The sequence below is a fragment of the Schistocerca americana genome, chromosome 5 (genome assembly GCF_021461395.2).
Source record: "Schistocerca americana isolate TAMUIC-IGC-003095 chromosome 5, iqSchAmer2.1, whole genome shotgun sequence".
NCBI classification, from domain to species: domain Eukaryota; kingdom Metazoa; phylum Arthropoda; class Insecta; order Orthoptera; family Acrididae; genus Schistocerca; species Schistocerca americana.
In genome coordinates this window covers 55,889,292-55,961,380 of record NC_060123.1, presented here as the reverse complement: position 1 = coordinate 55,961,380, position 72,089 = coordinate 55,889,292, and the positions used below count along the sequence as shown (strand labels likewise).

Here is a 72,089-nt window from a genome sequence, read left to right as displayed (position 1 = left end):
CACAGGTGCAATGCGTGGGTTCAGGCATTTACTTTTAAGAGGCACAAACAGATTTATTTTACCTCTAGTAACCTCAAGAGAAAGACGTTATAATCCAGAATCCGCATTAAACATCACGCTCCTTCATTACCAACTGGGCAGAGCCGGTTTACGTTGGGAAATGACACAGCGGAAGTCATGGTAAACAGAAATACAGTCGCCAGTAAGCTTACTTACATTAGAAAATTTTATTTTATTTGATGAAGCGATAGCCGTTTAAAGGGACAGGGCTCTTATTTTACTTGTACTTGATTGAACTAGAGACGTTTAAAAATTTGGTGCTGGACTGTGATTCGAATTCGTATCTCCTCTTTCGAGGATCTGAATCTCTCGGAACAGTATAGTTCAGTCATTTCGTTCCTTTTCCCAAGACTGCAATCTTCTCTAGGTCTCCTCCAAAGGTAAGTATGTGGGTCTGAAACCTGATCCAGTACAAAAATATTCATAATTTCATTTCTAGCTTTATCAAGTGCACACCCACCTGCTAGTGAAAATTAACGCGCAATTTCAATGTCTGTTCATGTGTTTCCAACAATGGCAACAGGTGTCGTTATTTCTGGTCAAACACGCACACATCTTACTGTTCATGAGTAAGCAACTGAAACTTAAGCTATATTCGTGGATGCACGGTAGGTGTGCAGTTAGACTGTCGCTTAGGCACAAAAGTTTGTATCCTTATTTTAGATTCAGACACCTAGCGGCTCGTAAGAAAAACCGATACGTAACATTTGATTTTTCTTAGTTAACAATCGGATTACGTGTTGGGTTCGTATCTCCGTCACAGAACTTCACATCATGCACTTCATCTTTAAATGCATGCACACTTTGTTACTTCAGAATAGAGGTATATCAGACATCTTTCGTGGTTCGATAACAGGGACGAAAGGGTCTTGATAGGAGTCACGGTTTATTACAAAAATTGTCGTCTTTTATTTTCAAGTTTAGATTTGGTTACTGGTATTGGCCAAAATTTAGGTAATTCATGACTCTTCATGGCTAATCATCAATATGATGTGATTAGATTAGATTACATTAGATTAACTCTTGTTCCATAGATCATGAATACGACATTTCGTAATGATATGGAACGTGTCATTTTAATGAAAGATTTCTTTAAATACCATGATTCAATTTCCTTACAACAATTTTTTACACTCTCTCTCATTGCTTTTTATTTCTCTCTCTCTCTCTCTCTCTCTCTCTCTCTCTCCCTCACAAACACACACACACACACACACACACACACACACACACACACACACACACACATTCTTTTTTATTTTTATTTGTATGTTGTGCTCGACTATCGGCGAGGCACGAAAACGCCTGTGAATGACTTACTTAGTTTTGAGTACACTTACGAAAGAAATATAAAAACAACAATGAGAGTTACTGATTTATGATGCTCAGTTTGCAGTCAGTTCTGAGTATTATTAGTAACTACGCTCCAGTCCCTAAACCTAGTTACAGAAAGCGAATCAGACGCATTACGTATTCCAGGCCGTAGCAGCCGTGACTTGGAGACACCAGCTATGGTCACTTCCCAGACCGCTGTAGGATCACATCGGTTCGTCTTCTTCCTGCTGGTACTGTAACTGAGATTTGGCAACAAGGCAACGTATGTTTGGCAACTCTGTGATCGACGAGTTACTTCCTGGTGTGCACGGAATTAAGCCTCAAAGTTCACTTGATTTTACCTGTCATTTCCATTGAATAATCCGAGTTATTATCGCTTGCAGGGTAACAAAAGATTGAAAATTTACGGTTTCCAGCCCAGGAAAGTCGTTGCAGGTGGAAACCGCAACTAATCTCGACATTCAAATAGCGGTTTACGAGTTCTAGTTACTATTGCCCTCGTAATAGGAAGCTAAGACCCATACCTCCTCGCCAGCTCTGTGGTAACGTGCTGAGCTGTGAAAAAGCGTCTGTTACGGTTCGCAGTTCCAGTCTCACTGACTGTAACGTTTTTATCCCTTCTGTGAAAGAGCTACAAGCAGTCAGATCAAACATCAATAAGGAAATCGCAAGAAAATGCTTTCAGCTCATAGTGCAATGTTGAAAAACTTACAATGCTGCACAACAGGTAAGGCCTCTTTCCGCTGCTGACAAGCGAATTTTGGGTTTCTAGGAATACGTAACTATATTTATGAAATGCCACATTTGCATACCTCTTGAGTATGACACAGCATACCAATTACACACAGACCCAATCAAAATCTAAGTGAGTAGTATTTTACTAATTCGTGTCGATAGAGGCATGCTTGTTTACAGATACTTTCGACGTAAGGTTACCATGGTTAGTTTTATTTCATTTCTTATAATACAGTGCACAATTTTCGTAAGGTTTCCTTTAGTGTTGTTAAAACAATAGTAAACATGAGAGAGAAATTAATCATCAACGATATATGCGAATTCTCAGATGTTACCTATGACAGTCTGACAATGCACATGCAGTTTATTGATTACATGCATGTAGAAAACTTGTTCTGAGTTAAAGCTGTCAAACAAAGTTTGAAGAAGAATAAAATATCACTACCACACGACGGCTAATATAGAAAATACTTTTCTGACATATTATGGCACGATGCGCTCTCCCTGCACATCTTCGAGATGCATCTGCTGCCTCCTGTCTATTAAACCTGAATAGAACAAAATGTCACAGTAGTTAGCCCTTTTTCCACATGCGACTACTTTGGGTTGAGAAGTGAAGGGAATTATGTTCAAAGTTCCATTAGATTGATACCTTCAGCAGAGAGCAGAATTGCGTTTTAAAAAATGTAGCACTGAATGTATTCGAACTCGCGACATCTTATCTATGCTACAAGCTGACACGTAGCTACAGCAGCTCCAGAGCTCGGTAACTATTCCTCCAGAACTTTTGGATTCCACAGCACTGTGAGATTATGCATATGGCCAGGTCTTGACTTCTGAGAGACAAACAGTTACAGCTTTTCTTTTGGACTGAACGACGTTTTCTAGTAACAGATAGCGCAATAGAATAGCTCAAGTGGAAAGGAACACTTCCTATTTAAACTTCTGCATCCTACACTGTTGGCAGTTGTGTGTAGGTGGCAGTTACGTGATTTTATTTCTGTGATTACAAAATAGTCGAATGTATGCACTGGGTAGCCGAGGCAGCTAGTTCATGGTGATTCGGTCAACCAAGTAAATGAATTAACTGAACATGCTGCAAATTACTACAGGGAGCCTGTGTGTCAGAATTCTCATCCAGTGTGGCGCAACTGCGTTACGATAGAAAAATGACTCGCAGAGAAGAGGATTTCGTGGTCTGTTGGACGGATGGTAGGTTGTTATACCTATGGTCTGGGTTCGATTCCCACTTCCGTCAATGATTTTAGATAGGGAGAGACAGATTCCAATCTCTCCTGGCTACACCAAGTGAGGAGATATAATGGCTGCGTGGTCTGAAAATTCACATTAAAGATGATATTCCTTCTTTACCAAGTAGGCGGTAGGTCGAACCACAATAAAGTCTGGAGTGGCGACATGTAGAAACTCTATCACCAGTAACCTTTCTTATACTAGTTATTTATTTCAAGTGACGACACAAACGCTATGTATGGTCACAGGACACTTATTCCATCTTTTATTTGAGCTTCTGTATGTCGATAAAATTGGCTCTAAACTGGGAATGCAACTCAGACCGCCCTTAACGCGGAATTTGATCCCTTCGTGGCAATACAGCTCGGCTACAATTTGTTGTTTGTTCAAAACTGCAGATTCCTCAACACCTTCACATATTACGCGTGAATGGGATCGAATCCTGGCCCGGCACTAAAGATTTAATTATGTATTATCAAGCTCTATCATGAGAACACCTATCTGCTGGTGGATAATAATTTTGATTTTTAATGTATTTTCATTCGTTGTCAACACTAACGATATCTGACGTTTTTAACTCCCAGTGAGACACAGAACTATTTGCGAGATGACTGTAAGTTCAAGATGCTATTCTGAGCAGCTGGTGGAGAAAAATTCGGTAGCTGACGTCTCTTTGTGTGTAGTCAACAACGATATGTGTGGGGCTCTATTCCCAGTGAGCGCTGAACTCTTCGTCATATTATTTCAGTTCGTCGTGTCATTTAATGTTCATACATATTCTCAACTAGCTGCTCGTGAATAACTTTAATTTTTAATGTCATTTTGTGTTAAATAGTTCAAATGGTTCAAATGGCTCTGAGCACTATGGGACTTAACTTCTAAGGTCATCAGTCCCCTAGAACTTAGAACTACTTAAACCTAACTAACCTAAGGACATCACTCACATGCATGCCCGAGGCAGGATTCGAACCTGCGACCGTAGCGGTCACGCGGTTCCAGACTGAAGCGCCTAGAACCGCACGGCCACACCGGCCGGCCCCCACCATCTGGTATCAATGCATTACCCTATCATCCATTATATATAATCATTTTCATAGTACACTTGATATTATAGATGAGTAGGACACAAGACAGGACATAGATAATGTCCGTTTGACGTCAACAGTGTGTAACATTTTACTTTTTTTGAATAGGACAATGTTCCTCTCCAATAATTTTTAGATTAGTTACAATAAGCTTACGCTGCAAGAGAATTCGCTTGTATTTTTCAATATGTGGTCTGTTGTCGTTTGAAGGCCTTCCATAACATCGGCAACGTAGTGCAAGTCCAACGAGGGCTGTCAGGAGTAGGGTGGAGATAGCAATGTGAAAGTTGCGAGCTGTCGAAGACGATCTTCATATTCCTAATGCGATTAGGACATCGTATACTCTTGACGACGTTTAGCACCTGTGCAGTCAGTCACCCAATTTCAGAATTCATTTTGAGTAATCCTGCTAAATTCCCTAAATATTGTCTTTTTATATTGATGAGTAATATGGATAGTCGTCACGTTCATGTGCCGTCTACAACGCAAATTTAATGTTACTATCCTAGGAACTAACCTGCAATACGTTTTGTATTTCATAATCGGAACTATCTGCATTAACCGTCATCAGAGCAATGTCAGGGAACAGAATGCAGCAGTGCCTTGCTACCTACTTGAGGACCTGCTTGAGTCGTGTTCTAAGGAAAGGGTAGTTGCTGGTTCACATTATATTACACTAGCGAGAAGTACCGACTTTTCCTTTTCTCTGCAAACATCCAGAACTAAATTCAGTAACTAAATGCTAAGAATATATTTGCATTGTGCCAACTCAAAGATCAATAGATATGGATATAGATATAGATACAGATTTTTATATTTAAAGCCATTCTCGTTCTGCGTTGGAATAAACATCATTCATTATTTGCTTGTTCTTGTTACGATTGTTATTGTCATTCTCTCACTCGCAAGAGTTTTCGCATTCCTATTTGGTATCGATGCACATGAAGAGTGGCTATGAAAGAAGGGAATACTGAATGTTACGTCATGCAGAATACACTCATTTACTTCGGCTCCTCGTGATCTACGCTACAGGAGAAGTGAGATACATAAAGTTGACAGTGTGAGGACAGACCTGGTAGCACAACTGTGCGACTACACAGTGTTACCAGATAAAATGGTGCTGCGGAATCGACAGTGTAGTACGGACTTTGCCACAGTAGCAGACAGCTGGTAATTTAGGACCATGACCGTGGATTACACTTTGGTCAGTGCTGGTTAGAGTGCTGCAACTGTAAATGGAAGGCTTTGTTTGATAGTCTTATGCTGATGCTGTCTGAATAAATTATGCCATTGGATACAAAGCGGTTTAGTTTTGAGACCTAACCCACGAGGGGGGAAGGCACAGTGGTCTGCTTCAGGAATTCCAAGCAATAAAACACAAAAAACAACCCAGGAAGGGAGACATGCATTTGGAATCTGTTCATCGTTACGGGATCAAACAAGAGGGTAACATTACTGAAACAATGATCGGGCTACTTAGTATATAATAGAGCATACAGATTTCAAGGAGGAAACGTATGAAGACGCAGACTTCCTCGTTATCAATATGTGCGGCATATCTTTCGTGTTAACGAAAGTAAATTCCCGCTTTACCTCTTCTTACGTGTCAAATGAAATGAATGCCATGAGGAATAGAATATTTGTTGACTGCGTCTCTTCTTGCTTCCATCCTTACCAACATATTTCTTCATTCTCGTGGTAATCATGACATTCTATGTGCATGCTGCAAAAGATTGCAAGTGGACAAATTCGACATCGAGGTGCAAAGCGTTATATTCAATTCGAATAAGCTTCCGGTGTATTTTTACTTCGTTTGTATTTTTAGATGATTATGAACGTTACGGAAAATTATCTCACATGCTTTATGTTGAATGAGAAACATTGAATGATCCGTTTGGCTTTCCCTACGTTGAAATGATATAATGTCGGCATCAACAGCCTTCTTCCACACCGGAAGCTGAAACTTGTATCATTCTGGATTAATGATAATTGAATGTCTCATATGTATACATAGCCCAGAAGGCGACGTCAGAAACCATCAGGGGAGAACGCCGCATAAAAACCAAACGTGCGCGCGCGTCTCCACTCTGAAGAACCGTATCGGAGAATCACGGCAAGCATTTCGCTGAAGAGCTGCCTCGTCAGAGAGCCTAGAAATGGCAGCGTCGTTGCAAGTATTTGTCAACACTCTGATAGTGCATTTACTCCCGGGTGTAGGTCGGCGTTACCTCGCTAAATTCACTTGACATTCGTTTTCCACATCGAAGACTCGTACGATATAATCCACAGCAAGATGACACAATTAGAAAGTATATTTAATTTCTGGACTCCGAGAATGGCGTTCTTCACATAAGTAACACCTGTTTGTGTGTGCATTCGGGAGGACGACGGTGCAATCCCGCGCCCGGCCATCCTGATTTAGGTTTTCAATGATTTCCCTAAATCGCTTCAGGCAAATGCCGGGATGGTTCCTTAGGAAGGGCACGGCCGATTTCCTTCCCCATCCTTCCCTAATCCGAGCTTGTGCTCCGTCTCTAATGACATCGTTGTCGACGGGACGTTAAAACAGTAATCTCCACCTCCTCTGTTCGTGTGTTTAAGGTTGCGTTTTGAGGCTCAGGCAACATTGCAGTGACTATATTCCGCCTCTGGCCGCCAGTGTGTCGTTAGCTCAGAGGTTCCCTTGTGCGTTGCAGTGCTTGTACTATAAGACATAGCAGTTCGAATCACGGTAGAAGCCGCTGAGTACAACCTTTTATTTTCCATTTTAATTAATGGAGTTGCAAACTGCTAGTAAAAATTTCTTATGCGAAATCTGAAGAATGCCTTTAAACATCAATCTTCGTCCGATTTCGACTTAGTAAATTAAGTTAATATCATGGATTTCTGCTTTGCGAATTCCAAGGTGCTTCACTGTAAAATAGACCCTGAAAAGATTCAAACCGACTGTCAACGATATAAATTTGAGCTTTGTTCGTCATATAGGTCTAACATGTCAGAAGGTTGTTTATGAAGTGCACATGTTCATTAATGTAGTTCCCTTCTTCTAAATTTTTACAATAGCATTTAACTGTAGACGTTTTCTAACACCGGCGTTAGCAATTCCTTTCCGTTCTCTGAAACCTTCAAAACGACAAATTTTTCTGGTTTAAATATGATGACCTTAACTATCACTTCCGATCAACAATAAATACTTCATGAACCCATACATGGAACTCCAAATGTGCAGTGTTCCTGCACTGCTACAGAACATGCTTTGCAAGGTATTCACACAGTTTATCGCATAGACTTACCATAAGGAATGAAACAAGAACTGTAATACACTTTACACCACAGACGCTCACTCTGGCTTGACGAAAACATCCAAACATTGACCAAAAGTTGCACAAATAATTGAGTTTGAAAGGAAAAGAAACGATGTATGAAGCATTTATAAATTCATCGAATGTAGTGAGGTGGTTTAATTTCGTCGCAGTCTATAAAATTAATTTCGGGCCATACTCAGCTCTTGCCGATTAATGTAATATAATACCCGCCTACTAATCAGGGCGTCTGTCTCCGTTGCTTTTGAGCGTGAATGGAAATTGTAGAAATTTTCTGTGGAGCAACATTTAATAATAAAGCGTTTTAAATCATCAAAAGCGATGAGCGGTAGCAGGCGCTTTCGATAAAGAACGGGGGAGTGCAGCGCCGCTGCTGTCGCCACGGCCGCTGCCAGTAGCCAGCAAATGGATCCCGGAGCTTTGCCGCATACGGCGTCCAGAGGAGGACAGTCTGCAGGAAATCTGCCGCAAAATCGTTACTGGATAAAATTTTGATATCGGTGTGTCACAAAGCGAAATAGATTGAATCTGCGCTACCATTACATTCACGTCTTCAGCATTCAGACAGAAGAGGCTATAAAAAAATTTTTATACCAGCTGCTCTCGATCCACTGACATTATGAACAGAAACAACGTACGCTACCGCTAGACCACAGGCGTAATCAACCTAAAGTTTCTCTATCATGGGACAAGTTTTCCTCCAGGAAGTGCCGCAGTCTACAGTGTTGCCAGATTGTGCAGATAACCGGACTTAGAGAATTAGCGAGTTGGCCAGTTTTTTTGTCCCATGTCGCGATCGGCGCGGACTTAGCCTCTGAAGCGGCCGGCCGCCGGTCAAGTTTTATGTCAAAGAGTGTACGTTGTTGCTCTATATTGTTTAGCTCTGGTATTTACATGGGCACAGAGAAATTGTAACGTAATTGTAACGATCTGCACTACAACAGAAACAAGAAGCACAACTTAAGGAAAAATAATGTAATGTGTGTTGCAGCTCACAAGCGACATTGAAGCAGATAGTTCCTGTGACTTAGTATGGGCAGAGATTATATTCGACAACCAGAATAAATTAATAACCGGCTCCTTTTACCGACCCCTGGTATCAGATGAAACAGTTGCTGGACAGTTCAAAGAAAACTTGAGTCTCATCACAAATAGGTACTCCACTCATACAATTATAGTTGGCAGTGACTGCAATCTACCTTCTGTATGTTGACAAAAATACATTTTCAGACCCTATTATAGATAGAAAACAACTTCCGTAATTGTTCTAAATGCTATTTAAAATTATTTTGAACAATTAGTTCACGAGACCACTCAAATTGTAGATGGTTACGAAAACACAGTTGACCTCTTAGCCACAAATAATCCTGAGCATCACGACGGATACAGGGATTAGTGAACACACAGTCGTAGTGAGGCTCAGTTCCATAACAAAGAAACTCAGCAACACTAAACGCGAAATAAATCTATTTATAAAGGCAGCTGAAAATTCAGTTGACGTCTTTCTAAGAGACAGTTTCCAATCCTTCCAAACTATGTAAGTGAAGACCATATGTGGCTTAAGTTCAAAGAAATAGTATGAACAGCACTCGAGAGATTCATACCAAATAAATTAATAAGAGACAGAAATGATCCCACATGGTATACAAAACACGACAGAAAGCTGCTGCAGGAGCACCGAAAAAGGCAAGTATAATTTAAACGAACGCAAAATCTCCAAGATAGGCGGAGTTTTACTGAAGCTCGAAATTTGTTGCGGATTTCAATGTGAGCTGCGTTTAATAGTTTCCACACCGAAACTCCCTCTAGAAATGTGGCTGAAAATCCAAAGAGATTCTGGTCCTATGTTAAGTAAACCAGCGGAAAGGCTCAGTAAGCGATGAGGAGGAGGAGGCGTTCGATACAGTTCCCCACAGTAGTTTAATGAACAAAGTAAGAGCATATGGACTGTCAGAACAATTGTGTGATTGGATTGAAGAGTTCCTAGATAACAGAACGCAGCATGTCATTGTCAATGGAGAGAAGTCTTCCGAAGTAAGAGTGATTTCAGGTGTGCCGCAGGGGAGTGTCGTAGGACCGTTGCTATTCACAATATACATAAATGACCTTGTGGATGACATGGGAAGTTCACTGAGGCTTTTTGCGGATGATGCTGTGGTATATCGAGAGGTTGTAACGATGGAAAGTTGTACTGAAATGCAGGAGGATCTGCAGCGAATTGACGCATGGTGCAGGGAATGGCAATTGAATCTCAATGTAGACAAGTGTAATGTGCTGCGAACACATAGAAAGATAGATACCTTATCATTTAGCTACAATATAGCAGGTCAGCAACTGGAAGCAGTTAATTCCATAAATTATCTGGGAGTAGGCATTAGGAGTGATTTAAAATGGAATGATCATATAAAGTTGATCGTCGGTAAAGCAGATGCCAGACTGAGATTCATTGGAAGAATCCTAAGGCAATGCAATCCGAAAACAAAGGAAGTAGATTACAGTACGCTTGTTCGCCCACTGCTTGAATACTGCTGAGCAGTGTGGGATCCGTACCAGATAGGGTTGATAGAAGAGATAGAGAAGATCCAACGGAGAGCAGCGCTCTTCGTTAAAGGATCATTTAGTAATCGTGAAAGCGTTACGGAGATGATAGATAAACTCCAGTGGAAGATTCTGCAGGAGAGACGCTCAGTAGTTCAGTGCGGGCTTTTGTTGAAGTTTCGAGAACATGCCGCACCGAAGAGTCAAGCAGTATATTGCTCCCTCCTATGTGTATCTCGCGAAGAGACCATGAGGATAAAAACAGAGAGATTAGAGCCCACACAGAAGCATACCGACAATCCTCCTTTCCACGAACAATACGAGACTGGAATAGAAGGGAGAACCGACAGAGGTACTCAGGGTACCCTCCGCCACATACCGTCAGGTGGCTTGCGGAGTATGGACGTAGATGTAGATGTGTATGTAGAGGAGGGGGAGACAAGGGACCCAACCCTTCGGAGCAGGTAAAATCGTGGCAAATGTCCGGCGTGGCAAATGTCCAGCGTGGCAAAAGTCCGCACACTGTCTTCGGACGCCGTCAGCAGGCAGCCGCCTGTAATGGTAGTCATCGCGTGGGGTGTGTTGTGGTACTGCACTGTCGCCATCGTCCTGGGACGCTTCCTCCACAAACACCGCGAGCGGGGCAGGAGTTGGCAACCCTGGTCCGCCGACACCAGACAGCCACCGCCGGGAATGGACGCTGAGACAGGGCGCTGATGCCGCCGCCACCACGCCCCTCAGCCTCGATCACAACAGAGGCCAGTGGTGCGTGGATCCAGCCGCCGTGGTACGACCCAGCAAGGCCGAGCGCCGCTGCCGACGCAGCGGATTCCGGTTACGCCAGCGCATCTACCGTTGCATCAGCGGGAGCACGTGTGAGCGTCCGCCGGCCACCTTCGTTGCCGACGAGAATTTTACGAGCGGAAGCAAATCTTGCCGAGAGCGCCAACAACCATACATTGCAGCTGATCAGTAAATGTTGCTATTTTGTCATCAGGAGCCATCCGAGAACACGCCCCCACCATCCCCTTCCTCACGCCGAGCAGAGAATCCACGTTGGAATCCAGCGATAGGCAGTGGAGTCCCTTGTCTGTTTACAGCCCACAGGAGAATTTGTGGCCTCTACAAAAGCGCTGAGGCCCCAAACTCGCCTCTAGAGAGATATGGTGCACACTCACTTGACGGCAGAGCGAGCACATTCTGCGGCGACAGTCCTCGGCAATCATTTATACTGAAAACAGGGAGATGGAGGCTTCAGAAGAAGGGGAAATGGATATCGTGCATTTAGTTACAGTGGAAGGAAAGCAGGGAATGGAAATGCGTCAGATAATGGCACAATTGTACTAACTGCACTGCATGTCCGTGGCAAGGGCCAGGGCATGGCACACGCTATTCGAGAAATGATTAATGTCGTTAGCCAATGGCGTAACATGTGGAACGCCACACCGAGTTACCGACACCATTGTGCCACCAGCTGGATGTCCTCATTACTGAGTCCAGCGAGTCACAGTGGCACCTACTGTCCCAGAGATCGGATTGAGTTCGGAGTTGTAACGGAATTCAATGCTCTTCTGACACTTGTACCAGTCTGTTCTAGCCAACCGCTACGGTCGCGGGTTCGAATCCTGCCTCGGGCATGGGTGTGTGTGATGTCCTTAGGTTAGTTAGGTTTAAGTAGTTCTAAGTTCTAGGGGACAGATGACCTCAGAAGTTAAGTCCCATAGTGCTCAGAGCCATTTTGAACCATTTTTGTCTCATTATTGCGGTATTGCGAAAAATATTTTTATTCCGACTCTATTATGTATCTTATTGTTGTCGAATATTTCTTGCGAGTAACTGTTTGAAGTTGTAAGTAGGCTGTTTAGGTTTTTTTATTGGTAACGCCACGTAGCGCTCTGTATGAAAATCACCGGCTGTGCTGTGTGCAGTCTGTGGCTGGGTGGCATTGTTGCAATATTCGCTATTGTAGTGTTGGGCTGTTGATGTTAACAGCGCGTAGCGTTCAGTGTTGCCAATTTAGCGACTTTGTCGCTAGAAATGGTGACTTTTGCCTTCGTCTTAGCGACAAAAAAAACTTTTTAGCGGCAAAGATTATTTAGCGACGTACCTGGCGACTTTTGGAGTACTAACGACTTTTGAAGTACAAATCCAAAGTATTTTGGGCCAGTATTTTCATTAGCAAAACGAAGATTTGAACTATAGAATGGGTACTACACTGACTTTGTCCTAGATTTACTAAGTTAAATAAGTTCTTAGCAGATCATGTAGCATTGTTCAGCATTTAGTACACATGAATGTGGGAATTGCCTACAGAGTAAGAAAACCTTGACTATAGAACAATTCATTGTTCCTTACCCACTAGCCTGTTATCGTCGATAGCGTATCGATCTATAATTCTTCAACTTTTGAACTCCCTTTATTTTTCGAATTGACAAAAAACATACGGAATATTAAGTATAATAAAATACATTTCTGTCTAGCAACCTCTAATTTTTCGAAATGTTAACTCGCAATCAAATTATTACCACATGCACAGTGGTAACGCAAGAACAATTCGGTGGAGGTATCTCAGACATTATTACGTTTTAAACAATGAATGAATGACTGATATCGAGTTACCGAGTGAGTAGATTGTTTCATGTCCTCTAGTTCACCTGAGTTTTAATGTATTTTCAGTGATTATAAATTGGTGAAACTTATGTTGTGGTGGCTTACATAATGGATTTACTGTAGAAGAAGAAGCAGTACGCTCAAAAATACCGGGATGTGTGGGAAACAGAACCTGAATTCAATGGGTGGCTGAAACCAGTCGTTGGAGACTTATCCAAGGCAAGATGTCAAGTATGTGCAACGGAGTTTTATGCTAAATTGTATGATATTAGAAAGCATTCGAAAACTATTAAGCATAAACAAAAAATTGATTTAAAAAAAAAACACAGACCACTTTACCTGTGAAAATTGTTCTGAAAACTACAGTTAGAATTGCAAGCACAGCGGAAGGCGCCATTTCTTTATTTATTGCTGAACATTGGTCTATTTTATCTGTAGATTATTTAGGAATACTGTGCAAGAAGGTGTTTTCCGGTGATGAGGGCGCTAAAAACATGCAATTACATCTTACAAACTGCACTAACATTATAGCTGAAGTTTTGGCTCCATATTTTACACAACCATTGATTGAAGATATAGGTAACCAAAAATACAGTGTGCTGATAGATGAATCCACAGATGTATCTTTATCTAAAATGCTTGGTATCGTTATATGGTACTATAGTGTAAACAACCAAACCATTAGATCAGCATTTCTCAAACTCGCTGTAGTAGAAACTGCAGATGCAAGAAATCTGGCTGCTGTTCTTGTGAATTCTTTGAAAGATCTCAAACTTCCAATCGCTAATATGGTAGGAATTGGCACAGATAATGCTTCTGCAATGGTTGGAATAAACAATGAGCTTTTCGAACAACTCGATGAGAGAATATGGTTTGAAGCATTTGGTATTGATCCGTTGCATTTGTCACTCTCTTCAGCTTCAGCATTTGTCACTCTCTTCAGCAGAACAATTGGTTCTCCATTTCACCCAAAAGACAAGAGGAATATAAAAAGGTTTATAAGACAATAAATTGTGGAAAACAGCCACTAAAAATTTTGAAGGTCTGTGCAACACGTGGGCTTTCAATTGAACCAGGAATACAAAGAATTCTGGAGCAGTGGGAAGAACTAAAGCTACATTTTTCACTTGCCGCGGTTCAAGACAATTGTTACACTGCCGATCTTTTGTACAAGATGTATTGTGACGACTCAAATCATCTTTACATGTTTTACCTTAAACATGCTCTAAAAGAACTACAAATAGCAATAAAAGCTTTTGAAGGAGAAGGCAATGACCCCACTAAATTACTAGATACACTTGTATTTCTCATGCAGTCACTCGGACAAAACATAGTTTTTCCAACTGTTGATTTGTTGACAACACTTGTTCCAAGCGAATGTATGTATGCAAATCCGAACCTTGGTTTTATGTTTGAACAGAAATTGTCGGAGTCAAGTTTGTCTGAAGAAAATAAAGTTTATTTGAAGAAGAGATGCATTCAGTTTAGTCTGAAACTCATAAAAGAAATTCAACAAAGACTGCCAAGTAACGTTACGATCCCGAAAAAAACGTCAATGCTGAATGTTGAAGAAACACTAAAAGTGAATAAAAATAATGCTGTAGCGGATGCAGCCAAAGAATTGGGTTTAAGTGGCGATTTCATAGACGGTATGCTGCAAGAATGGCATAATATCAACTTCATTAGGTGGAATAACACTACTAACACTGTTCGATTTTGGAGTGAGGTTTTGCAGTATAAAAATGCTGCAGGAGAGAATCAAATGGGCTCTGAGCACTATGGGACTTAACTTCTAAGGTCATCAGTTCCCTAGAACTTAGAATTACTTAAACCTAAATAACCTAAGGACATCACACACATCCATGCCCGAGGCAGGATTCGAACCTGCGACCGTAGCGGTCACGCGGTTCCAGACTGTAGCGCCTAGAACCGCTCGGCCACCTCGGCCGGGAGGAGAGAATCCTTTTTCTTTGATTTCACAGCTAGCAATGACTGTTCTATGCCTACCGCATTGAAATGCAGAACTGGAAATAATATTCAGTTCTATGGACATTATAACAACTAAACAACGTAACAGATTATCGTTAAAGACAATTAATGCTTCGATCATATTGAGAGACCAGATGAAGAAACAAAATAAAGATTGTGCATCTTTTGACATACCGTCAGACGTATTGGAACTTATTGGAACGAACAAAAGTTACTCTTTTGCGACAAAACCAGTCGAACTGCATACCTTTTGAGCGACGTTCAACCCTCTACATCAACTACAGTTCTGTCAGAGCATGAAACAGAAGAGTTATTCGATCTTCTGAGTGACGACGATGAATAGCTCACATACCGATGTGTATATATTTTGTAACCTAATTTGAGTTCTTGCTTTGTTTTGTTACACATATAGTTATATATTTCTAATATATTTGACTACTGTGATTGAAAGAACAATTTATGTGTTGTGTCAATTATGATAACATGTTTAATTAAATGTTAGCGTATTTTATATGTATGTTGTTGCAAGCGATGCGTCATTTAATTAAGACAATATAGCAATTACGTATGACATAATTTTTATTAATATTTTATTAGCCCCCCCCCCCCCCCACTGGCTTATTGCATCATTCACAGCAAGAAATTTTCAGTACACCCCTAGTAAAATCAGTTTTAGCGACTTTTGATATTGAAGATAGCGACTCGGGTTTTTTAGAGTTGGCAACACTGGTAGCGTTGCGCAGTTGGAGGTCAGCCGCCAGCAGTGGTGGATGTGGGGAAGTGAGATGGCTGATTTTTGAGAGCGGATGATCTGGACGTGTGTCCATCAGAAACAGTTCATTTGTAAGAATGGATCTCATGAACTGCTATATATATTATGACTTTTGAAGACTATTAAAGTAAATAAATTGTTTGTTCTCTATCAAAATCTTTCTTTTGCTAACTACGTCTATCAGTAGTTAGTGCCTTCAGTAGTTTGAATCTTTTATTTAGCTGGCAGTAGTGGCGCTCGCTGTATTGGAGTAGTTCGAGTAACGAAGATTTTTGTGAGGTAAGTGATTCGTGAAAGGTATAGGTTAATGATAGTCAGGGCCATTCTTTTGTAGGGACTATTGAAAGTCAGATTGCGTTGCGCTAAAAAATATTATGTGTCAGTTTAGTGTTGATCAGAATAGGTAAAGAGCGAAATGTCTGAGTACGTTCAGTTTTGCCCAGCTGTTTGAAAATCAACTAATGTAAGAGACTTATCAGCACAGTAATTCAATAATTTTTGTAAGGGGACGTTTCAAAGTGTATCAATTAAAACCACAAAATAGGCATTAAGTGGACAAGTACCGACGGAAAAAAAATCCCCACGGTAAGAAGGAGTTGTGCGAGATAAACGAAAGTTGGGAGGCGTGTTTCTACATCTGAAAGGATACGTCTATTCAAATTTCGCGCCATTCCCATAAAGTGGTGTTAGTAGCTCCACTATAGGATGTAAATAAGGTTTACTAGATACGCGCTGTAACGGTCGCGGGCGTTAGTTACCTTTGAGACTGAACGTGGCGGATTGATGTTAACCAAGAACGCCTTTAAGACGACGAAGACGCCTTTATCGCCGGCCGGTGTGGCCGAGCTGTTCTAGGCACTTCAGTCCGGTACCGCGCTGCCACTACGGCCGCAGGTTCGAATCCTGCCTCGGGCATGGATGTGTGTGATGTCTTTAGGTTAGTTAGGTTTAGGTAGTTCTAAGTCTAGGGGACTGATAACCTCAGATGTTAAGTCCCATAGTGCTTAGAGCCATTTGAACCATTTTTGAACACCTTTAGGAACAGCTCACTGATTTTGAACGAGGTTGTGTAATAGGTCAACGAGGAGCTACGTGTTCCTTCTGCGATACTTGAGAAGTTTCGGCAGGAATGTAGCGACTGTGCATAATTGCTGGCAGCGGGGATCGTGTGAAGGTACGCTCGCAAAAAGGCCGGGCTCCGGAAGGCCAATTGCCACAACCGAGAGGGAATGGGTGTGGCTGCGCTTCATCTTACTGCGTCTGCAGCATCAGTTCGAGCAGCAGTTGGCACCACAGTGACACAATAAACTGCTGCAAATGGGTTACTTCAAGGACAGCTCCTAGCCAGACGCCCTCTAGCATTCCACGAACCCCAAATCACCGCCGTTTGCGACTTCAGTGATGTCAGGTGAGAAATCAGTAGACAGTGGAGGTCTGTTGTGTTTTCTGATGAAAAACGATCCTGCCTCAGTGCCAGTGATGGTCGTGTACTGGTTAGGAGGAGTCCAGGTTACTGCCTGCAACCAAGATGTCTGTGGCCTAGACACAATGGACCTCCAAAAAATTTTGAAATTTGTGATGTCTTAATGGGCTCCGGAAAGGCTCAAAAACATGAAAAGTTCAATTTTTACTTTTTTGCGTTTTCTGAATCTGCAGACTATTAACTTTTAATAAATATATAATTTATTCAATTCGGAAGACTACAACTATTTTTAAATTTTTTTTGAAATGTGTTCTACATGGGCGTGACCCACTGTGGCGTTGTTAAACTGCTGTCTAATGGTGTTATTCTTAACGTCCGTGTTCATCAGGTACATTTTAGTGATGTGAGATAAAGTATGTGTTGTGGCTAACCTGTGATGGTTCAATATATATATCGCTGGTGTGATTGTCGATTGTTTCATGTTTATTTACTCTGTCGTTATCTCGAAAATATTCGTAATTAATTCCGTTTCTTGAGTTTCTGTTTTGTTGAAGTATAATAATGAGTAAAAGTAAAGTTATTAGAAATCCTCTGAAGGCTTTTAAGAAAAGGAGAAATGTTGGAAAGCCAAAGGTATGTGTTATTACTGTAAACAATAAAGACGATAACCAAGTGAGTGAACCTAACCTCTCAAGTACACCTGCCCATAGCAGTCAAAGTGGGAAAGAAAATACTTCACAGAAGAAGCTTGGTTCAATGAGTGAAAACTATGAATGTTTTATGGGCGAATCGGATGTGAATGAAATATTTGATATGTCGGTTCTCAAAGGAATTTTTTCAAACTGTGTAAGATGTATTCATTGCAGTGAAGTTGGTCTGGAACTCTCCATAATAAAGCATGTAGGACTTGCTAGTGAAATACAACTGAAATGTGATAAGTGTTCATACATGACCACCTTTTGGAACAGTGTTGCAGTAACTGCAACTGAAGAAAATGGTAGCAAAATCTACGAACACAACAACGAGCGATGCTTGCTTTAGACAAGGAACGCCTTCGGGCTGCAGACAGGGCTGTAAAGAGTCTAGAAATACAAGCAAGAGTAAACAGGAGGAGGAACAAGAGGAAGCTGGAGGAGGAGTTTGCAGAGGATGAAGATAATCCATCCTATGGACCTGGAATGCACTAAAAAGTTAATCCAATCTTTGTCGCTCGATTCCCAAAACTTTTATTTTCTCATACTAATTACATGTTTTCTAAGGATCTTCCAAACATATTTGTTTCAAACTTTCAGTAAATGTTACACAGTACCTTCTGCATAATTTAACACAGCCTTTTTCCAAAAAACTGTATATTTTTGAATATATAAATAAGAAATTGCAAAAAAAATGTTGCGAATTTTCATTACAATTGAAAAAAAAATCATCTTTAATAACTGAACTAAAATTTTGTAAAATCCCTGTGTTAAGTTGTAGCCCATATTCCAATAAATAATCTGTAAAAAGTTCAACTTCCTACCTCAAATATTTTATGAGGAAAGATGTAATTTATAAGCGTTATTTTAACATTACAGGTATAGGGCGTTCCGGAGCCCCTTAAGGGACCAAACTGCTGAGGTCATCGATTCCTAAGCTTACACAAAACTTAATCTAATTTAAACTAATGTACGCTAAGGACAACACACACACACACACCCAAGCCCTAGGGAGGACCCGAACCTCCGACGAGGGGAGCCGTGCGAACCGTGGCAACAACACGCCTCACACTGTGTGGCTACCCAGCGCAGCTAATGCACCTGCATCTGGAGTTGTGGTTTTGGGCGCGATTTTTCGACCTGTTGTGCTGCCATTCATGAACGGCATTCCAGGGGATGTTTTCCAACAGGATATCTCTCGCCCACATACCGCTGTTGTAACGCAACATGTCGTAACGTTGCCTTGGCCTGATCGATCACAATATCTGCCTCCAATCGAGCAGGTATAGGGCATCATCGGCCGACAATTCCAACGTCATCTTCAACCAGCATTCTCCGTCTGTGTATTGACCGACCAAGTGCAACAGGCATGAAACTCCGTCCCACGGACTGAATGAAATGTTCAATGTGTGTGAAATCTTATAGGACTTAACTGCTAAGGTCATCAGTCCCTAAGCCTACACACTATTTAACCTAAATTATCCTAAGGACAAACACACACACACACCCATGCCCGAGGGAGGACTCGAACCTCCGCCACGGACTGACATCCGACACCTGTACAACAGAATGCACGCTTTCATGCAACATTCTGGCTGTTACACCGGTTGTTAATGTACCAACGTTTCATATTTGCAATGGATTTCCTCACATACTTTAATCTGTGATCTTGCAACGTTAATCCCTTAAATAAAATAGCAAAATTTCATCCAGGAATTCCATTACTCTCTATTAGCTATTTCTTGGCGCTGGGATTTTTTCCCGCCACTTCAGTTAGGACGTTTCGGTACGTACACGATACATCTTAAAATGGAGAAACCCTTGTCGTGACTTCAGACAATTCGGTTAAGACAGACTAAATTTTCTCTGATCATCGAACCACACTCTCATTGTTGCAATATTGCGGAAATGCAACTTTATAGAGTTTTTATTCTATGTTACGTGTCATATAGCTAACAAGTGTTATTGTAGATAACTACTAAATATTGTAGTGCATGAATTAAAAACCACAAAATAGGAATTATACACTAATGGCCATTAAAATTGCTACACCAACAAGAAATGCAGATGATAAACGGGTATTCATTGGACAAATATATTATACTAGAACTGACATGTGATTACATTTTCACGCAATTTGGGTGCATGGATCCTGAGAAATCAGTACTCAGAACAACCACCTCTGGCCCTAATAACGGCCTTGATACGCCTGGGCATTGAGTCAAACGGAGCTTGGATGGCGTGTACAGGTACAGCTGCCCATGCAGCTTCAACACGATACCACAGTTCATCAAGAGTAGGGACTCGCATATTGTGACGAGCCAGTTGCTCGGCCACCATTGACGATACGTTTTCAATTGGTGAGAGATATGGAGAATGTGCTGCCAAGGGCAGCAGTCGAACGTTTTCTGTATCCAGAGAGGCCCGTACAGGACCTGCAACATGTAGTCGTGCATTATCCTGCTGAAACGTAGGGTTTCGCAGGGATCGAATGAAGGGTAGAGCCACGGGTCGTAACACATCTGAAATCTAACGTCCACTGTTCAACGTGCAGTCAATAAGAACAAGAGGTGACCGAGACGTGTAACCAATGACACCACATTGTACCATCACGCCGGTTGATGCGCCAGTATGGCGATGACGAATACACGCTACCCATGTGCGTTCACCGCGATGTCGTCAAACACGGATGCGACCATCATGATGCTGTAAACAGAACCTGGATTCACCCGAAAAAAAAATGACGTTTTGCTATCCGTGCACCCGGGTTCGTCGTTGAGTACACCATCGCAGGCAGCGTCAAGGGTAACCGCAGCCATGGTCTCCGAGCTGACAGTCCATGCTGCTGCAAACGTCGTCGAACTGTTCGTGCAGATAGTTGTCTTGCAAACGTCCCCATCTGTTGACTCAGGGATCGAGACGTGGCTGCACGGTCCGTTACAGCCATGCGGATAAGATGCCTGTCATCTCGACTGCTAGTGATACGAGGCCGCTGGGATCCAGCACGGCGATCCGTTTTACCCTCCTGAACCCACCGATTCCATATTCTGCTAACAATCATTGGATCTCGACCAACTCGCGATACGATAAACCGCAATCGCGATAGGCTACAATCCGACCTTTATCAAAGTCGGAAACGTGATGGTACGCATATGTCCTCCTTACACGAGGCGTCACAACAACGTTTCACCAGGCAACGCTGGTCAACAGCTGTTTGTGTATAAGAAATCGGTTGGAAACATTCCTCATGTCAGCACGTTGTAGGTTCCGCCACCGGCGCCGACCTTATGTGAATACTCTGAAAAACTAGTCATTTGCATATCACAGCATCTTCTTCCTGTCGGTTAAATTTCGCGTCTGTAGCACGTCATCTTCGTGGTGTAGCAATTTTAATGACCACTAGTGTATGAACATATCAGAAATTACTGTATAAAATTTACGTCGCGAGTATCATTGTCAAGCAGCTGGTGGTACTGTAAATATTTAACAGTTACGTGGGCCCGTATAATGATACTAAACACAAAGGTGGTGACGTGGTACTGCTTTACCTGGTATGCATATTTCTCTATAGGTATGGCGTAAATCTTCCTTTAATCGCAAAGAGGAGACGTACCTCAGGTAATTTACGAGATCTGGGAAGAGCAGTAATGAGCAATACCCTCCCAAATAGGAGCCTCGGTGCTTCTTTGACTTCATACTTTTTGGCCGTTTCGATCCGAAACCAGGGCGTCCCCAGTCCAAAAGTGTCGGAGATGTTATCGGGGAAACGAGGCAACGGCCATTCCCCGCAGTCGGCCGCGCGCCTCGTTACAGATAGCGATCGGGCGACACCGGCTGCAGTCCGGTCCGATTGCTTCTGGGCTGCGCTACTTGCCGACTCCCGGCCGTCTATTTGTAGAGGGGCGGAGACGCGGTCCCCACTGTAACCAGGGGCGGGGTGCCGGCGACTGCCCTGTCTCGCTGGGAAATTTGAGGAGACAGAGAGCTATCAACAAACGAAAGCAAGCAACGGGCGCAGATATTACCGGCACTTACGCCTCATTGTTATTGTGTGGCTGGGATGTGAAGCACAGTACGTGCATAGCAGTCGCGGTTTATTTCAGAAGAACTATTTAAATGGCTAGTTTCTCTGCTGGAAGGGCAGCAAATTCCGCAATTTAGATCATCAGAGGTACAAAAAGACCTCTAATTGTAAGATTTTTTACTTATATACTTCCACAGGTTTCGGTCATTTTGTAGTGACATGAAGTACAAGCTATACAGGGTGGCAAAACAAAACTGAACCGTAAAATATTTCATGCAACACGATTAACAGCTTGTCTGTTCGTCTCTGGAACGAAATACATCACTGAATCTGCGTATCAGATATCCGACAGTTTGTTGGTGGGTTTCTGGAGGTTTGTGACGTTAGATTGGGTCATGCGAAACGGCCCCTTAGAATAGGGTGACCAAACGTCCTGGAAAGCCGGGATTGTCCTGGTTTTCATTCCTGTGTTCCGGTGTCCCGAAAATTTGTTTCGGAACGCTCAAAAGTCCCGGAGTTCAGTTTTTAAATACATTTCGTGAAACTTTCTCAAATTTTTGTGATTTCGCTATATTAAAGGAAATACAACACAAGAAATTAATATACGCTCCTGGAAATGGAAAAAAGAACACATTGACACCGGTGTGTCAGACCCACCATACTTGCTCCGGACACTGCGAGAGGGCTGTACAAGCAATGATCACACGCACGGCACAGCGGACACACCAGGAACCGCGGTGTTGGCCGTCGAATGGCGCTAGCTGCGCAGCATTTGTGCACCGCCGCCGTCAGTGTCAGCCAGTCTGCCGTGGCATACGGAGCTCCATCGTAGTCTTTAACACTGGTAGCATGCCGCGACAGCGTGGACGTGAACCGTATGTGCAGTTGACGGACTTTGAGCGAGGGCGTATAGTGGGCATGCGGGAGGCCGGGTGGACGTACCGCCGAATTGCTCAACACGTGGGGCGTGAGGTCTCCACAGTACATCGATGTTGTCGCCAGTGGTCGGCGGAAGGTGCACGTGCCCGTCGACCTGAGACCGGACCGCAGCGACGCACGGATGCACGCCAAGACCGTAGGATCCTACGCAGTGCCGTAGGGGACCGCACCACCACTTCCCAGCAAATTAGGGACACTGTTGCTCCTGGGGTATCGGCGAGGACCATTCGCAACCGTCTCCATGAAGCTGGGCTACGGTCCCGCACACCGTTAGGCCGTCTTCCGCTCACGCCCCAACATCGTGCAGCCCGCCTCCAGTGGTGTCGCGACAGGCGTGAATGGAGGGACGAATGGAGACGTGTCGTCTTCAGCGATGAGAGTCGCTTCTGCCTTGGTGCCAATGATGGTCGTATGCGTGTTTGGCGCCGTGCAGGTGAGCGCCACAATCATGACTGCATACGACCGAGGCACACAGGGCCAACACCCGGCATCATGGTGTGGGGAGCGATCTCCTACACTGGCCGTACACCACTGGTGATCGTCGAGGGGACACTGAATAGTGCACGGTACATCCAAACCGTCATCGAACCCATCGTTCTACCATTCCTAGACCGGCAAGGGAACTTGCTGTTCCAACAGGACAATGCACGTCCACATGTATCTCGTGCCACCCAACGTGCTCTAGAAGGTGTAAGTCAACTACCCTGGCCAGCAAGATCTCCGGATCTGTCCCCCATTGAGCATGTTTGGGACTGGATGAAGCGTCGTCTCACGCTGTCTGCACGTCCAGCACGAACGCTGGTCCAACTGAGGCGCCAGGTGAAAATGGCACGGCAAGCCGTTCCACAGGACTACATCCAGGATCTCTACGATCGTCTCCATGGGAGAATAGCAGCCTGCATTGCTGCGAAAGGTGGATATACACTGTACTAGTGCCGACATTGTGCATGCTCTGTTGCCTGTGTCTATGTGCCTGTGGTTCTGTCAGTGTGATCATGTGATGTATCTGACCCCAGGAATGTGTCAATAAAGTTTCCCCTTCCTGGGACAATGAATTCACGGTGTTCTTATTTCAATTTCCAGGAGTGTATTTTAGCTTATTTATCTAAAACCTCCATTGTCCCATACTAGTAATCACAGTATCAGTATTGATACACTCAGACAATAATTTACTTTGAGCGGTACTTTGGCCAACAAGTAGTAAGTTGTATTATTGTAACAGAGCTATGAAACCGTCCGATTGTCGCGGCACTTACTCACACACACATTGTCAGAACAGTGTAGTAGTTGGTTTTATCAGACAAATTGCAATAGTTTTTTCTCATATTAGTGGTATTATTGCCGCAGTACTGTGAAACGCAATGCCGAAACGTGCCTGCAAGTTCAGTGACTGTTATTCCAGGGAATGGAATTTCATTAAGAAAGGTCGTTTTGATTACGAAGCAGGGTGTTCCGTATGTAACTGTTTTATTAGTATAAGTCATGGTGGACGTTCCGACATAGTTGATCACATTAGGTCAAAGAAACACATTAACAGATACAGTGCACCGAGCTGCAGTAAAACTCTGCAAAATTATTTTGTGAAACATCAGTCAAGTGAAGAGACGAAAGTTCGAGCAACCGAGCTTACACTAGCCTACCACACGGTAAAACATCACCAAACATATAGATCTAGTGATTGTACTAATAAGCTTAACAGCATTATGTTTGATGATTCTTCCATTGCAAAAAAGTTTAGTTCAGCAAGAACTAAAGTGTCAGCCTTAGTGAAACTTTTCAGGAGGGATAGTTTGCTCTAAAAAGTATTATATTTACACGCAGACCGGGAATCAAGCAATAGCAAGCTATTTCGATTAGCTGTTGGCCAGAGACAGTGTTCATACCATAGTAGTTGTTCTCCTATGCCCATTTTCCCACTCTTGCTTGCTGTGACGTAAATACTCCCTACTGCCTTTGAGAGATCACGCACAAGAGAAAGAATAGTAGGGGACAGAGCAGCTCCAGCTTTTTGCAGCATAATAAATAACTTTCCAGCCAATCAGCCATCCACATTAATAGTCGGCATTATTTTATGCAAATGTGTTAACGCGTTGATGTCAGTTGATTTTAACACACCTCTCTTGGTACCTCTTATTTCCAATGTTCCTCTAATATCCGTTTCCTCCTCAAATCCCGGATGGTCGGAGTTGAAAACAAATTCCTTACTAAACAGTGGAGTGAATTTGTTTATCTCGTCTACGGATTTTCGGGCCGATTCCGCAGTTCCTGTACATCGTCAACTTGACGATTTGTCTGTAATTTCGTTATCTTACGTCTTCCAATACTGCAGCACAATCTGAAGTAATGAAACCATTCACAGCTTCCCTTGAAAACACTGTAATCTACGTCGCGCGCAATTTGATGTGCATAACGTGGAAGGTCATTATCAGGCGTGTCCTGTAGACTGTATCGAGCATCATGGAAACGCGCTAACACCAGCTTTTTCGACAAGTGCGCCTTGTTCTCCCTTGAATATCCGTAGTTTTTCTTACGGACCACACTGTCATATTACTGCTGACTTATTCGAAATCTGTTTTTTTTTTTTTTTTTTTTTACTCTGCTGCGGATGATCTTCCACGTACCTAATTATGTTTAGTATCCGCTCCCTGGACAACGATTGTCCCTTACTACGTTTCTCTGGACACGGAATCTGTGGCTCCCTGTCCGACAAGGATTTTGAACTACATGGCTTGATTCGTGTTTCAGTATCGCTTTCACTTGCTAAGCACGCATCGTCGTCATTGCACTCCTCATGTACATTGTCCACACAGTCGAGCGTTCACATCACACACTCCACTGACTCATATTGCGGATGCGCTAATATTCCATCTGCTATTTCTTTCTCACTCTTCGAAATTCCTAAGGTTCATTGTGACGAAAGGTCAACTTCGGAAACTAATGTTGTAGATATAATGCAATGTTTGCTTTGTTTATCGTTGGTATTGATCTGCTTTGTACCAACACCAGTAGCACTGTTGTGAGTTACTCGGCGACTAAGCGGCAAGACTACATTCCGTAAGGTCATGCTCCGTTCACCACTGGATACCTCTAGCCCCGCTCCCCGCTGCGATTAGCAGTCAGTATCGTAGTTCCTTGGTAGACAATAGATGGGGCGTCGGATGCCGTAAACGCTATTAGTCTTTTGCGATCTCGCACTCAAGGGGTTCCTTGTTAGCCATCGAGGCACCGCGCCATCGCCAGCCAGCCAGCCCCACCTGTGGGCAAATCGGTTGGGCTCCTCACACAACGGACTGGGCCAAGCACCGTCACTGCGGCCTAGGCCTTTTAATGGTACTTGAATTACGTAACCATTACGGCACCTCATCTCATCCTCTGGATACCAGCAATATTCTACTGTGTTTGTGTAAAGTAGTTAGCCGGCCGAAGTAGCCGTGCGGTTAAAGGCGCTGCAGTCTGGAACCGCAAGACCGCTACGGTCGCAGGTTCGAATCCTGCCTCGGGCATGGATGTTTGTGATGTCCTTAGGTTAGTTAGGTTTAACTAGTTCTAAGTTCTAGGGGACTAATGACCTCAGCAGTTGAGTCCCATAGTGCTCAGAGCCATTTGAACCATTTTTTTGTAAAGTAGTTAACATACTTCTGTGACAACATTCAGATTTGCTTTCATTAATGTAGAGGTACTTCGATAAATGGATATGTATATATTGCAATGATATTATTCTTATGTGTATTCTTTCTTTTGTCGCTAAGATCTTTGACGTACTTGTAACTCTGATTTTTGGCCGCGTAAGCGGTTATTAGAGAGTCAAGCTTTGGTCGTCATGTTAAAAAGACGCAAATTGTAGTCAGTTTATGAAATGTGAACTTTAACAGTGAGGAAGATATTTTCAAGTATGTTTTATATTGTGAAGTGATGTTTTGGAACGAGTTACGTGATATTGCAACAAAGGTAATAAAAAAGAAGTGTAACTTAAATTCGGAGTGCTGATTACTTTTTTACATCACCATTGTCCTAACTTGCAAAAGTTTAATCTTCAAGAATGGTTTATGAAACAGGTCTATAAAACTTTTGAATATCGCAGAATAACACCTAGGCCTCTTTGCATCCGAGCTTGGAATCATCACTACCTAGATTTTCGACGATTGAGCCACGAGTCCACAACGAGACCAACGTGGGAAACACGAAAAGATGAGTGCCTACTTTATCCATTATTTCAAGAAATGACTTTATTAACTGTGCTCTAATGACACCTGCCACATAATATAACTTTGTTGTTGCCCGAAAATGCAATATTTAGCAGCGTGAGCAACACTAAAATCGTACTTAAGTTTTGAACTTTGTTGTGGTAGGGTTGTTAGAGCCTACAGGAATGGTTTGCTAGCTCTTCAGCTATCGGCTGCTAACGCTGCGCAACACCTTGCCAGCGCGCTGCGGCCCAGCCGCGTGTGTCGTCTTCGACGGCGCTCTCTCTTCTGTACCCACACGAGGATACGGTCGATTGACGGCACGCTGCGCCACATGACGATAGCATGCAGCTGCCACTTCTCAAGCTTGTTGGAGCAAAAAAAAGTTTTCATGAGCCGCGACTGCCTTGCAGTGACCAGCACACATCTCTGAGGATCTCTTCTAGCTCTACGCAATCGTCGAACCCACAAAGTCCAAGCACGAGAGCCGAACACTATTCTGACAACTAGAAGAAATAATTAATGGAAAACCGCTCTAGACGCTGTTGAGAACTTTGTTGAGTTCACTACCAGTTTCGTTCTTTATTTTAGACCATTTTCAAGATGTTCTGAAACTACCATATATGTGGTAGATAGGACTGTATCGAAGAAGCAATGATGGAGATAAAATAAAGGCTCCGAAGTAGGACTGAAATTCAAGGTGAAAGGATATCTATGTGAAGATTCACTGATGACATTGCTAGTCTCAGTGAAAGTGAAGAAGAATTACAGGATTTTTTGAGTGAAATAAATAGTATAGTGAGTACAGAATATGAACTAAGAGTAGATTGAAGAAAGACGAAAGTAATGAGCAGTAGCAGAAAGGAGAGCACCCAGAAACATAACATCATAATAGTTGATCACGAAGTCAATGAAGTTAAGGAATTCTGCTACCTAGCCAGTAAGAATAACCCATGACGGATGGACCAAGGAGGACATAAAAAGCAGACTAGCACTGTCAGAAAGGGCATTCCTGGCCAGGAGAAGTCTACTAACATCAAACATAGCTCGTAATCTGAGGAAGAAATTTCTGAGAATGTGTGTTTGGAGCACAGCATTGTATGGTAACGGAAAATGTACTGTGGGAAAACCGGAACAGAAGAGAATCAAAGCTTTCGAAATGTGGTCCTACAAAAGTACCCTGAAAAGTAGGTGAACTCATAAAGAAAGGAGTGGGGAAGTTCTCTGGAGAATCGGCGAGGAAAGGATTATACGGAAAACACCGAGAAGCAGAAGGGATAAGATGGTAGGCCATCTGTTATGAACCAGAGAATAACTTTTAAGATGCCAGAGGGAGCTGTAGAGGGTAACAACTGCAGAGGAAGACTGAGCCTTGAAAACATCCATCAAATAAATGAGGACGTAGGTTGCAAGTGCGATTCTGAGATGAACAGTTAATAATTTTATTGTTCTACAATCCAGATTTCTGCTTAGGCCATTTTCCAGTACAAAAACTTATTTATATATCGAAAGACGTGAAACTGGTCTGATATGCTTTCCTGACAAGAACTTCTATTTCGTATCAGCCTGATGTCTTTTGACATAATACATATAAAAAAGTTGTTGTGCTTAAAAATGGCCTAAAAAAGTTTTTGTACTTGGAAATGGCCAAGGCCGAAATCTGGATTGTACAACAATAAAATAAAAATTATTGCAGTCAAATGGTTCCAGCGTAATTCAAAACTCAAAAAAGGTGTATATAACATTTTGGATTGGATTCCATATCCGGAAACGTACCGTTTCCTTGCTACAGCCGTTTGGAAACATGTTGGTAATGCGACCACTTTACAAATAATTTATTAGGCGCGACCCAGTACATCACTTGTTTCAAAATTCCGCTCAATAATAACCAGCGAAACAAAATAGAAACTTAATTGTAAACATTCTTGTTTACAGTTTAACAGTTTTTATCCTTTTCGAGGGAGGGTTAGCATTCTGAACCACAACAAGTAAGGTTCGATGTCGTGACCACCAAGTGTGGTGCACAAACTGTACCTACGAATGTTGTTTTGGTACATACTATCCATCACCCCTGGTGTCCCTGCAGCTTTTCCTGCAGTCACCACAACTTGTGCCATCAGATCTTCTTCTGTCTCTACAGGAGTCTCACGAAACAAACTCTTCATTCGACCCAGAGAAAAAAATCCAGTGGAGCTGTGACGCTACAACGCAGTCCTTGCTATGAATTTTTTCGCTTACTTAACACATGGAACTATTTGTATACGATGTCTATGTATTGTAAATACTATGTTTGAATTATGTAATATTTAACACTGGCAAGTCAGGGCATATTTAGTTAACGTTGAAGTCAGAGAGATTGTTTTGTCGCGCCATTGGGCAGTAGTAGCAGTGACGCCGTGCTGGGAGTAAGACGTACAGTCGAGTGTTGCTAGTCCTAGCTGTGTTACATCTAACGGCCAGTGTGTGGATCTAAGTACGACGGGAAAGTAATGGTCGGCATATCTGGAAGCACGGCCGGGCGAGTTATTATGGATTAATGGACATAGTGCTGAAGAAACGAGCACTTAAATGTGAAGCGCACTGTGGGCCCAAGTCGCAACAGTAAAAACCCGCTGCCACATTGTGTCGCCGCCGTGGACTTCCGTCGATCCACCGACAACGAGGGAAGCAAGATCTACGTAATTTCCGTAGGATAAAATTGTAGAAGGCTTGCCAGTGACTGTGCTTTTCTCTGAAGTTGAACAATTAATAACAAGCACTTTATAATCGAAGTGTTGCAGTTACATTCCACCCGACAATAACACCAAGTAGGTTCCTTCCGATCCTTACCTTATTGAACCGAGTGTGTCACGCCATTATCAAGAGAAAATATGTTAATTATCAAATTATTTGCATAGACGGTGAAGACAAAATTTCAGACTGTTTTCAACGATTGGTTATCGTAGTTAATTGTTGCACTTAACAAGCTTACGCCAATCGTAGTAACTTAATAATAGACTGAAGTAATAAATTTGATTATTAAGATTTATTTCGATGCATATTCAGCTGAAGTTAATTCAAGGATATTTCATGAAACTATAAAGCTTATTCCACCTGACAATCGGCCTAATTAATGAATTATTTATCATTCAAAACATAGTTAATCAATTATTGCCAATATATTTCATTATCACTAGATTAAACTGTGCAAAGTACGTACTTTTAAAGACAGAATGACAGTCCATTATTCAAAGTCTCGATAGATAATTATCTGTATTGTCAGCATTGCACTTAGCTGACAAATTAGGGACAAAATAATTATCAAAATACGTATTGAAAGTTAACCATTAATGTTTAAGTGTAGTTAGATTGTTATGACATTATTTTATTTGACTACTGAGCCTGACACAGCACTTACGCTACGGTCGCAGGTTCGAATCCTGCCTCGGGCATGGTTGTGTGTGGTGTCCTTAGGTTAGTTAGGTTTAAGTAGTTCTAAGTCTAGGGGACTGATGACCTCAGATATTAAGTCCCATAGTGCCTAGAACCATTTGAACAGCGCATCCGTATAAGTTCCCGTTCCACCTGCTGCGCTACAAATAGGTAAACTTTATTTTTGACACAATTATTCACATACTTAACAGTACTGTCGCTCATCAGTTGAGCTGGCGACCGATTTTTTAATTGCTTTTACAACATAATCATTTCTTTCAGCAAAATTTCCACAGGCAAAATTTATTTCTATTTCCATTATTTCATTTACCGATCGTTATTGAGTGAAATTACTTACGTCTCCTGTTTCCCGCGAAATAATCATTATTTACTTCGGATTCGGATGCCTTATCCCGACATGGGTCAAAATTCATAATTCATGGTCATTGTTAACTTGAAATTTCGCAAATCGCGGTAAGCAGGAGGGTGTTATAGAGTCAAATCCGGTGATTTGGAGGCCATGCCACTGGACCACTTTAACCTATCCATTGAAAGGTGGCTACACTGAGCCACAGCGCCAGAGATTGCGCCAAAGAGTATTATTCAGCCGCCTCCACTGGCAGTGCTTGGGCAGAACTCGTGGTAGTCACTGCTTGGGCAGAACTCTTAGTAGTCAGTGCTTGTTGAGAACTCGTAGAAGAGAGTTTTTGTTGAGATGTGCTAGTAGGCAGTGCTTGCTGAGATGTGATATTGGAGAGTTCTGGTTGAGATGTGGTAGTAGCGAGTCGGTGTGGAGAGATTGTAATGTCTAGAGTGCTTTTCATCAATATAAACGAAGGTAAAAAAAAAAAAAAAAAAAAAAAAAAAAATTCTTTTCTCTCTCATTATTTCAGTGTCCTGAATAATGCGTCATTACAGGTTCAGTCAACAATGCATCTGGCGTGTGTTCTTGTATTAGAGTGTAATTCTGGTTTTCTTGCGCAATTATAGTATTTCTAATTTTTTTTATCACGTCAGTATAAATGGTATTTGAAATTTCTTGTCTTATTGAAGAAGAACCGTGCCAGATGTGTACGTCGAATCACACTCCCACACACAGAACAATTACACTTGTGTTTTGGTTTCGTAGGTTTTATAGTTGCTGGGGACTTAATTAATTAATTGTGTTAACGAAAATTTTCATTTCATTCTTTGTTGTTGTTCTATGCAGTCAGATTGCGTAATAATACTAGTCAGGACCAACCGTTTACGAGACTTGCGTAATCGGACAGACAGCTACTAAAATTTTAAAAATTATTTTCAATTTAATAATAATTAAGCCCCCATGCACCATTTGTGTCCGAATCGTTGTTCCATATGTTGCCGAACATAACTTGAAAAGTGGGCGGATGCGCCGTCATGTTGAAAGCACATGTCTTGACGGAGGTTCAGTGACACAGCATCCCCACAACTCGCCTAAGACTTACTGTAGGAAGGTTAAGCAGCTAGGACCCGTGAATTTGGGTAGAAGCGTGTGTGGTTCAGTCACACAGAATACCTGCCCATACATTGATACCTAGTTTCTCTTGAAATCCTTGGACAGGTGTGGCTTGTGGGTTTCCGTCTGACCAGATATGGCAGTTTCGAAAACTTAGAACACACCCCTTTGTAAATTTACATTACACTGTGGTAATACTAGGCCTCGTTGATGCACCAGAGCAGAAACGGCGTACGGGACACAATGTGTGGTGCAAAATGTGCAAAATTGGTTGGAATTGTGACTGTATCCTTTGGATGTGGTGTGGATGTTCTTGGCCATGCAGAACATCCCAAACGGCGCTGGGAGCAACATCTGTTGCACGCGCAATTGCTCATGTGGTCGTTGACAGGTTCTCTTCGACGTACGGCCTCTTGCAATTCTGTTGTGTGGCGTCTCCTTAGAGCACCACAGTGATGCCTGCTGACGATGAAGCTACAACTGTCTCTAAGCCATTGTGTTATTGTGATGAAAGGGGTATGCGATGGCGTCGGACAGTGTGAATAACAATCTTGATAAAGGCGTGGAGCATGTCCATGTATTCTACAAACGTGTGCTCAATAATGTTGCTCTAGGACTCATGGATACTGAATGAGGCTCGCACCAGGTCAGAGAGTAGTATCGACGTCAGATGACATCATATGATCCGACGTAAGCACCCGTCACTAGTACTACCCTGTCCCATACTTACTTAGCAAATATGTTTTCAAAACGCTGTAGCACAAGAACGGTAATTTTCCGGACATGGGTTCCAATTCAAAATATTGTCTACTCAGTCCCCTCTACAAGTCCTACAAGTTTGTAAGGGGAATTTTAGAGAACCCTATATAAGTACAGGCAACGGCCTTTCCACAGTGGATACACCGGTTCCCGTCAGATCACCGAAGTTAAGCGCTGTCGGACGTTGCCGGCACTTGGATGGGTGACCATCCGGGCCGAAATGCGCTGTTGCCATTTTTCGGGGTGCACTAGGCTTCGTGATGCCAATTGAGGAGCTACTCGACCGAATAGTAGCAGCTCTGTTCAAAGAAAACCATCATAACGGCTGGGAGAGCGGTGTGCTGACCACACCACCCTCCTATCCGCATCCTCATCTGAGGGTGACACGGCGGTCGGATGGTCCCGTTGGGCCACTTGTGACCTGAAGACGGAGTGCTATATAAGTACAGATACGGTATAAAACTTACATTACTCTGCAGAGAAACAACGTTCAAATCGTAAAGGTAGAAGCCAGATGGAATTAAAATGTGTCCAATGACATGTGAGAAATTGAGCGTGTTCAGAATATATAGACTCTATAATTTATTACATCATAAATAATCTCTAGGTTTAAGAGGATTTACGTCTTAAAATATTCGAAAAGTCGAGACTGCAGATCTTTACTGCCCGTGATAGCGGATGGTGGAAATGCAGCCGCATATACTAATACAAATAAATAAAATAGCCTCAGGCTACAGTACTGGTGTTACAGATTTTACTGCATGATCTACACTCCAGGCCATTAAAATTGCTACACCAAGAAGAAACGAAGATGATAAACGGGTATTCATTGGACAAATATATTATACTACAACTGACATGTGATAACATTTTCACGCAATTTGAGTGCAGAGATACTGAGAATTCAGTACCCAGAATAACCACCTCTGACCGTAATAACGGCCTTGATACGCCTGGGCATTGAGTCAAACAGAGGTTGTTGGATGGCGTGTACAGGTACAGCTGCCCATGCAGCTTCAACACGGTACCACAGTTCATCAAGAGTAATGAATGGCGTATTGTGACGAGCCAGTTGCTCGGCCACCATTGACCAGACGATTTCAATTGGTGAGAGATCTGGAGAATGTGCTGACCAGGGCAGCAGTCGAACATTTTCTGTATCCAGAAAAGCCCGTACAGGACCTGCAACATGCGGTCGTGCATTATCCTGCTGAAATGTAGGGTTTCGGAGGGATCGAATGAAGGGTAGAACCACGGGTCGTAACACATCTTAAATGTAAGGTCCACTGTTCAAAGTGCTGTCAATGCAAACAAGAGGTGACCGAGACGTGTAACCAATGGCACCCCAAACCATCACGCCGGGGGATACGCCAGTATGGCGATGACGAATACACGCTTTCAATGTGCGTTAACTGCGATGTCGCCAAACATCGGATGCGACCATCATGATGCTGTAAACAGAACCTGGACTCATCCGAAAAAAATTACGTTTTTCCATTCGTGCACCCAGGTTCGTCGTCAAGTACACCATCGCAGGCGCTCCTGTCTGTGATGCAGCGTCAAGGGTAACCTCAGCCGTGGTCTCCGTGCTGATAGTCCATGCTGCTACAAACGTCGTCGAACTGTTCGTGTAGATGGTTGTTGTCTTGCAAACGTCCCCATTTGTTGACTCAGGGATCGAGAAGTGACTGCACGATCCGTTACAGCTATGTGGATAAGATGCCTGTCATCTCGACTGCTAGTGATACGAGGCCGTTGAGATCCAGCACGGCGTTCCGTGTTACCCTACTGAACCCACCGATTCCATATTCTGCTAACAGTCATTGGATCTCGACCAACGCGAGCAGCAATGTCGCGATACGATAAACCCCAATCGCAATAGGCTACAATCCGAGCTTTATGAAACGTGATGGTACGCATTTCTCCTCCTTACACGAGACATCCCAAAACGTTTCACCTGGCAACGCCGGTCAACTGCTGTTTGTGCATGAGAAATCGGTTGGAAACTTTCCTCATTTCAGAACGTTGTAGGTGTCACCACCGGCGCCAACCTTGTGTGAATGCTCTGAAAAGCTAATCATTTGCATATCACAGCATCTTCTTCCTGTCTGTTAAATTTTGCGTCTGTAGCATGTCATCTTCGTGGTGTAACAATTTTAATAGCCAGTAGTGTATTTGCACACTTTACACCTCACCCTCAACTTCATCTTTGTATATATCTAATAGACGGTTACATATTAATTTCCCAGCTCACACAGGTTATCAACCGAATTACCGGTACCTACCTCTGCAACACCTGGTCACCTGAAAGTATCGAAATCGATCATCCAATTAAACTTGTAACACCATAACTGCAGCCTGAGGCTATTTTATTTATTGTCATTCCATGTTGCATGTTTTACAAGTAAAAGACTAAAAATAGCTTTTTGATTTAATAAAATTGTAAAATAGTAGTAGAGCATGGAGTATCCAAGTCATGCGTAGAATTACATGCTCTACTGTACTAAACGTGAACCACAGAGAAATGCAGAGGTCATTAGACTAGCTTAGACGTGTCGTGGACTGCTTACAGAGTATGTTTACCAACTTCAAGGACTGCTACTACGAGGGCTATTCGGAAAGCAAAGTCTGATTGGTCGTGGCATGAAAACCACTGTGAAAAGCAAAACCTTTTTTATTTTCAGCAGTTAGCTACGCCTTCCAGTTACTTCCCTACATGGTCACCCCTCCGACGTTAGACATTTGTCGTAGCATTGCAGCAACTTACTCGTCATAAAAGGCAGCCTCCTGTGCTTTTCGTCAATTCTGTGTGCTGGCTTACAGCTTGTTATCTGTGCCAAAACGTTGTCTTCAAAGCCAGCTGTTCATGTGAGCAGAGGTGAAGCTCGGGGGGAAACCAGTTACGGGGTGTAGTGTGGTTGATCAAACAGTTCACATCGGAAAAGCTGCAGGAGCGTCTTCATTAATCCTGCAGTATGCGGCCGAGAATTGTCATGAAGAAGGAAACACGTGACAGTTCTGTTATATGGGCTGCATGAAATCGTGCGAAATGTCTCACCAGGCCCTCATACTTGGCGGGAGACACTATTTTCTAAGGAATAGCCCTAGTAATCTGGGGATTAACTTTAAATAAATTTATCAATATGGAGGTGACAGATATCCAAGAAATATTTGATTAATTCAACAAGCACTTGAGAGATCAACAAAAGGGGAAACTGCCAGCTAGAAGGACGCCTCTCCCACCTCTCCATAGCGATAATTGCACACTGTGCCACTACAGTCTGGTAAACACGAACCAGAGGAAGGGATGTGGTCAAGGCATCAAGGAGAAGCCTCGTGATACAGTATGGAGCTCTAGATGGCAAAAATTGCAAGGGAAAACTGAGGTTGGAGTATAGGAGTACACAGCAAATAATTGAGGACGTTGGGTGTGAGGGCTTGGTTCAGATAAGAGACTGGCGTAGAGGAGAGGAAGTAGTGGCGGGACGCATTAAACATGTCACAGGACTTGGGAAAAAAAAGAACCCACTGCGACAAGTGTGACCCTCTGTGGATTCTGTTACCGCATCAGGAAGCCATGTGCCTCCACTAAAGTTCCAGGGGCGGAAGCGGACAGTAAAGCAGCCCAGACTGCTCCGGATTTCACGGGCGTGACAGCGTTCCGTAATGAGACTGTGGGACGCGTCGGCGGCGCGGCAGTAAGGCGCCTTTCCTACGTCCCGCCGGCAGCCCGCGTGTCCAGCCAGCGGCCGTGCCGTGAGCGCGTGGGCGTCCTAACTCTCGGGCCGGCCGGCTGTGGCCTCCTGTCGCCGCCTACCTGCTCGGTATGCGCGTGCCCGCCGCCCATTCAGCCGGCGCCGGCTCATCTTTATAAATAGGGACGCGGCCGCACCTGCGACTGCCGGCTACTGGCTTCTGGCTACTGGCTGCCGCTATTGGCTACCGGCTAGAGGCGCGCCCATATCCTGCCGCCTAATTAAACCAGCGCGGCTTCCAGTTTACTGGCCAAGCGGGGTCGGAAATACTGGCCATCCAGGCGTCGAGACTCGAAACAAATCAGTAAATGAGACACGGGGACTCAAGAAACTCCAAAAAATAGGGAAAAATCTTACTCAAATACAAACCGACTTTTCCTCGTGTGGAACCAAGGTCATGTAGAACATTCTGAAAGAAATTTCCGCCACTTAACTGTAGATTTGGTAACACCCCACCCGTCCCTTATCTGGTTTTGGCGTGTCTTCACCCCAGCTAATTGACTAACAGATCAACAGAGAGTGCAGAACTGCCGCAATATCGGATAACGAAAAGAAACTAATAAGGCCCTGTTACTCCTGATTGAACTGCGGTGGCAGTGTTGACATTAATTGATTCAGAATTGATCCCTTTTAATTAAAAAGGGGTGTGCATTGATGCTATATTCAGCTATTGAACGCCAGATGCAAATGTTCAACATAAAATTAATTAAGAAAGTGACTTGGGATTTCAACTATTTGACTGAAAACAGATGCAGTCAATTAGCACAAATTTATTTTAACTCACGACCTTCAATCCTCACATTACATGCCTCTCCTAACAGGCAGTGAGAATAAACTGCTTGTACGTGGAGTAAAGCGTGATAAATCAAAATTAATTCCTATGGACTGACCCGCGCGTAATGTGAAGTGCGAGAAGAATTCTATGATACGAGGCCCATCAAACCCTCACGGAAACTTTGCCAACGTTATCCAACAAATTAATCAGTGGCCTAATTCAAGCCGGGGCGGGCGCAATATCACCGAATTCAGCATGGCAGGGCGGCGTTGTTGTGCGGACGTCGGCAGCCTCGTGGTGCTGCAAGGCTGCACTCGTCTATTCACTCCTAGCTATCTTGTTCAGTACATAGCTGAACGAAAACTTTCTATCTCCAAGCTCAATCATTCCGTTTGCTAAGTCCTAAACTGCAGAGAAGCTCACTATCTCTCAGGCAAGCTGAGTAAAGAACGCCACGTCCACACTCTAGGCAAGCTGGGAACGAAAGACCCCCACGGAGACTTCTGCCAGTCCGCTCTTCGCCTCGGTTTCCCCTCCAGCAAAATCACTTAAGCCAATTGCAGTGCAAGTCGCGTTAATTATGCGTCACTTCCCAGTGCCGACCAATGCCTGCTCTGGGAAGTGAACAAATTGCCACAAAATTTCCCTTACTCTCAACTTCTGCTATTTAGCTCCTCCCAGGCCACCCATCAAGGTTAGCATCTGCATAAAACACCAATTTTTCCGAAATTCTGACTCCCAGGAGAGTACTTCAAATTCCTTGGTCCTACATTCCCATCAGAGGCCGGCGTATTTCATTCTGTCACTCTTCACCTGATTTATTTCAGACTCTGCGGACTATGAATTCGGCGTGAAGTTGCTATAGTCACGAACATGCATATTTCGGGCTCTGTTGTCCACTCCACCGTAGCTTTCCGCTACTTTCTCGCATGTTCACTGAAAACAGGATAACGGACATTTATCAACAGGTGTACAAGTTCTCTGCTTCCCGGTACACCAGCATTTGGTAAACCACACCCTCACTGTCACTCATCTTATGGCAGCTGGAGGCCGCACCCTATTACCTCTTTCTCAGATTTTGAGCCGCCCTAAGCTGCCTATTGTCGCTTCCCTTCGCCGCTCCCTAGCTGCGTGCCGCCAACCAGCTGCGGTCAACTCTGAATACTTCCCTGGGATGAACTAGCCTCTGGTAAATCGACGCGTTTCCACAAAGTTTTCACGTCGTGTGAATTACTTTAAAACCATCACCCAACATTTATTGTTCCAATACGTTCATACTATACCCTCTACAAGATGCATTGTGCCTTGTCAGTCATTTTTGTTCAGCCCTACTGTTCGCTCGACGTGAGTTCGGTGATCTTTAATAACCTCACGTAAGGGGCATAGTTCTTGCCATCTTAATTTATTTCACACAATCACGATTTTCCCGGAAGCAGGTGGTGGCCGTCAGATCACTGCTCAGGGCTGCAAAAGGAGACAGTTGTTGTCAGTCGTCGAATTTTGTGTGCAAAACATGTGGTGAGCATAGCGCCTGATTACAAAAACTTATTTCAAAGCAACTGTGCTAGACACAGCCCTGCGGTTTTGCAAATGGTAGCTTCATTCATAAAGTTTTTTGTGGGTGCATTTCGACATGTGCTCCGTTTGTTGCCCATAAAACATCTAGGCCATACCCAATTTTTCACCATTTCTTTGTCAACAAGTCTTCCATCACCACCTCTACAGAATCTCGTATTCCTGCCGTAAGAGTGCACATCTGAAACTGCTGAACTGAACGCTTCATCCTGTAACACAAAAAAGTGAAGAGAGTCTTTGTCTGGTGAACATGATGGCCATGATGTTGGACTGCATATTGGACTTTCTTGACCGATCCATCTGTCCAGAAAGGTCTCATCCAAGAAATGGTAAGCAATGGATCTCCAGTGTGGCGGTGCACCATCTTGTATTGTATTGTATTGTATGTTAACCGGTGACCTAGAAACGACGGAGAGGCTCCGTCCACGCCACAGCCGCAGTGGTCCACAACCCCACAACGACTACCGCAGTCCACTTCACCCCTCCACCGCCCCACACCGAACCCAGGGTTATTGTGCGGTTCAGCCGCCGGTGGACCCCCAGGGAACGTCTCACACCAGACACGTGTAACCCCTATGTTTGCGTGGTAGAGTAATGGTGGTGCAAGCGTATGTGGAACTTGTTTGCGCAGCAATCACCGACATAGTGTAACTGAGGCGGAATAAGGGGAACCAGCCCGCATTCGCTGTGGCAGATGGAAAACCGCCTAAAAACCATCCACAGACTGGCTGGTTCACTGGACCTCGACAGTGCACCATCTTACTGAAATGACACTCATTTCTCAAATCTCTCTAACTGAGATGCCACGCAGAGCTCCAAATGTCGAAGTAAGCATAATGAGTCGGCGGGCGAGGTGTCAGTCCTCATCTCAACAATATACTTACATGGATATGGTGTCTGTTCTTTCGGACATATCCATATAAGTATATAGTTCTGGCAACACCGGCCATGACCTTCTTCTTCTATGCGGATGCATACATATTCCCCGAACTCTTACGGAACTTAGTAACAATGTCTTCCACGAGTAATGAGTGTGTTGGGGTGGGACACTACGAATATAGTGTGTGGACATACAAGGTGTGAATGTGGGTCTCGCGGGAGGCGTGGGCGAGATAGTCCCTGGAGTCGCGCTATCCTCTATGCCCTCGGTGGCTCAGATGGATAGAGCGTCTGCTATGTAAACAGGAGATCCCGGGTTCGAGTCCCGGTCGGGGCACACATTTTCACCTGTCCCCGTTGATATATATCAGCGCCCGTTAGCAGCTGAAGGTATTAATACAATTCTAGATTCATCTCAACAAGGTGGCGCAAACCTGTCTGATATCCCCCGTGCCGGCTGGCCACACACATCTGTGACTTTTGTAATCTTGGAACTTGCGGACACTGTCATTCGAGGTGATCGAAAGATAACAGTCAGATTCCTCGCTGCTCAACTGGACGTCTCTGTTCGTATTGATGGCACACTTGTCCATCAGTTGCGGCAATCGAGGTGAGTGCCCAGTGGATTTCTCACCGCCAAACAGAAAACCATCTGTGCGGAATTGCATGTGCGTTAAGAGGGTGGTCGTGCCCACTTTTTATCGAAAATTGTCACAGGTGATGAAACGTAAGTTCATTAGTTCGAACTGGATACGAAACGACAGTTCATGGAGTGACGTCATACCATCTCTCCTCCGAAGAAAAAATTGAAAGCTGCACCCCCAGCCGGCAAAGTCATTGTGACGGTCTTCTGGGACTCTAAAGGGGTTATACTGTTTGACTTCCTCCTTCATGGTTGTAAGGTGGCAGAATAAATGAAGGTCAATTTCGCAACTTACGTAAGAGTTTATACATCGTAACGGGAAGGTGAATATGACACCTAACTTACTTCGGCAGTAATGAGCAGATTTGCCTATAAGTATGTAATGCAAAAGGGATGACACTCAATCGATGGTACTAACACACCACTCCTCTATAATGCATGTCAATGAGCAGAAGGTGAAACAGGTAGTGAGAGGAAACGTTTTGCGTGGAAGCCAGCGCAGGCAGACACAGAGGCCGCACCCCGGGAGGTACTACGGAAAACACTTAGGGAGGCATCCCACAGCGGGAGTCAGTGACCTACAGGTGACGCATACTGCAGAGCGAGTAATGGGCCACCAGAAGTAGGACAGAAAGAAGCTTTAGAAAACTGCGTTTCCGAATTCCAAATGGATACGAAAAAAAAAACAGTGATGCAGTTGATCACGCGAACAGCGAATAGTACACATGTGAGCAGGCACGAAACGTCTAATTGGCAGAAACGAACTCGGAAAGAGTAAAGTGCCGAGATTTCGATGCAGTTCAATGGTAGGGCCCTTGAGATTGGTAGAGAGAGTTTCCACAAAATAAGAGGGAGGAACGCTCCTATTGGTCGAAAACAGCCGTGATGTGATGAACGAAAGAACACAGGTGGGGAGAGAGTTTGGCTATGAGAAAGACGAGAGCGAAATTTTCGTGGAATCTTCTCTGAACTGGCGTCAAGTGCAGAATGGAGCGCATAACGCTCTGTAGGATGCAGAGGAGAAATTTGTGTGAACACTGCATTCACTGTGGCTAGATATTAGCTGTAGCATCGTTGAGCTCCCACTGCGGAGAAACGAAACTCCCAGTCAGTTAATTGTCCTTGCGAGGACTGAGAGGGCATTTCAATATGCACACTGCTCCAGCCATGCACGTGCATACCGCCATATTCCAAGACTAGGGATGAGTGCATGTTTCAAACATAGGGACAATTTCAGCGGAAAAAAAATTAGCAAAGGCTTAATTAGATTTAACAGGCATTTCAGTGGGCGAGAGCAGCTCGGCAGACGACAGCTCATCGCAGTTAAGATAAATACTGTGTGCAAAGGAGTAAAATTGTTGGTTCACCAGCTTGCGTCCACTGTAAACTCGAGTGATCTTGAGTAATCCTTTGCTCAACTTGTCACAATATTAACCATCCTCCGTAGACTTGAGTGTCATCCTAAATAGTACCAAACTTTGAACCGGAATCGGATGATTTATCGTAGTACTGGCCAACATCATGACATAGTCGTGGGAATAATTTTGTAAAGAAACGTCTAGTTAAAATTTACCATTGTTGTGTTTAGGATTATTTCACTTACTGAGGACGAGATGCGTTCGTTTGACAACTGTCATAACATTCTCACACTGTAAGCTGAGTAAATGCGTGTATTTCTTTGATAAGTTTGCAACATTAAATCAAAATTTTTTGTAGCTTGCACAGAGACGAACCTTACATGGTGCAACGAACAACTCTGAATTGAAACTTCCTAGCAGCTTAAAATTGTGTGCCGGACCGAGAGTCGAACTCGGGACGCCTGCTGTGAGGACGGGGGGTGGATCGTGCTTGGGTAGCTCAGATGGTAGAGCACTTACCCGCGAAAGGCAAAGGTCCCGAGTTCGAGTCTTGGTCCGGCACACAGTTTTCATCTGCAAGGAAGTTTCATATCAGTGCACACTCTGCTGCAGAGTGAAAATCTCATTCTGAGAACTCTGAAGTGTATTGTGCTAACCTCACGAAATTGAAGAAACGACTTCAGCATGCTCATCGCCACGAAGATGCAAACGAACTTCTTCTCCTACACGACAACGCAAGGCCTGCTTACCCGAGAGAAGCTCACCAAACTCTATTGGGCTGTTCTTCCTCATCCAAGCTGCAGCATCGATCTCATACCTTTCGACGTCCATCTGTTTGGCCCAATGGAGGATGCGCTCTGCAGGAAGCAGTGCATGGCTGATAGGGAGACTACTGTTGCAGCACGATGCTGGGTTCGACGTCCACCAGTAGAGTGGTAACATGCGGGTATACAGACCTTCCCAGTAAGGTGGTAAGGCCGTCGCACTGTGTGGAGATTATGTTGAAAAACAGAGATTTTTAGCAAAAGAACGTGGAGTGGAATGGTGTACTGGGAACCTGAATAAAAATACAATTAAAAGAAAACAGCCCTCGGTCACTAATTTTTAACGAATTAACCGGGTTTTAACACTGCTAGGAGTGTCTTCCTCAGAATTTAAACTAAAGAATGGTCTATAACATGGTCACAGAATTATGACTAAAAATGTATGATACAAATTATGAGTACGAAATTAGCGTGAAAGACTGGCAGTACTTATATGTCATTTATAAAATAATAAATATGCCAAAAGGGCATTAGTCACAAAGATATTTAAGATAAAAAAAACTGTGATGGCGAGCCAATAAGGGCTGCTCGTTACTTGTGTGGTGCAGGTTATCTTAAATATCTTTCACGGTAATTCAGTGCGTGTAATTTGTATCATACGATTTTAGTCATAATTCTGTGACAAAGTTATAGACCATTCTATAGTTTAAATTCTGAGGAAGACACTCCTAGCAGTGTTAAAACACGGTTCATTCGTTAAAAATTAGTGACCGAGGGCTGTTTTCTTTTAATTGTAACTATTCACGGTCTCTGAACGTGCAGGAATGTACAAAATTTTGTGAATAAAAGTAACTTACTTCCGGAAAAAAATTGTTTCGTTACGTACTGAACGCCCCTCGTACATTACACTATCCGTAACAAGAGACAAAAATAGAGACAGAGAGAGGTACAGAGAAAGAAATTAGATGCTGTTAGAACATATGTAGAAATGTATCTATACAAACTTCATGACTTAAGCTGCCATTTGCAAGAAACTGCAGTGCCGTATCAAGCAGAGCTCCTTAGAAATAAATTTTTGTAATCAGAGAAAACTTCATGTTCACCCTAGAGAATCGTAAACTCGGCTGCAAACTCGTAAACAAGCCATCAATAGGTCCAAATGAGGATGATCTTTGAAATAAACCACTTTACTTTCCTGCACGGTTCAGACGAATGTCGGCCAACATTACCTGGGTAGACACCCAGTTCAAATGGTTGGCTCTGAGCGCTATGCGACTTGAACTTCGGAGGTCATCAGTCGCCTAGAACTTAGAACTAATTAAACCTAACTAACCTAAGGACACCACATACATCCATGCCCGAGGCAGGATTCGAACCTGCGACCGTAGCGGTCGCTCGGTTCCAGGCTGTAGCGCCTAGAACCGCACGGCCACTCCGGCCGGCAGACACCCAGTTTACGGACGGTGTACAAGACTGTTGTCTCTACTGTGGGAATGCAGTGATCTACCGCAGAGCGACGGCGACACGTGTCTCTTGGCCGGCGACTCTGTTCTGTGTTCCTCTACCGGTCGGGCTGAGCAGTGAGCCTAAAAAGGACGGGTGGTGGACGCTGGTACAGGAGACGCCCAGCACGTGACCGGCATAGCTGCACGCTGCTCGTCTCTTCTCGCAGCCACCGCCTGACGTATTCCGGTTCCTCCAGCCGCTCCTAATTGCTTATAAGAGGAAGTTAATTAACTGTGACCGCGGGACAGTTTACGTGCGCCGCCTGGCCTCGTGCCTGCAAGGAAACCCATTCTTAGCCGTCGTAAAGTTTGCCGACAACGTATTATGTGTCAAAACGTAAAGGACGCTGTCACCGTGGGCTGTATTTTAGGAGGAGGTTAAAGATCACACAGGCGCCGTATTCCGAATACTGGAGACGATTGTGCATGAAGAAAACGCGGATGTTAGCAGTAGAAAGAGTAAAGTGAAACACTGTACACGATATGGCTCTTCGCCAATTACTAGGTGGTCGAGTGATACATTTCTGAATTTCCGACCTGATTAACAAACCGACGACTTTTCGGTCAAGTGAAGTTACTTTCTGACAACGGAGGTTACATGGGGCTTATGCAGATGGGTTAACTGTACAAGAAATTAGTAATAGTTAATTTTAGAGCGCTGAAATACCATTTGGTAACTTTGTCAATTATCATTGATCGATGGACTTATTTCTACATCTACATCTACATTTATACTCCGCAAGCCACCCAAAGGTGTGTGGCGGAGGGCATTTTACGTGCCACTGTCATTACCTCCCTTTCCTGTTCCAGTCGCGTATGTTTCGCGGGAAGAACGACTGTCTGAAAGCCTCCGTGCGCGCTCTAATCTCTCTAATTTTACATTCGTGATCTCCTCGGGAGGTATAAGTAGGGGGAAGCAATATATTCGATACCTCATACAGAAACGCACCCTCTCGAAACCTGGCGAGCAATCTACACCGCGATGCAGAGCGCCTCTCTTGCAGAGTCTGCCACTTGAGTTTATTAAACATCTCCGTAACGCTATCACGGTTACCAAATAACCCTGTGACGAAACACGCCGCTCTTCTTTGGATCTTCTCTATCTCCTCCGTCAAATCGATCTGGTACGGATCCCACACTGATGAGCAATACTCAAGTATAGGTCGAACGAGAGTTTTGTAAGCCACCTCCTTTGTTGATGGACTACATTTTCTAAGCACTCTCCCAATGAATCTCAACCTGGTACCCACCTTACCAACAATTCATTTTATATGATCATTCCACTTCAAATAGTTCCGCACGCATACTCCCAGATATTTTACAGAAGTAACTGCTACCAGTGTTTGTTCCACTATCATATAATCATACAATAAAGGATCCTTCTTTCTACGTATTCTCAATACATTACATTTGTCTATGTTAAGGGACAGTTGCCACTCCTTGCACCAAGTGCCTATCCGCTGCAGATCTTCCTGCATTTCGCTACAATTTTCTAATGCTGCAACTTCTCTGTATACTACAGCATCATCCGCGAAAAGCCGCATGGAACTTCCGACACTATCTACTAGGTCATTTATATATATTGTGAAAAGCAATGGTCCCATAACACTCCCCTGTGGCACGCCAGAGGTTACTTTAACGTCTGTAGACGTCTCTCCATTGATAACAACATGCTGTGTTCTGTTTGCTAAATCTCTTCAATCCAGCCACACAGCTGGTCTGGTATTCCGTAGGCTCTTACTTTGTTTATCAGGCGACAGTGCGGAACTGTATCGAACGCCTTCCGGAAGTCAAGAAAAATAGCATCTACCTGGGAGCCTGTATCTAATATTTTCTGGGTCTCATGAACAAATAAAGCGAGTTGGGTCTCACACGATCGCTGTTTCCGGAATCCATGTTGATTCCTACATAGTAGATTCTGGGTTTCCAGAAACGACATGATACTCGAGCAGAAAACATGTTCTAAAATTCTACAACAGATCGACGTCAGAGATATAGGTCTATAGTTTTGCGCAACTGCTCGACGACCCTTCTTGAAGACTGGGAATACCTGTGCTCTTTTCCAATCATTTGGAACCCTCCGTTCCTCTAGAGACTTGCGGTACACGGCTGTTAGAAGGGGGGCAAGTTCTTCCGCGTACTCTGTGTAGAATCGAATTGGTATCCCGTCAGGTCCAGTGGACTTTCCTCTATTGAGTGATTCCAGTTGCTTTTCTATTCCATGGACACTTATTTCGATGTCAGCCATTTTTTCGTTTGTGCGAGGATTTAGAGAAGGAATTCCAGTGCGGTCTTCCTCTGTGAAACAGCTTTGGAAAAAGGTGTTTAGTATTTCAGCTTTACGCGTGTCATCCTCTGTTTCAATGCCATCATCATCCCGGAGTGTCTGGATATGCTGTTTCGAGCCACTTACTGATTTAACATAAGACCAGAACTTCCTAGGATTTTCTGTCAAGTCGGTACATAGAATTTTACTTTCGAATTCACTGAACGCTTCACGCATAGCCCTCCTTACGCTAAAGGAATTAAATGTTCTGAATGGGTTCGCGATCAGTGTGAATATTTTGTGAATGCAGTAAGACCGTCTAGGTCATTTACTGTGTGTTTTTATTTATAGCGTCGTTTCTGCTACTGCCATCACCTGATGAAACCTTAGAACTTGTAAAACAAAGTTCAGTGTCAATATCAATCAGACCTAAGCGTAACCGGGTGTCAAGTGATAGCTTATGTTAAACAGCTGGAAACGTTTGCGAAACGCAGTGGACAGTGAAAAGCCCCAGTACATGTTTTGACTCCGCTTTTGATGACTGAGGACTGTATAGTGAACAACATTTCGTTAGTATTTACGTCATTCGAAGACTAACAATTAAAGTATTACAAGTCGTATGTTTTTAGGTTGGCTAGTATTTCCAACAACATGTGGCAAGAACAAACGACTAGCCCTTATTTTTTCCTGGGCAGGATGTCAGGTAATGAAGTGTGGAGGCGTGGATGAAAAACGGTTAGTCTACACTGTCCGCCGTTTGTCAGTGGTGCAGCTATGATCATGCAGTGAACATCAGGTTGTAAATTATATGGCGTGTTGGTATGAAGACTTCTAGGCGCAGAGAGAAAACAAACAATACACTGACGTGTGTACATATTAAGATAACATATATAAAAATATCTGCACTTAAAAAAAATTGTTCAAATGGCTCTGAGCACTGTGGGACTTAACATATGAGGTCATCAGTCCCCTACCACTTAGAACTACTTAAACCTAACTAATCTAAGGACATCACACACATCCATGCCCGAGGCAGTTTAACATTTTCAAATGTTCGGATAATAGGTTGCCGTCTCTTTAATCTAAGAATAGATGATCAATGCAGCTAGCCGCTATCTCTGTGTAATGTCTTGTTTGTATAGACATGTATCTGTTGTCTTGAAGATCCCTTCACCTTCACACATAAGTCTATACAGTAGAGTAAGGCCCTCCCAGTTCTTGGCTGATCCGTGACAAGACAGGCGAAAAATTAGACTAATGGAGGATTATTAGTATTATCTCTATTTTCATTCGCTCTTTCCCTTTCTCTCCTTTATCTGTGTATAGTTTTTAATATAAGATTTCATTACGTGATAAAAAGAATCAGCCAAATAGAATCTTTGGCGGAGTCCTTCGTCTTGGTAATCAGCGGCTGGCTTGCTGTAAGAGATCTTTACATTTATTATTACTTTTAAATACTGCAGTCAGTCGGGAGAATCAATCGTTTGGACATTTTGTTCCTTTTACGAAAGATTGCGAATTCCAGATGTGTACGAAGCCTTTTTGGACGATTTAACACAGACTCAGTGATTGCAGGCTCCCTTCGACACAGCTGAAACTTCCCCACTAATTACAGGGCCAACGTGATCAACAAATGATTCAGATAAAAACTCATTCGTTCATTCACTCCAGAACAAAAAAGTCACAAACCTTATTTATGGAGGAAATGGTGTATTAAATCCATCTCCATTACATGTCCAGATCTCCGGTGATTCCACGGCTTAATTATTTTCCTTTTACAATCTCTTTCTCTTCAAAACAAACCGCCAACGGCACAAATGTTAATTGGCTCGCTTTAGCGAGAAGAAAAGCAGAATATGTATCTCTCAGAAACACGTCAATCCCTCAACAGATACTCCAGAAGCTGTCCTAGTTACCACTCTAACAGCCATGGAGAATGCATACAGTATATGCATCTCTGTTATTTCAAAGAATAAACGCACTAGAAAATACTTTAGCGTCGACGAGCTGTCGCCGCATATATTACGAGAAAATCAGATCAGATAACTTTTCCAAAGTGAATGAATGTGGATGGTTTGATTGAAAATGATTAACTGGTGCGTGGTAGAGGGTATTTGCTGTGGGGACATTACAGCAGGATTCGAACCTGCGACCGTAGCGGTCGCGCGGTTCCAGACTGAAGCGCCTAGAACCGCTCAGCCACACTGGCCGGCTCTGTACTTACACCAGTTACAACATGTACATATGAGTACCTATACGAGTGTGTTGTTTTCTCCCCTAGGAGCGGAAACTAGATGCGTGGGTCACAATCCTTTCTGGCTCTTCCGAATGCCGTAATACGAAGGTATCAAAACTGGCAAGGAATACCACGTGGCTGGAATGTCGGGGTACTAATGTGAACTTGTATTTCCAGAATCCAGTTTTTCTGCTCGTTCATTTACGGCTTTAACAGTACTGCTTTTTGCTCCCTTGCTTTTACATTTCCGGCATTTTCCAGTGTAGTTTTAGTGTTAAGGAACAAAGCTTCGTAATATACGCTTTCATCTTCAGAAAAGCATAAACAGTTTATAGAGAGTTGATGTTTGCTGCTTGCTCTGTTATCAGCGGGCAACAACGAAGGAATTACAGCTTGCTCTCTTGTGGGTAATAAATCCGTGGTCCAACTTGATCGAGAATGCCTGTAAAAAATCATCTTCCTACCCATGTTACCAAAACTACACTTAGAAAGTGAATATGAGTTAAGGACCCTGCCGCTGCTGGTTGTAGCTCCAGTACACACACTTCCGCTCGTCTCTTCAGTGGTGTGCTTTAGTTACCCGCCACGCGGAGTGGCTGCGCGGTTCGAGGTGCAATTTGGTCCCTTAGAGATTCACACACATTTGAACATTTAGTTGCCCAGACGAACTATATCTGCTATACACAATGAGTGGAACACCCAGAAGACATGCCTGGACGTTAAGGTAACTACGTAAACGTATAAATCAACAGCGGGTATGTGACTGATTTGAATTTCAATTCTCGGTTGCATGTAGAATGGTCACCAGACTGTGTTAATAATATTCGTGGCAGTGGCAAGAACATGGAAATGCCGCGTACTCGTGTGAGACAGCATTATCACCATCTGACAGAGTCTGAAAGACTTAGTTGGCTGGTCCAGTCGTACAGTTTCCAGATTTGTGTGGTATTCGGATGTAACAGTGGCCCGATGTGGCACTGCATGGGGACGTGAGGGCGTGCGTACTCATCGCCAAGGTCCCAGTTGACCACGTCTGACCAACACAACGGAGGATCGGCTTATAGTGTACCAGGCACATCGTAATCCATTTTCACTACACCCGACATAATTACCCTCAGTTGTCCATTTTTAAATACATGGCATGTTTCGATCACTCTGCATCATCTTCAGATCTATGTAGTTGCGTTAGTAACTTGTCGAGTTTGTGTCAGAACTTCCTATCAGAGTACATTACTGAAAAGAGGCCCTATTCTTCCACTGTTTTGGAGAGGCACAACGAAATGGTTCAAATGGCTCTGAGCTCTATGGGACTTAACTTCTGAGGTCATCAGTACCCTAGAACTTAGAAGTACTTAAACCTAAGGACATAACACACATCCATGCCATAGGCAGGATTCGAACCTGCGACCGTAGCAGTCGCGCGACTCCAGACTGCAGCGCCTAGAACCGCTCGTCCACCCCGGCCGACAGAGGCACAACGGTATTACCCGTAGTGTCATGGTGTGGGAAGCCATCAGGAACATCTTCAGGTCGCAGCTCGTATTAATTGAGGGATCTGTGACTGCATGCATATTCTGCGTCCTCATGTGTCAGCTCTCATGTGACAGCATCGTACTGCCGTTTTTTTAGCAGAGCCATGTTCGTCCACATGTGGCATGTGTCGCTGTGAACTGTCTACGTGATGTTTGGGTACTCACATGACCGGCAAGATACCCACATCTGTTCCCGGTAGACCACGTGTGAGACCAGCTCAGACATCAACTCCGTCCCACTGCTAATATCCGGGATGTCAATGAGCAGTTACAACAGCTGGTCTAGCTTGCCTCAGGAGAGGATACAGTGGCCTTACTGCATCCTTCCCAACTGAATCAGTGCAGGCATCGAAGCAAGACGGGTGTAACACCATACTGATAACAGGGCTCACATTACCAAGTTGTTTTAAATTTGACTCATTTTGTAGTTACTCAACTTGAAAGGGTACAGTACCGCCCGACATTGAAAATAGGTACAACATTCTTGTCAGAACAACATATTTTTTGTAATAATTACTCAATTTCACTTAATACACCGAAGCCGGATACCAGTGTAGGAAAGAAGGACTTTATTTATTTATTTCATCGATCACATGTGCACTCCCACAAATTAAATCCCTATAACCAATTTGGTGAGATCTGCGAAATGAATGAATGTATGTTCGTCTGCTAACCGCAGATAGTGATTGTGCAATAAATGATCATCTTTGAGACGGTCCTTTGGTCACCTTTGGTGGAACCAAAGAGATGAAATTTACCTGATCTTTTAGCGCCTGAAATGTGGCTGACCAATACGGTAGCAAGGTGCTCCCCCATCTCGACGGAGGTGCGAGCTGACCTGAAGAACGACCATGTTTCAGCACTTTGGCGCTGGATCTTGTGTTGGTAAGACCCAAGGTCCGTAAAAAAGGTAAGACCTGTCTTAGGTGTGCTCCGTAAAGACAAAGGAGTGGAGAAAATGGTATGCATGTGAAATACTTAAGAGTATTCAGAATGAGATTTTCACTCTGCAGCGGAGTGTGCGCTGATATGAAACTTCCTGGCAGATTAAAACTGTGTGCCCGACCGAGACTCGAACTCGGGACCTATGCCTTTCGCGGGCAGGTGCTCTACCATCTGAGCTACCGAAGCACGACTCACGCCCGGTACTCACAGCTTTACTTCTGCCAGTATCTCGTCTCCTACCTTCCAAACTTTACAGAAGCTCTCCTGCGAAACTGGCACAACTAGCACTCCTGAAAGAAAGGATATAGCGGAGACATGGCTTAGCCACAGCCTGGGGGATGTTTCCAGAATGAGATTTTCACTCTGCAGCGGAGTGTGCGCTGATCTGAAACTTCCTGGCAGATTAAAACTGTGTGCCCGACCGAGACTCGAACTCGGGACCTATGCCTTTCGCGGGCAGGTGCTCTACCAAGGTTCGCAGGAGAGCTTCTGTAAAGTTTGGAAGGTAGGAGACGAGATAGTGGCAGAAGTAAAGCTGTGAGTACCGGGCGTGAGTCGTGCTTCGGTATCGCAGATGGTAGAGCACCTGCCCGCGAAAGGCATAGGTCCCGAGTTCGAGTCTCGGTCGGGCACACAGTTTTAATCTACTTAAGAGTAGTTTGAAATAATTGTTTCTCTATTTCAGGAACTTTTGGGGTGAGAATTAAATGTCAGGCAGGTAATATTAAGGGGATCGTAGTAATCTTCGGAAGTGACCAACGGTCACAGTGATACCACGTGTAGCAATAAGATGAAATACTTGCGAGTGCTAGTACTAAGTTGGAATACTTGCGAGTGCTACTACTAAGTTGAAATATTTCCGAGTGCTAAAGTTAAGCTGAATTACTGGCGTGTGTACCATAAGTTGGAAATATTTAAGAAATGGCGTGTGCAGGACTTGAAATTAGAGACGAGTACTTCCACGTGGTGAGTACTGTGTGAGTCTCAATCTGTGTGTGAGACAAAAGATAAAGAGAAGTACTCGTCCATGGTATCAGTTGAGGACTAGCGTGTGTGACGAATATGTTCTTAATATTACTCTGCGCATTATGTTTCCGTGTGACGCTGGATTCAAACTCTAATACTCTGAGAGAGAAGCAAGGTGAGTCAGCCGTCTATCCAGCAACGCCACTTGGCTTGCATTGCACAGGAAGACGTGAATATATCCTCCAGAGTTCGTAGTAGGAAAGAAAAGTTACGAAGTGGGGTAGTGTCGTGTGAAACTGGGATGAATACTAATTGAAGTGGGAAAGCTGAAAGTGAAGTGATTCTAACGTTGTGACTATTCTTTGTGATGTTGCCAGTGTGATGTATTTCATGCAATTTAAGTACGTGAGGCTTGCATGGGAGAGTGGCAAGATAGGTTCAGAGGCAGTGGGTTATGCATGTTCCTTTTTGTACCGCTCGGTCTTGAGTAAATTTTCGTGATGATGGGTGTGAGAGTCGAAGTGTGAGATATAGCTAAAGATCCACAATCCTATCCAGAAAGTGCACTGTAGCGTTAGATAATTACGAGACCATAAGATAGGGAATCACCAATGTAAAGCCATGCCCACTGGGCGGAGTTTCTCATGTGTAATTATTGTATAAAAATGTAATAATAGAATAACAGAATTTATCGGAATTAAAAAAAAGGATAGTGAAAAGAATAAGATTGGTGGCCTTGTTCTTCGAGTAGTGTGTAGTCATGATATCCAGAATTTATAATGTGTGCGCCATTCATATTCAGTGCGATGGCCACGTGTTGGTCAAAGCCGTTGGGTAAGAAAGAAAATGTGGTATTTCCAGAGCGTAGTGAACTATCAGAGTTGTGTAAATTACTAATAGTCAGATATGCGTTATCCGTTTCCGTTGCGTAATATTCAAACAGGAGAATAATTTGTAGCTTAATTGTGGGTGCTAGAGCTCATAATCAGTCATTGAGAAATATGAATAAATCCACTCGCTTGGCAGACCACTCATCTTGCAGGCCTGACTGCTTGATGCCACAGTATGAGCAAGGCATGTGGGTGCCTCTCAAACTAACATCACATATCCTCTCAAACTGTGTGTTTCAATTCCTTTCCCCCTCCCACTGTGAGTGCTTCATTTTATCTGGCAGGCAGTGTATTATATCACTTGTTTGCTCATAGTTATACTTCTTTCTACAAGTAAAGCCCTCATTAATGCGAATATTGGTTTGACCTCAACAGTGCTTTACTAGGCATGGTCCTATGCATGTTGTACGTCTTTGGCTTGCTCCAGCCATTGAACTGACTTAACCAGTCAGCTACAGAGGATCTGCAAGTTAACATGGACTACGAACCGCGGTACAGCTCTGCATTTTCCACAATCACAAATCATTACCGAAGGTGAAAGCACCGACAACTGGCAGAACAATTCTGAGATCGACTTGGTCTCGAAACCCGGTGCCACAGACTGGTAACGTAACATTTAGTGTAGCAGGCATCGAGTAACAAGCTGCTTTCGCAGCTGGCAAAAAGGAGTGAATTACGATCAGTGATGTAAGAAAAACGAGTAACGTAGTATTTCACAGCATTGTATAGTGAACTGCACCAACGTTTCATAGATTCGAAACTACCTTTTTTTATTTACCTTACTTGGGGATTTAGTCAACTGTTATTGACGAGACCACCAAATGAAACTGTAGCGTGCTTATAATCAAATACTTCCTCAAACTTATCGTGGAAGTCGCACATGATGTCCAGAATATTGAGAGATGACACTTTTATGCAATTCTTATTTACTTCTTCTGGGCATAATCACAGTAACACTTTCATCCACCTCAAATTTCGGCCGTACATTGATCATCTTGAGAAACTGTAAGTCTTAGGCAACATATGAAGAATAAAGTTTACACGCCGCCCATTGTCATAAACTAGTATCTTTCCACAATAAGCTGCCTAAAGAGGGTTTCTGGATATGTGCAATTTATAACCAAGCCGGTGATGATGTTCAGACGTGTGTGAAATCTTATGGGGCTGAACTGCTAAGGTCATCAGTCCCTAAGCTTACACACTACTTAACCTAAATTATCCTAAGACAAACACACACACCCATGCCCGAGGGAGGACTCGAACCTCCGCCGGGACCAGCCGCACAGTCCATGACTGCAGCGCCTGAGACCGCTCGGCTAATCCCGCGCGGCAACCAAGCCGATTACGGTTAAAAACCTTTTACTGGCACAGTGTCCAGAAGAAATAGGAAAGAGTTGCGTAACGTATGTCAATCACTTTTGCCCTTCACAGCATGTTGTTCAGCGAGTGTACTATCACAACGTCTAGCCTCGCTACTTGTAGGAAAATGACCGTGTTAAAGATGGTCGGAAAACTTCAGAGACGATTTTCTCTAGAATTTTTGAGAGTTGCATTGAAGTGCTTCGGGTAATGGTTATTTGAGTTCTGAACTTCACTCTACATAAATATAAAAAAATTACGAAATTTCGATTGGCGTGTGGTCTCCTCATCAAATAAATTTCAGTAGTAAACGTCGGATCGAATTGTTGTTTGATTGCTTCCTTGAGGCGGTTCTAGGCGCTTCAGTCCGGAACCGCGCTGCTGCTACGGTCGCAGGTTCGAATCCTGCCTCGGGCTTGGATGTATGTGATTTCCGTAGGTTAGTTAGGTTTAAGTAGTTCTAAGTCTAGGGGACTGATGACCTCAGACGTTAAGTCCCATAGTGCTTAGAGCCATTTGAACCATTTTTTGATATTTTCTCGATTTGTGCCTATTGCATCTTTCTATTTGGAAGTGTGGATACTGTGCCCAGAGTTTAACTGTGTCAGAACAGTAGCTTCTTACTTCCCTTTACTAATGGAGAAAGTGACGCAATATGGTTTAAACATGGTTCAAATGGCTCTGATCACTATGGGCCTTAACATCGGTGGTCATCAGTCCCCTAGAACTTAGAACTACTTAAACCTAACTAACCTAAGGACACCACGCACATCCATGCCCGAGGCAGGATTCGAACCTGCGGCCGTAGCAGTCACGCGGTTCCGGACTGAAGCGCCTAAAACCGCACGGCCACAGCGGCCAGCAGCAATATGGTCTCTTCCTCTCTAATACTATTAGAGGAATAGGAGGCTGCCCTTAATGACTGCCTCTTAGTGGCTGATCACCACCACCATCACGTTTCACGTGGCTAAAGTGCATAAAAGATTTTGCATTTAACCAATGAATATGTTCTAGGGTTTGGGTCGTTTATGCCAGACATACTCCTGTTCCCCTACTCATGAGAGATGGCTGGACTGATGCATGAGTTGGCTCTTTTGAGTCCAATATCCCATCAGCTGGAAATGGGGCTGGGAGGTTTCAATTGGAAATAATCTGGAGAGGTTCTCCGGTTCTGAAAAAATTTGGAAATTTGTGGTAAGATCTTATGGGACCAAACTGCTGCATAGGTCCCTAAGCTTACACACTTCTTAATCAAATCTAAACTAACTTACGCTAAGGACAACACACACACCCATGCCCAAGAAAGGACTCGAAACCCCGACAGGGTAGCCGCGTGAACAGTGACCAAACGCCTGAGACCGCGCGGGTACCCCGTGGCGCCGGTTCTGGCATAGCGTGATAACCGAGGGAAACTTCACGAAAACTTTGATCGGAACCGGTGGATTGACACAATTTTCGTGTAGTTGATGAACTATGTTGATCAATGTGACAGTCAAAAATTGAAATCTTTTGTGTGTATATCTGTGAGCGTGCGCTTGTGTGTGTGTATGTGTGTGTGTGTGTGTGTGTGTGTGTGTGTGTGTGAAGATTCAGCTGGCTGTTGTAACATGATCAGACAGTAGGAAAACGAGTATGTAATCATGTCAAGTGAGTAGCACATGCCCAAAACTTAGAGAATTTCAATTGCCAATTATTTCAGCACTCGTCTGTTACGTGATCTACATCTACCCCAAGTAGGATTCAACAGAAGGTTGTGAATATGAGAGCATAGAAAAAACAGGATTATGTAATCTAGGTCTTCATTAGTGTATGGAAGTATTACTTCATACGTAAGAGGTCCGAGCACGGGGCTCACAACCCGAACCACACGCCACTGTTAAGCACTAATGAAGGACTGGGTGCCTTACTTCGATTGCACATAATTCATTAAGGTCAATCCAAAACATTTATTTCAAATAACATAAATGAAGTTACATTTGAATCTGTCTGACATTAAACAGGAATAAAAAAAACTTTCAATATCAGCTGATTTAGTGCGTGAAGCGCGAGTTAAGCCTATAACCAGGTAAACTAAACAATTCACCGTAATTCAAAAGAGAGAGAAAAACAAAATCGAATCAATACACCCCATTGACAAATATCCAAAAAACCTTACAGTACTACTCAAAAGAATACACTGAAGTGGGGAGCAGTCATTCACCCAACAGAACACTTCAAAATGAGTTCAATAACACAGTTGCGTGCCCCAGAAAACAGCAAGACATTAAATACACTTCATTTGACGATTAGCAAACACTCATTAACATTACGCCACTCCTGTTTGAACTGCAGTGTCCCAAAGAAACAGGCGCTTATTCTGAAAGACCAATTTTTTTAATATATGTTTTAATTACAGCATTAAGGAATTCCAAATCTTTCCCCTTTCTAGGCGGAGGCTGAGCCAGAAATACAGAATGCCACAAAAACACAGTTTTGCTGCGAAATCTTACAGTACACCCGGAAGCAGTAACAGACAAGAGGTCGGCACCCACAAATAACACAGGCTAAGAGTCAGGCTGGGAGCACGTCCTCCGAGAACTTGTTCACACTATGCTCACCACAAACTGTAGACATTCCGGCCTAACATCCGCTTGCGGTGGCTGCCAGAAGGACGAAGCAACCAACAGGCCCTCGCCGTGCTTCTCACACAGGCACCTCAATTTGTACAAACATCTAGGCCAACACCAACTCCGGACTCCCCTCTCACTGTGAGGCTCGGCACAGTTTATATGAAATGCCTTCCAGGCAACCAGTAACCGCCGCAGGAGTTTCACGATTAGCAAACAGCCCCAGCGTAACAGACACCACACATGTGCTTAACGCCCGAGGCACAACTCCGCCAGGATCACCGGCCGCCCCAAACCGACTGCCTCTCGCCGTCCCGCGCGCCCCAGCCCAAAACGCAAAGATGCTCATGCCCGGGGACGCGCCAAAGATAACAAGCCGGTCGCTGATGATCGACCAGCGATCTGGCTCAGTAAGACTTTTTACAGTACTTAGCTGTGCTTAGTTCCTTGCTACTTCAGAGGGTGCCTTCTCATTTTATGTTACTAGCCATTGCAAAACTTATTTTCTGTGTAAGCAAATTACTTTCGCCTAAGGGTTCACAGTCTCACTCACAATGTCGAGTAGTCCTTTGAGTCACGAGTTGTGGAACGAAGTTTATAATAAGTAATTCTTACCCGGTTCACTTCTTCAAAGGACCTAATTTAATGACTCTTACGTAAACACAAACTCATATGAGCGTTTAAATGTGTTTAATTATGATCTAAATAATTCCCCATAACTGTCATTGTAATTCCCAAAATGCATGAACCAAGATGGTCATTGAGTAGTGCGCTTGTGCTTTGGTTTTCGCAGGTGTCCAAATGACAGCAGCTTCTATAATTTTCGAAGGTAAATTTGAGACTCCTATGTCTATCAGATCAATAGGTGTCCAACTGTTTTTGGGCTAATCTGACAACTGACATCTTAATAATCAAAATTTATCCTTATATAGACAGAATTATAAAGCAATAATAATTACATATACACTTTCTCTGACATGGAAATATTTTTTTAAATAAGGTTAGGGCAAGTGGTCAGTATGGTTATGTAAGAAAACAATGGCCCCTTCGTCCTGAAAGACGCCATGTCCCGCTACTTTTAATACATCGTATCCCCTGTAACCACGTTAATACCGTTTTCAGACCGTTAGGGATAGAATTTTACAAAAATGTCCTCTCAGTGGAAGCCTACGATAACAAATAATTATTCATATCAAATTTCGTGTTTTTGTTACCGATAACTTAGCTTCGTTGTCAATTCAACAAAAAACTTTGAACCCCTCGTCTTCCCTTACTGGTGGAATTTGAAAAATCTCTTATCTAGCAGGTTCCTATGCCATTCCTCCAAATTTCATTTTTGTAGGACCAGTAGGTAAGGCTGTATGTTGTAACATCAGTCAACCGGTTCCTTCTTTCACATGTAAAGGATTTAGTGAAAAGTATCAGATGTTAAATTGGCAACCGACTTTAAAGAAACAGCAATTTTCTTCAAATTTCTTGATAGATATGCTTCAGTTCTAGACTTCTCTGTCCTCAATTTGTATAGTTCTGCAAAATTCCACAGAGAAAACAATAGTATTCGAGAAAATTTTAATCTTGTGAAAAATTTAATTACCAAATTTGCGAAAAAAATAATGATTACACTTCTGAATAGCTTCCCAACAATCCTAAATAAAACCTTAACGACGTTTTCTTCTGCAGACAATAGTTTATGATATAATTTGTAAAATGAGGAACCCACTGTCACTTCTTGTGAAGTTGGCACCCGACTTTCGAGAACTGTACATTTTTTTAAGAGTAATTGGTAGATGTACTATACTTTTAGAGTTATCTATACGATATTTGAATAATTCCTGTAGAATTTCTTTAAAAAATTATGATCATATTTCTGAAAAACAGAATTGCTATGAAGTTGGCACCTGACTTTTGTCAGAGACAGCAAAGGACTTGGAAGAGCAGTTGAACGGAATGGACAGTGTCTTGAAAGGAGGATATAAGATGAACATCAACAAAAGCAAAACGAGGATAATGGAATGTAGTCGAATTAAATCAGTTGATGCTGAGGGTATTAGATTAGGAAATGAGACACTTAAAGTAGTAAAGGAGTTTTGCTATTTAGGGAGTAAAATAACTGATGATGGTCGAAGTAGAGAGGATATAAAATGTAGACTGGCAATGGCAAGGAAATCGTTTCTGAAGAAGAGAAATTTGTTAACATCGAGTATAGATTTAAGTGTCAGGAAGTCGTTTCTGAAAGTATTTGTATGGAGTGTAGCCATGTATGGAAGTGATACATGGACGATAACCAGTTTGGACAAGAAGAGAATAGAAGCTTTCGAAATGTGGTGCTACAGAAGAATGCTGAAGATAAGGTGGGTAGATCACGTAACTAATGAGGAGGTATTGAATAGGAGTGGAGAGAAGAGAAGTTTGTGGCACAACTTGACTAGAAGAAGGGATCGGTTGGTAGGACATGTTTTGAGGCATCAAGGGATCACAAATTTAGCATTGGAGGGCAGCGTGGAGGGTAAAAATCGTAGAGGGAGACCAAGAGATCAATACACTAAGCAGATTCAGAAGGATGTAGGTTGCAGTAGGTACTGCGAGATGAAGAAGCTTGCACAGGATAGAGTAGCATGGAGAGCTGCATCAAACCAGTCTCAGGACTGAAGACCACAACAACAACAATATGTTTTTCATAGTTGTTGGTAGATATGCTGTAGTTCTAAATATCTCTATTTGAATAGTCCTGTAGAATTTCGCGAAAAAAAATAAGATCACGATTCTGAATAGCTGTGAACTTGCCACCCAGCTTTCGAGAAATGTCGATTTTTTTAGAGTTGTTGATAGATATGATATAGCTCTAGAGTTCTCCGTAGAAAATCTGAATATTTTTGCAGCACTTCGCTAAAAAGATTATGATCATCAATCTAAATTGCTGAGTAGCTGTTATTAGAGATGAGTAAACTGGTTCACGTTTGGAAACTAGTTCACTGGTTATCGTTCCTTTCTGGGAATCGTTCATTTTTACTCGTTGATCATTCCTTTTTTATCTAAGTGTGTGCTATATGGGTCTTAGACATATATCCAGAAACAATATCAAGTACGCACAAGTATTACTTCTGCATGACAAATTCATTGATTACCTAATACAGACAGGTTATTTATTTCCATTTTGTTAGCTGAATGTGTTCTCAGAAAGTATCATATTAGTAGTGTAATATAAGAGGTCAATGACCACAAGACTGGGAAAGGTCAGGACAAAGAGGGAGAGAGGGAGAGAGAAAGAGAAAGAGAGAGCTACTTTTACAAATTGTGCGCATGTTAATTGATTGCGCATCAAAGTGCCATGATGTATGGGAAGTGATTATCCATTTGGAAAATTAACTACTGCCGACACAGGAGCTGAGAAACTGCATACTAAAATTACAAGGTTTGTATCAGCAAGGGCGGGAGCTACATAAATATTCTGGGAGATTTTCGAAACTTAACAAGTATAAGGAAACAAGACTTTTTTTTGAAAACCTTGACGATATAGCACACGTCATTGCTTTGAAGATCTTTACAGTCGAGAAAGATCAGTCAGCAGCTGAAGGGCGCCCCAAGGTACACGCATTGTATCAATGAGTTATATCAGAAAGAGAACTTCTGAGAGGGCACAGGCAGCCATTAACAGACGAGAGTCACGCACAAACATATTTGAAAAAGAAAGAAATGAAAAATCCTCCACTAGTTACATGCTGATAATTTTACCCATATTTCGGCCGTTTAACTTACTACGCAAAATGGCAGGTAAAATTTGTCAATGAAACTCGCACTGAATGGCTTTTCTGTTACATCATTTGGTTCTGTCACAGCAGCATAAAATACGACCACTTTTAAAGGTGCACGTGTTTTGGCTGAAAACATTTCGGAAAAACATTTTTTGTGTTTACGTTTCAGGCATAAGATATGTGTGATTATAGTACAGATATTTTTTGAATTAACCGAGTATTCTGTTGCCGAAGAACGATCTCATGGAGCATCTTTCCGTGCTGCGAAGGAGTCCATCACGCAAATTGGATGGAAAAAAACGATTTACGTTTTAGAAGAGTTTAGTTTCCTTGATGAAGTTGAATTATGGCCACAATTACAGACTGCAATTTGTTCTGCTAGTATTTTCCTTGCCATTATGTATGTCGAAGAATGAGCCCGTGCCGCTTCAGAAGCCGAAGTTCTGTATTTGGATTTCAGGATCCTTTCAAATCTTAATATTTATATACCAGGTTGTCGATATTGATATCCCGTTTGTGGCTTTGTAAAAACTGAAATACTGTTTATGTATACAGTTCCTGTTCTATCGGTTTAATACTCTAAATCAAAAATGAAAACAGTCTGAATCGTGAAACAGAACCAACAAAAGAAGACGCGTAAGGATTAAAGTAGGAATCGATCAGATCGCTGGAACTGAACTGAATTGAACTCCTCGTTTATAACAAAATGAGAGCGTGTTTAAACAATTTTATCTGAGTGACAAGTTCTTTAAGATAGATTCTTCACAGTGCTCGGTAAATGAAGATGACACAGCTGTACATCTAGTTACTAAACTAAACGTTGTAAATTATTCAACTGAGACAGATTATAATTTCGTATAACGCTGTAAAAAAATTTAAAAGAAAAACAAAAAACAGGAACAGAAACTGAATATACTTGAGGTTGCGTCTTATTATCCCGATAAGGTTGGTTCTAGGGCATAAAAAAGTATGTTTAAATGAAAATGTGATTTTCTTGTCATATTTTCAAATGCAATGCAATTAGTAGGTTTATAAGCCGTTTTATAAAAGTTAATACAGCAATACAATTATAACAAGTAAGTTGAAAGTAAAAAAGTTTTTCGCTAAAAAGCTGCTTCTATAAGGGTAAGCTTCAGAGATATGTCATTCACGTCTTCACCTTTTCCTTTAACATAATTACATGATGTTCCCCTGTGTAATAAATATTCTCGAGATGGTGTGTGGTCATGTTCGTCTTCCAAACGTGAAAATAAGTTGCCGCTGTCTCCAGTAAATAAATGAAAAGTGCACCGACAGTTCTTAGCACAGCATCTCCACACTACCTCAGATTCCAGACCGCTTCGCTTTGCAAATGACATGCACGTTACCACGATCACTAAAAACACTGCAAAATATACCTCTGTCACGGTTTTACTTTAAATGGCTAACCTAAATTAGCCAACGAGACGCTGCGTAATCTTGCGCAGATGACTACCCCGGTTGGGTGTTAGGCAGTTCTGCTGCCTGAAAGCAAAGTTTTCCGATCTCGAGTATGGGTTTAACTGGCCATTTTCGGCAGGACTCTTGGGGTGCTATCCAGTACTGTGATCAGAAATATTGTATGTTACAGCAATTATCAGATAAATTTTTATCGGCAAACAACAAATGTCATTAATATTTTCAGTATTTTTTCCGAATTTCTGCGGTAATATTCAAATTTTGTGCAGAGGACACAAGAACTGTAGCATATCTACTTGTATCTCTGGAAAAGTGTATATTTCTCGAAAGTCAGTTACCAACTTCACAGCTTTTCAGTTATTCAGAATTATGATCACAACTTTTTTCGCGAAATTCTGGAGGACTATTCAGATTTTGAGCAGAGAGCTCTAGAATTGTAGCATATCAATTAAGAATTCTGGAAAATGTATATTTGTCGAAAGTCGCATCCAGCTTCACAAGTAGTGAAAGTGGGTCACTCATTATTGCAATTACCCTATAAATTATTATTTACAGAAGAAAATGTCATTTGAGTTTTCTGTACAACTCTTCGGGAGCTATTCAGAATTGTAAACACATTTTTTTTCGCAAATTGGCAGATAATTTTTTTGCAAGATTAATATTTTTCAGAATACCACTGTTTTTTTCGCGAAATTCTGCTGAGCTATTCAAATTTAGTACAGAGAACACTAGAACTATAACATATTTGTCAGGAACTGTGATAAAAATGAATATTTCACAAATATGGCGTGCCAGCTTCACCAGACTATGGACTGGCGAAGCTGATATTCCTCGATACCGGAGAAGCAAGTCCAGTTAAAAAGGATGCAAAAACGAATGTTTTCTGATATACGAAGGCTTTTAGTTGCCAGTAAGAGCACAGTCGGCAGCACGCCGTGAATTCCACGTACCTCATTCCCTGCAGCGGTTGTCCTATTGCTGCCCCCACTGTCAGCTAAGGTTAAAATTCTACAACGTTAATTAACTGAAAACGAATTGTAGAGGCAATTTCACAACGGAAATCCCTAGCCACTGTCAGAGGTCGTAATTTATTGTACCATGAAGTCTGATAGTTGGGCTGCACTGTTCACAATTAAAATTATAGTGTAATTGGCTTAGTCATTAATTGGCACTCAGCGACGCAGCCTGTTTTAATGATACTGAAGTCTGTTATCAAACTGTTAATCATTCAGTTCAACTACTTACAGGACAAATACGTAAAATCCACTGTTCGAATGGGTTGTTGTAAGTTTAAACGCATGGTACAGTTCTTGCAATTAACATTTATCCATTCTGGCAGCATTACCAATTCTTCTCATGAGCGAAAGCGCGATCGACCGCCACGTGCTTGTCTAACGATTTAACGGTACGATATCCGAATGAAAAGTATCTATGTTTGCGATATTTAGTCATTATTATACGTTTCTCTTCACTTCACTTCACTCAGATGTAATCAAGTCCACGTCATTTGTCCCGCAACCGTCGCGACACGAGTGGTTGCTTTCCAACAACACGATACACAATTTCGGAAATTTTAACGCTCAAATGGTTCAAATGGCTCTGAGCACTATGGGACTTAACATCTGTGGTCATCAGTCCCCTAGAACTTAGAACTACTTAAACCTAACTAACGTAAGGACATCACACACATCCATTGCCCGAGGCAGGATTCGAACCTACGACCATAGCGGTCGCGCGGTTCCAGACTGTAGGGCCTAGAACCACTCGGCCACCCCTGCCGGCTTCAACGCTCATTTAACTCACTAATAACGATCTGTTAACGTGACATACACAACTTCCTTGATAAGACCTTTCATTAATTCATCAAATTACTGCAGATTGCATTTCTGCAGCTGCAACGTCGGCACTGCACGTGATACCCTGTAGGAAAGCCGAACCACCACTTTCGACAGTCTTGCTTTGCACTATCCGGAGAGACGACTATCGATACCGCCGCGGGATAGGCAGCGAAACTACAGGATGCTTACAACTCGTGTTGGCACTCAATCAGAGGGGTCAAAAGAGTGTTTCAATGTCTTTCTGCATCAGGCAGTATGCAATCAGTTTTTTGGCTCGAACTGCGTTGTACCGTAGCTTCAGTTGTGACGTGCGAGTGATTGTACAGTAAATTACTTCTAACTCTGGGTATGATTCATGGCGTCCTATCTAATTACAGAAATGACTTAACTTCTAAGTTAACTGTTGTTATTCTTTGCATGAACGAACCCTGGTTCATTACATTTCTTTATCTTTGTCTTCACGTGGTAGCATTGGAACCCTACTACTGCTCAAGTGATATGGCACATTTGATTTTCTGCAATGGTGTAGCAAATGGAAGTAGCCTTCGAGCCCTTAACGTCCACGCTGAAAAATATCCGCGTTGCAGCATACTATCGCAGAAGCTGTTCGTACTGAAACTTAGTGTACACGATTGAGGATTATACACTGAAGAGCCAAAGAAACTGGTTCACCTGCCTAATATCGTGTAGGGCCCCCAACAGCACGCTGAAGTGCCGCAACACTACGTGGCTGGACTCGACAAATGTCTGTAGTAGTGCTGGAGGGAACTGACACTATGAATTCTTCAGGGATGTCCATAAATCTGCAAGATTACGAGGGGACGGAGATCTCTTCTGAACAGGACGTTACAAGGCGTCACAGATATAATATTCATGTCTGGGGAGTTTGCTAGCCGGCGGAAACATTTAAACTCAGAAGAGTGTTCCTGGAGCCACTCTGCAGCAGTTCCGGTCGTGTGAGGTGTCACATTGTCCTGCTGGAATTGCCGAAGTCCGTTGGAATGCACAATGGACTTGAACTGATGCAGGTGATCAGACGGGACGCTTACGTACGTGCCACCTGTCAGAGTCGTATCTAGGCTCCACAGGGGTCCCTTATCACTCCAACCGCACACGCCCCACACCATTACAAAGCCTCTACTAGTTTGAAGTGACCCCTGCTGACATGCAGGGTCCATGGGTTGATTAGACTGTCCATCCGCTCCATACAATTTGAAACGAGACTCGTCCGACCAGGCAACATGTTTTCAGTCATCAACAGTCCAATGTCGGATTTGACGGGCCCAGGCGAGGCGTAAAGCTTTGTGTCGAGTAGTCATCAAGAGTACACGAGTGGGCCTTCTGCTCCGAAAGCCCAATTCGACGATGTTTCGTTGAATGGTTCGCACGCTGACCTTGTTGACGTCCCAGCACTGAAATCTGAACAGTTTGGCGAAGGGTTGCACTTCTGTCACGTTGAACGATTCTCTTCAGTCGTCGTTGGCCCTGTTCTTACAGGATCTTATCTCGGCCACAGCCACATCGGATATTTGATGTTTTACCGAATTCCTGATATTCACGGTACACTCATGAAATGGTCGCAAGGGAAAATCTCCACTTCATCGCTACCATGGAGATGCTGCCTCCCAGGCCAGGCGGTTCTAGGCGCTACAGTCTGGAGCCGAGCGACCGCTACGGTCGCAGGTTCGAATCCTGCCTTGGGCATGGATGTGTGTGATGTCCTTAGGTTAGTTAGGTTTAAGTAGTTCTAAGTTCTAGGGGACTGATGACCACAGATGATAAGTCCCATAGTGCTCAGAGCCATTTGAACCATTTTGAGTTTTGCTATTTGGGGAGCAAAATAACTGATGATGGTCGAGGTAGAGAGGATATAAAATGTAGACTAGCAATGGTAAGGAAAGCGTTTCTAAAGAAGAGAAATGAGTATAGATTTAAGTGTCAGGAAGCCGTTTCTGAAAGTATTTGTATGGAGTGTAGCCATGTATGGAAGTGAAACGTGGACGATAAATAGTTTGGACAAGAAGAGGATAGAAGCTTTCGAAATGTGGTGCTACTGAAGAATGCTGAAGATTAGATGGGTACATAACATAAGTAATGAGGAGGTATTGAATAGAATTGGAGAGAACAGAAATTTATGGGACAACTTGACTAGAAGAACGGATCGGTTGGTAGGGCATATTCTGAGGCATCAACGGATCACCAATATAGTATTGGAGGGTAGCGTGGAGGGTAAAAATCGTAGAGGGAGACCAAGAGATGAATACACTAAACAGATTCAGAAGCATGTAGGTTGCAGTAGGTACTGGGAGATGAAGAAGCTTGCACAGGATAGAGTAGCATGGAGAGCTGCATCAAACCAGTCTCTGGACTGAAGACCATAACAACAACAACAAATGGTTCAAATGGCTCTGAGCACTATGGGACGTAACATTTGAGGTCAACATTCCCCAATAACTTAGAACTACTTAAACCTAACTAACCTAAGGACATCACATACATCCATGCCCGAGGCAGGATTCGAACCTGCGACCGTAACGGTCACGCCGTTCCAGACTGAAGCGCCAGAACCGCTCGGCCACACTGGCAGGCTAACATAGTTACAAGTAGGAGAAATAGTAAGTAAAGAAATTTCTCCACGAAGGTGACGTGTTACTGACGCGAAATTTAACCGACAGGAAGAAGATGCTGTGATATGAAAATGATTAGCTTTTCAGAGCAGTCACACAAGGTTGGCGCCGGTGGCGACACCTACAAGTGCTGACATGAGGAAAGTTTCCAATCGATACCTCACACAGAAACAGCAGTTGACCGGCGTTGCCTGGTGAAACGTTGTTGTGATACCTCGTGTAAGGAAGAGAAATGCGTACCATCACGTTTCAGACTTTGATAAAGGTCGAATTGCAGCCTATAGCGATTGCGGTTTAACGTATCGCGACATTGCTGCTCGCGTTGGTCGATATCCAATGACTGTTAGCAGAATATGGAATCGGTGGGTTCAGGAGGCTAATGCGGAACGCCGTGCTGGATCCCAACGGCCTCGTATCACTAGCAGTCGAGATGACAGCCATCTTATCCGCATCGTGCAGCCACGTCTCGATCCCTGAGTCAACAGATGGGGACGTTTGCAAGACAACAACCATCTGCACGAACAGTTCGACGACGGTTGCAGCAGCATGGACTATCAGCTCGGGGACCATGGCTGAGGTTACCCTTGACGCTGCATCACAGACTGGAGCGCCTGCGATGGTATACTCAATGACGAACCTGGGTGCACGAATGGCAAAACGTCGTTTTTTCGGACGAATCCAGGTTCTCTGTACATCATCATGATGGTCGCATCCGTGTTTGGCGTCATCGCGGTGAAGGCACATTAGAAACGTGTATTCGTCGTCGCCATACTGTGCTATCACCCGCCGTGATGGTACGGGGTGCCATTGGTTACACTTCTCGGTCACCTCTTGTTCGCATTGACGGCACTTTGAACAGTGGACGTTACATTTCAAATGTGTTACGACCCGTGGCTCTACCCTTCCTTCGATCCCTGCGAAACCCTACGTTTCAGCAGGCCTGCATGTTGGAAGTCCTGTACAGGCCTTTCTGGATACAGGAAATGTTCGACTGCTCCCCTGGCCGGCACATTCTCCAGATCTCTCACCAATTGAAGACCTCTGGTCAATGGTGGCCGAGTAACTGGTTCGTCACAATACGCCAGTCACTACTCTTGATGAACTGTGGTAACGTGTTGAAGCTGCATGGGCAGCTGTACCTGTACACGCCATCCAAGCTCTGTTTGACTCAATGAGCAGGCGTATCAAGGCCCTTATTACGGCCAGAGGTGGTTGTTCTGGGTACTGATTCCTCAGGATCTATGCACCCAAATTGCGTGAAAATGTAATCACATGTCAGTTCTAGTGTAATATACACTCCTGGAAATGGAAAAAAGAACACATTGACACCGGTGTGTCAGACCCAACATACTTGCTCCGGACACTGCGAGAGGGCTGTACAAGCAATGATCACACGCACGGCACAGCGGACACACCAGGAACCGCGGTGTTGGCCGTCGAATGGCGCTAGCTGCGCAGCATTTGTGCACCGCCGCCGTCAGTGTCAGCCAGTTTGCCGTGGCATACGGAGCTCCATCGCAGTCTTTAACACTGGTAGCATGCCGCGACAGCGTGGAAGTGAACCATATGTGCAGTTGACGGACTTTGAGCGAGGGCGTATAGTGGGCATGCGGGAGGCCGGGTGGACGTACCGCCGAATTGCTCAACACGTGGGGCGTGAGGTCTCCACAGTACATCGATGTTGTCGCCAGTGGTCGGCGGAAGGTGCACGTGCCCGTCGACCTGGGACCGGACCGCAGCGACGCACGGATGCACGCCAAGACCGTAGGATCCTACGCAGTGCCGTAGGGGACCGCACCGCCACTTGCCAGCAAATTAGGGACACTGTTGCTCCTGGGGTATCGGCGAGGACCATTCGCAACCGTCTCCATGAAGCTGGGCTACGGTCCCGCACACCGTTAGGCCGTCTTCCGCTCACGCCCCAACATCGTGCAGCCCGCCTCCAGTGGTGTCCCGACAGGCGTGAATGGAGGGACGAATGGAGACGTGTCGTCTTCAGCGATGAGAGTCGGTTCTGCCTTGGTGCCAATGATGGTCGTATGCGTGTTTGGCGCCGTGCAGGTGAGCGCCACAATCAGGACTGCATACGACCGAGGCACACAGGGCCAACACCCGGCATCATGGTGTGGGGAGCGATCTCCTACACTGGCCGTACACCACTGGTGATCGTCGAGGGGACACTGAATAGTGCACGGTACATCCAAACCGTCATCGAACCCATCGTTCTACCATTCCTAGACCGGCAAGGGAAATTGCTGTTCCAACAGGACAATGCACGTCCGCATGTATCCCGTGCCACCCAACGTGCTCTAGAAGGTGTAAGTCAACTACCCTGGCCAGCAAGATCTCCGGATCTGTCCCCCATTGAGCATGTTTGGGACTGGATGAAGCGTCGTCTCACGCGGTCTGCACGTCCAGCACGAACGCTGGTCCAACTGAGGCGCCAGGTGGAAATGGCATGGCAAGCCGTTCCACAGGACTACATCCAGCATCTCTACGATCGTCTCCATGGGAGAATAGCAGCCTGCATTGCTGCGAAAGGTGGATACACACTGTACTAGTGCCGACATTGTGCATGCTCTGTTGCCTGTGTCTATGTGCCTGTGGTTCTGTCAGTGTGATCATGTGATGTATCTGACCCCAGGAATGTGTCAATAAAGTTTCCCCTTCCTGGGACAATGAATTCACGGTGTTCTTATTTCAATTTCCAGGAGTGTATTTGTCCAATGAATACCCGTTTATCATCTGCATTTCTTCTTGGTGTAGCAATTGTAATGGCAAGTAGTGTATTTGAGCGCCGATGTTTTGGAACGAGGCAGGGTGTTCCGGCCGGTCGCCCCGTGAGCTGGAGCCGCGTGTCTTTTGAGGAGAGGAGTGCGGCGTGACCGCTGGCCACGGAGCGTGGGCGCGGCCGGTAGCCGCGCTGGAGCCAGCCGGTAGCCGCCTGAGACACAGGCGGGCTCATTAAGATGCGCCCGATAACCGGCCGGTCCGCGCGCTCGTGCCGACAGCAGGGCCAGCACAGGAGTTTAACACCGCTCTCGTCAGCGCCCTATCCTACGTTCGTCTGCAGCGTTTCGTTTAAGAGAACGCAACTGTCCCATGAGCTTACAGGACATAATACTCCCAAAACTACGGAGTGTTTCACAATTCATGGTACACACTTCTAGAGGTTGTAGAGGGGACTCAGTATATCACGTTTTACATCGGAACCCATGTCCGGAAACATCATCCAACGACGCTTCATAACGTCAAAATTATAGGCGCTTGTAAATGTACACTGAACCGCGAAACTAACTGGTATAGGCATACGTATTCAATTACAGAGATATGTAAACAGGCGGACTAGGGCCCTGCGGTTGGCAACGCCTATGTAAGACTACAAGCGTCTGGCACCGTTTTAGATTGGTTACTGCTGCTACAACCAAAGGTTATCAAGATTTAAGTAAGTTTGGAAATGGTGTTACATTCGGCGACGAGCGATGGGACACGGCATCTCCGAGGCAGCGCTGAAGTGGGGATTTTATCGTTCCACCATTTCACGAGCTTATCGTGGATATCAGGAATCCGGTAAAACATCAAATCATCTGACATCGCTGCGGCCGGGAAAAGATCCTGCATGAACGGAACCAACGACGACTGAAGAGAATCGTGCAACGTGACAGAAGTGCAACACTTCCGCAAATTGCTGCAGATTTCACTGCTGGGCCATGTAACAAATGTCTGCGTCCCAACCATTTAACGAAAGATAATCGACATGGACTTTCGGAGACGAAGGCCCACTCGAGTACCCTTGATGACTGCACGACACAAGGCTTTACGCACCTCCCCCCCCCCCCCTCCCCTTGGGCCCGCCGTCACTGACATTGGACTCTTCTTGACTGGAAACATGTTGCCTGGTCGGACGAGTCTCGTTTCAAATCGTATGGAGCGGATGAACGTGTACAGGTATGGAGACGACCCCATGAAACCATGGACCCTGCATGTCAGCAGGGGACTGTTCAAGCTGATGGATGCTCTGTAATGGTGTGGAGCGTGTGCAGCTGGAGTGATATGGGACCCCTGATACACCTAGATACGACTCTGACAGGTGACAGGTACATAAGCACCCTGTTTGATCATCTGTATCCATTCATATCCATTGTGCATTCCGACGGACTTGGCCAATTCCAGTAGGACAATGCGACACCTCACATGTCTAGAATTGCTGCAGAGTGGCTCCAGGAACACATTTCTGAATTCAAACAACTCCGCTGGCTATCAAACTCCCCAGACATTATTGAGCATATCTGGGATGCCTTGTAACGTGCTGTTCAGAAGATATCTACACTCTCTCGTACTCTTACGGATGTATGGACAGCACTGCAGGGTTCATGATGTCAGTTCCCTTCAGCACTACTTCAGACATTATTCGAGTCCATGCCACGTCGTGTTGCGGCATTTCCGCGTGCTCGCGGGACCCTACGCGATATTAGGCAGGTGTACCATTTTCTTTCGCTCTTCGTTGTACGTATATACAGAGTAATTCTGTCATGATGTTACAAACTTTCTAGGAAGATGGAGAAGGATAAATCTATCAGTTTGATTGAAGGGTACCTGTACTGGAAACGTAAGAGTCGAAAGCTATTCAGTTACGTCTGACAATGGAACACAACACTGTTGATACTAAAACTGTATGGCAGAGTACTTTTAGAGGTGACAATGTCGACTAAAACAACAAAATAATGTCCAGTAAACATGGGCTATAAAGTCCATACCTTAAGAGCCATGAGCACTTGTTGAATAGAGGAGATTTGTATTACAGTAGCGAAAATGAACAATTGGTTTTTGTACTCATTTGCCTTCTATATTTAGAGCAGGTTGCCATTCAGCACACCAAATAGAAATTCTATCTAAATCATCCTGAATTCTCCTACAGTCACTCAAGGACGAATCTCTCCCGTACTCTACAGCGCAATCAGCAAATAACTGCACGCAGCTGCTCGCCCTGCCCCTCAGATAATTTATCTACATATAGAATAAGAGCGATCCTATCACACTTCCCTGAGGTACACCTGACTATACCCTTGTCTCTAATGAGCACTTGCCATCGAAGATAACATACAGGGTTCTCTTACTTCAGAAGTCTTCGAGCCACTCACATATCTGGAAACCTTGGTTAACAATCTGCATTGGAAACATGTGCAAAGCACTTTCCGGAAATCTAGGATTATGGAATCTGCCTGCAGCCCTTCACCCATGGTTTACAGGACATCGTGAGGGAAAAGGGCAAACCGAGTTTCGGAAGAGTGATGATTTCTAAATCTGTGCTGATTTCCGGGCAGAAGCTTCTCTGTTTTGAGAAAATATATTCGAACGTAGAATATACTTGAAATGATCTACAGCGAACCGATATTAAGAATACTGGTCTGTAATTTTGTGAGGCGTTTCTCTTACCTTTCTTATACACAGGGAGACACCTGCGTTTTTTGTCTGTCATTTGCGACTCAGCCGGCCGCTGTGGCCAAGCGGTTCTAGGCGCTTCAGTCCGGAACCGCGCTGCTGCTTCGGCCGCATGTTCGAATCCTGCTTCGGGCATGGATTTGTGTGACGTCCTTAGGTTAGTTAGATTTAAGTAGTTCTAAGTCTAGGGGACTGACGTCCCCAGATGTTAAGTCCCATAGTTGGTTCAAATGGCTCTGAGCACTATGGGACTTAACATCTGAGATCATCAGTCCCCTAAAACTCAGAACTACTTAAACCCAACTAACCTAAGGACATCACACACATGAGAT

General features: G+C 43.7%; 1 pseudogene; it reads left to right on the top strand.

The window, feature by feature from the left end:
* The first annotated feature begins 32,723 nt into the window (after positions 1–32,723).
* LOC124616995 lies at positions 32,724–32,841 on the top strand (annotated as a pseudogene).
* The last annotated feature ends 39,248 nt before the right edge of the window (positions 32,842–72,089 follow it).